At 40.7% G+C, this 72,089-nt stretch overlaps 3 protein-coding genes and 1 non-coding gene across 4 annotated transcripts; 1 reads left to right on the forward strand and 3 right to left on the reverse strand.

Moving 5' to 3' along the window:
* Positions 1-6,981: 6,981 nt before the first annotated feature.
* TRNAQ-UUG (transfer RNA glutamine (anticodon UUG)) lies at positions 6,982-7,055 on the reverse strand. Its single transcript has one exon. It is a non-coding gene; the product is annotated as a tRNA-Gln (tRNA).
* Positions 7,056-22,325: 15,270 nt separating this feature from the next.
* Positions 22,326-23,627, forward strand: LOC147425462 (uncharacterized). The gene is made up of 3 exons (XM_086499438.1): positions 22,326-23,288; positions 23,376-23,477; positions 23,583-23,627. Exons 1-3 carry the CDS (start codon positions 22,326-22,328, stop codon positions 23,625-23,627), a joined length of 1,110 nt encoding a protein of 369 aa, XP_086355564.1.
* Positions 23,628-24,957: 1,330 nt separating this feature from the next.
* On the reverse strand, positions 24,958-25,487 carry LOC147425463 (uncharacterized). Its single transcript, XM_086500736.1, has one exon. It carries the CDS (start codon positions 25,387-25,389, stop codon positions 24,958-24,960), a length of 432 nt encoding a protein of 143 aa, XP_086356862.1. The 5' UTR covers positions 25,390-25,487.
* A 7,550-nt stretch (positions 25,488-33,037) lies between these two features.
* On the reverse strand, positions 33,038-33,567 carry LOC147425464 (uncharacterized). The gene has a single exon (XM_086500735.1). It carries the CDS (start codon positions 33,467-33,469, stop codon positions 33,038-33,040), a length of 432 nt encoding a protein of 143 aa, XP_086356861.1. The 5' UTR covers positions 33,470-33,567.
* Between the last annotated feature and the right edge of the window lie 38,522 nt (positions 33,568-72,089).

Here is a 72,089-nt window from a genome sequence, read left to right on the forward strand (position 1 = left end):
ATAATGGTCCAGGGTTTAGAAAGGTCTTGCTCACAAAGGTCTGTGAAGAACTTCACATTCTACATCGTCATAGTACACCCTACTATCCCCAATCCAATGGTCTGGTAGAAAAAGCTAATGGTGTCATTGCAGGCATCATTAGAAAGATGGTGAAAAACAAGACAAAGTTGTGGGATGACTTCTTGGATGGTGCCTTGTGGGCGTATCTAACCACATATAGGGAAGCCACGGAGTTTACACCATTTCACTTGGTCTATGGTCAAGAGGCTTTACAACCAATTGAGCACAAGATGATCAAGAAGCATGGATGGATCGACTTCTTAGCTTAGCTGAGCTTGAGTGGAAAAGAGAAGCAGCATACGAGTGCTACAAGAGGAAAGTTGCGCAGGCGAAGGAGAAGCTTGACAAGAAACTAAAGGACAAAGGCATCAATGAAGGAGATCTTGTGCTAAGGTATGACAATCAACTCGATAATTGTTTTGATGCCAAATTTGAAACTGGATGGCAGGGGCCATATATAGTTCAGAAGGCTTTCAATTCAAGTTACTATCAACTTATGCACTTGAATGGGAAAGAGCACTTTAGGAAGGTAAATGGTTATCTCTTGAAGCCCTATTTGAGTCGCCTTCTACCAAAGGATCACCATTACCAGCTTCTCTTATTTTTCGGGTAACTCCATCCCAACAAAAATCCAAGAAAACTAGTTCTATTCATGGGTATATTTTTTCACTATTGTGATTTTTTCCTTCCTACATCTATTCTCTATTACTCTCATAAATTAGACCACCAGAAATATTCATATTTTTATGGTAGACTTATAATGAGAGAGATTTATTTTGACCCCTTTATATTTTTTCCACCTATATTATTTATATTTGACATATACATATTTTTTTAGACCCCTCAATATTTGATTTTCTTAGTTGTACTATTCACTTATATCATGATCTTAACAATATCTTCAATGATAGACCTACCAAATAAGGTCAAGGGTATGTGGCATGCATGCATGCACCATGCGGAGCTCACTCTTGGAGGTATTCAAAAGAATCATCCAAAGAAGGACCTCACAAGGACTTTGTGCAGTGGAAACAATAGTCGGTTTTGCTGAATTTTTAAAGATCACATGCTCCCCAAATTTGAAATGGTGATACAAACAAAAGTTGTAGCTCGTGAGCTAAACTTTTACCTCAAATCTTTTCATATTTGTTTGAGCTAGGAGATGTGAGCTATGATTTTATTGGTGAACCCCAGTTTGCCCATGCTATGCAGCCACACTCCCTCTTCCACTTTATCATTTTCCTCTTTCACACACACTTCTCCACTCATCATCCCTACCTCTCTCACCACTCCTCTCTGCACCCTACTCACCTTCTTCTTAACCTTGAAGAATAAGAGAAACCATGGTGAACTCATGTCTCCTACACACAGTTCCATTCCAAAATTGACCACCTAGTCTCATTTGTCCTCGTCCATATTACCCATATCTATAAAAAAAACCACAAAATTCAGCCTCTTCTCTTGAAAGAGAGCATCATGGTGATTTATTACTCATGTTCACTTACCTTGGCTCTCAAGGAAGGTCAAGAGTGGAGAAAAAACGTACCGTCAAAGCTAGTAGACCGTCAACAAAGCGTCAAAATTGACTCTACTCAAGACACTTGGAGCATCAACATTGTAAGAAATCCATGTTTTCTTACCTATTAAGAGTTTTTTCTTTCTTATTTGTATCCTACATGGATATTCCCATTGCAACTATCCAATTCCATTTGTAAATCAATAAAAATACTAACTCTACTAATTTACTAACACTAACCTACTATGAAAAGTCCTATCACCTCCACTTCTCTCCTCTCTCTCTTCTTCATCTATCCACACCAACTTCTTGATAAATCCAAGAAGAAAAATTTAGACAAGTTCTGAAAATCTAACCCAACCATGGTTAGAGGAGTAACCCTAGTCCTCAAAATTGCTATAAAAGGAGGGTGTAGCTAGCACAAAAACGGGGAGCAATAAGCAAGAGCACTATGCTATAGCTTGAGAATCCAAGCTCAACCTCTCTAGAAGGAGCTCTTGAGTGGAAGCTCATTGTCTTATGCATATGCATGTGTTGTATTAGGGGTGATTAGCAAGGGAACTCTATGCCATTGTTAGAGAGAGTGATCATTCAATTGAGAGTAGGAAATCTATCATTTCTCCTACTAGTGTAAGCCCAACATTTGCTGAATCAAGGAGGGTGGATTTGGAGTAAGCTTGGATACTTTGTCTCTCTTTCAACGTGAAGTAATGGACAACGATGATGTGTAAGTGTCTTGGTGTTTTTTTTAAAAGTTCTTGATAGCTTGTCTCTGGGTGTTGTCATCAATTTATCCATAAATCCCACATACTGTAAGAGGGCGACAGGGTGGAGTGGACTCCCCTGGCTTTAAGACAGTGATTGGGGTGGATTTTCTTGTGATTTGTTGTGGTGTAATTTACTCAAGCTATGTTGAACAAATACTAATCTCACTTTTATTGGTCATGACAGATTTGTAAGAAGGTATTAGTGCAACAATCACCCCCTCCCCCTTCCCTCTTTTTTCTTACATATATAATTGTGTTTGCTTGATCACTGTAGAACATTTCAAAGCAGCCCGAGCACTATCTCTCTCTCTCTTTCTCTCTCTCTCTCTCTCTCTCTCTCTCTCTCTCTCTCTCTCTCTCTTTACGCGTCCTAGTTCGCATCCAAAACTAGGTGGTGCCCCAAATTTGTGTAGGGTTAGGTTGCGGGTTTGTGTGTGTGTTTGCTGTTTTTTCCAACCCCAACCCAATTGAGCAGCACGGGAGCCTAGAAAAGTTCTTAGAGGCCACTCTTCTTGTTGCCCGCCCCGGACCGCCTCACATTGGTGCCCCCACTGAGGAACCAACCTGTGTATGTTTTTGTGTAGGATCAATCTTTAGAACAGTCAAGTAGTTTGCATGAATCACGAGAATTTGTATGATCCTTTCATTCCGATTGCAAGGCAAAAGGTACACATAATTATTAGTACTAAGTTGCAATTTCAATGTGTAATTCGTAGAATTTTAAACGCATCAGTAAATCCCTTTATTTTGCCTCTCATTAGGTACGACATTAGTTTGGACGTCTATATTTTTGTTTTGTTTTAAGCAGTAGGTCATGCATAGACCATAGATAATGGCCCAGGAATAGAGGTTTTCCCCTTCCATTTCACTCCACACATTAGAATAAACATTGCAATTAGTAGGAAGATCCACTTTCAACAACGTATGGTGTTCATGTTTGGTGCCCAAAGAGTAGGAGAAATTCTGGCATCACCAAACCCTGTCATCCTGCCTCTTATTGATTATCATAGGTCATTTGATGTGAATATTTTTATTTTGTTATAGAATAGATTGAAATTTAGAAAATATTATTATGTAAATCTTTTATAAAAAAAAAAAACAAACAAAAACGTGTTGTCACCTTAAAACTGATTCAATGGAGGCCCAACGCCAAATGTCTGGATATCCTCTTTTCTTTGAAGAGCATGGAGAGGATGCATAATTATTTTTAGCAAATTTCAAGATGTCTTGTCGTATCAAGAGGATAGTAACTGATCAAGAACGCGTAGAGATGTTTGAAGTGGTCCTTAGGAAAGATGCTAGCACTTGGTTTAACTCGTTGCCTGAGGAAATTAAAGGGAATTACACGGAAGTTGTGAATCATTTCAAGAGATACTTCTTTGATCCCCGAAACACTCAAAAACTATGCAAGACATTGTTTCTCTTAAGAAAAAAGACCTAGATGACTACTACTTGTACAAGCAAGAGTTTCTACGTCTTTGGGCTGTATGGGTGAGAAATGTTGCTAACCCTGGTGATGGTGCAGAGTTCCTAAAGAAGGAGAGGTTCATAGTTGGACTCTTTCGTGACCTTAAGATAAAAGTTGAGGCGGGTGCACCTGCTACCTTTGATGCAGCTGAAACTAGGGCTGCTGCGAAATATAGAAAACTCAAGTGCCTAATGGGAGAGGTTCCAATAGAAGGTCTTAGACCCAAAGGTAAGTCACAAGCATCAACATCTAGGGAGCTTCCTGAGGTAACGGCGGAAGTGATTGAGAAGTTAAATGAATCTTTAAACAGCTTGTCAATTCACCTTGCACAAGTTGTAGGTCCAAAGGGATAAGCAAAGAATTCTGAAGAGCGAGATCCACGACCTAGGAGAGTCTTGCAATGCTGGAATTGCGGTGAGTCTGGACAGGGGATGTATAATTGTCCTTGGCCCCGTGGGGAGCAAGGGAGACCTAACTTGAATTACCCAATGATGAATGCAGGTGAAGGAACTAGTCAGCAACCACGGCTTCTACAAAGGCCAAATGGAGCAAGACCACCTCCACAAGGAGTGGAAGGAGTTCCACCTTTGCCAGACCCAAATGTGCATGTGGTAGAGGTGAAAAACTCAAAAGAGGTTGACATGGAAGCAAATGGCATTAAGTGTGGCCATGGAAAAGGGAAGGAGAAAGAAGGAGTCACGTCACAAAGTGATCATGGACGAGAAAAGAAGGCAAAGGAGACCAAGGAAACTAAGAGGACTCGACGTCGTATCAATATCCAAGACTTCCCTCTTGGACATGGTATGGCCCCATACAACTTGTTGGAAGACATGAGAGGTAAGGGTCCTGATATCTCATGGCCTCAGTTTCTTGCATTATGCCCACATGTTAAAAGGGATTTAACAAAGGCAGTTAGCACTAGGAGAAAGGTAAAAGAGAGTGTGCCTGTTGTAAAAATTGCACATGCTGAAATGAATGAGGATATTACACTTGTGCTAGAGTGTTACATCAAAGGAAGATTTGTTAGGAAAGGTCTAGTGGATGGGGGTGCACAAATTTGCATCATGACAGAGGGACTCATGCAAAAACTAGGCATGAACATCCATGAGACACGTGAAATTAAAGTCAAAATGGAAAACAATAGCAAGGCTAGGTGCGTAGGCATTTGTAAAAATGTCTTTGGGGAGGCCTTTGGCATTAAGAAGGCAGTGGCTTTCTATGTCATGTGTACGAAAGGAAATGGTTACCCATTTATCCTAGGAAGACCCTGGCTAATGAAAATGCGAGCTTTGCAGGATTGGGAGAGCGGAAAGCTAATTTGCAGGAATGACAATCATAAGAAGGTTGTCTTTGACATGAAGGAGCAACGCCAAGAGGAGCTCCATGAAGAATCATCTCAAAGTGAGACGAAGGAAGGCTGGACCGATAGCACTTCAGAAGGAGAAAGTAGCGGCAACATTACTGAAGAGGAGTCTTCCATCGAAGTCATGGGGGTAAGGTTTAAGCCAAACAACCAAGAGACCTCTTGCCCAGGTTTGGAAGAGGTAGGTTCCCAAGAAAACCAAAAAGTGGAAGATGAAAGAATTCTAGAAGGTATGTTATCTATAACACTTACAAAGGATGAAAGAGAGGAGCTCAAAGGTGTGTTAAGGAAATTTCCTAGTCTTTTTGCTAAAGACTACACCGATGTGCATGGAGTAGATGCTGCTCAACACAAAATTGAGTTGAAGCCAGAGGCCACACCTAAGGCTCAGAAGCTACGAAGGCTAGGAGTTATCAAGGAGCAGTCTTTACTCAAGGAGGTAAGAAAGCTTCTAGCAGCAGGTTTCATTTATCCAGTGGAGAATTCAGAGTGGGTCTCTCCCGTTGTTGTCACTCCTAAGAAAAATGGCAAGTGGAGGGTGTGTGTGGATTACCGTCCACTCAATGAGGCAACAAAAAGAGATCACTTTCCCCTCCCATTTCAAGATGAGATACTAAATGAGGTAGCTGGTCATGAGAAGTACACTGTGTGTGATGGCTACTCAGGTTACTTTCAAATAGGTATCGCATTGGAAGATTAGTTGAAAACAGCCTTCATCACTCCTTGGGGTTGTTATGCTTTTAGAGTCATGCCATTTGGACTGACAAATGCTCCTGCAACTTTCCAACGCTTCATGAACATGGTGTTTCAAGCATTCTTTGTAAAGTCCATTAGGATTTTTATTGATGATTTTTTCATTTATAGCTCAAAATCATTACATCTACAAAGGGTAGAAGAAGGTTTAGAGAAGCTCTATGACATGGGAGGTCAACTCAACCCCGACAAGTGTCACATAGGTGAGGATGAAGTGATCTTGCTTGGTCACAAGGTTTCCTATAAAGGCATTGAGGTGGATCCTTCAAAGGTTAAGGCTCTTATTGAGCTCCCATCACCCAAGAATCTCCATACTGTAAGAGGGCGACAGGGTGGAGAGGACTCCCCTGGCTGTAAGACAGTGATTGGGGTGGCTTTTCTTGTGATGTGTTGTGGTGTAATTTACTCAAGCTATGTTGAACAAATACTAATCTCACTTTTATTGGTCATGACAGATTTGTAAGAAGGTATTAGTGCAACAATCACCCCCTCCCCCTTCCCTCTTTTTCTTACATATATAATTGTGTTTGCTTGATCACTGTTGAACCCTCCACTATTCTCTCTCTCTCTCTCTCTCTCTCTCTCTCTCTCTCTCTCTCTCTCTCTCTCTCTCTTTACACGTCCTAGTTCGCATCCAAAACTAGGTGGTGTCCCAAATTTGTGTAGGGTTAGGTTGCGGGTTTTTGTGTGTGTTTGCTTTTTTTTTCCAACCCGAACCCAATTGAGCGGCACGGGAGCCCAGAAAAGTTCTTAGAGGCCACTCTTCTTGTTGCCCACCCCAGACCGCCTCACCGTTTAGCCGAAAAGTGACCTGCGTTTGTTTGTAGCTAAGCTAAAAAGAGTAGAATCGTTTAATGGCCCAAAGTTATATAGTTAATAGGTATCTGCATAGTAAAGGAAACATCTTGTTGAAAATGCCAGTTACAACAAGATGTTTCCTTAACGTTAAACCGTGGCGTGGGTGTTTTTGGGCGACACGCAATGGCAACAGGTAAGTAACAAATAGGATTGAATAACTGCATTTGCCCTTTAGAAGCGTGTTCTTTGTGGCATTGGCACCGAAGAGGATTTGAACCTTTAACCACCTGATTCAAAGCCAAGTACTCTATCCAATTGAGCTATCGGTGCAGGGGGATGGACTTCATTAATCCCCCATCCCTGTTATTTGTTATTTGTTTTTTTTGTTTACTTTACTTTGTTTACTGCACCGCCATCTATAATGAACGAAACTTTTGTTGGCCTCTACCGGTTTATGAGGATCATCCCTTCTCTTACGAACATTTCCCTTCTTTTAATAAGCATCCGGTATCTCAGCAGATAAACATTAATCTAGACTCTAGCTATTTCTGCTTATAGTACGTTATTTGATAGCTACTTCCATAATCCAACGAAAAGCTAAGGTTTCTTAACGTTTTTTTGGCAATAATCTTGGGTACATTACGAGTAATCCCTGCAATTATCACTCTCTTGACTTCTCAAGTAAGCTTGACATTCTCTGTGGCTAGCACCAAAAGTAGAATAACATGAACATCGGGTTTAGTTCAGAAAAGACAAGAAAGGGTTTGGGAAACAATAACACGAGATTTTTTTTTCTTACCATCAATCATACAAAAGTGGACTAATTTATTGATTAATCTTTTTTCTCTATCATCTACCCTCCAAAGGTAGCTTAATTTATCTGAGTAATTATATGTGATTTTTTTACAACCTCCGTAGATGAGATAAGCTCTGCTAGATGGGCGCATGAATATTTACAATGGGATCGAAGCGGATGTCTTTCGGTTCCGAAAGTTCTTACCGGTCATTTTGAAAGTCTTCCCAAGAAATTAAATCGATCTGAAGGCAATAAGCGAAAAAAGCAACCATTCTTTGATTTGGCCTTTTTATTCGTATCGAATTCTTAGGTTTTTTTGTACCATGTTTTAATCTGCCTCATTTTCAATCCAGGATTCCCTACGAATCTTTAACTCCTCGAATACAATAATAATTGACACCTAACAAATCTTTTACCCTACCTCCTCTAGCCATAACCGCGGGGTGCTCCTATGAATTATAACCCTCGGCAAGGATGTAAGCAATAATATTCCTTCAATTGCTTAAACGTGCCTTGGCATCTTGCATAAAGATAAATTGGGTTTTTTTAGTGTTCTTGTCGAAACACGCGGGCATACCCCAAACTTTTAGAGACGTTAATTCAAAGCTCAAGTATGTATTTTGTGATGTTTTACTCTTCTACAATGACAAAGCAATTAATTTATGGTAGGCGTATTTCGCAATCTGTGCTTTTCTTTATGCATGCAGCCCAGATCTTTCAATCGCTTAAGTGTATGATCGATTCTTTGTGCCTTTAAAGCACGCACAACGCAGGGGATAAAATTAAAAATTCCAACGCCACTAATATGAGTTTTTCTTTATTTTAAAAGGGACTTACTTTAAGCGCCATATCCAAAATGTACGAAATTTTAGAGATATGAAAAGGGCAGGTGGAAGGGTCATGAAAAAAGGTTAAGTTATGTGTCGGGGTTTAATCATACGTCATTAGAGAAGGTTATGTGGGTGTCTAAAAAGAATATATGAGATTAAAAACTGTGAAAGATTGCGGCTAAATATGAATTGAAATGAATGCCCTATAAAGCCATTTGTCAGGATAGAAAACTTTCCGATAAGGTAGCGTGACCTGCTCATAGGTTAAGACGTTGAGTCGTATCTGTGCACTCATTTTGCATTCATTTGCACTCGGATGGAGGAGTTAGCAAACTGAGTTTCCATGAAGGTGAAAGTCCTTCTTCCTCGAGAACAGGGTAACAGCGTGCCTATGTGCTAGGGGAATGGCATCCGAAAGCATGAAGCTGGGCATGACAGGGATTTAGAACTCTTTATGGGGAACTTGAAATCTCAAGCAAGGGAGCGCATAATAATATTGAGGCGGTCCAGGGCGGGCAACAAGAAGAGCGGCCTCTAAACACCCTTCGAGGCTTCCGTGTTGCTCAATTGGGGCTGGGGCAAGCACAATCAGAGACAATAACAACCCACAGCCCGAAACCAAACAAGAAAAGGGGCACCACCTAGTTGTAGTTGCGAGCTAGGACGCACGTGAAATCTCCTTGTACTCAACGACACAGAGAGAGGGGAATGCAAGATAGCCACACACACCAAACACAAACATTCACCACACCAGAAAGAGGTAAAGAGCACAAATTAACTTGAGCAACTCAGTCTTAGCCTTAAAGACTAGATGCACACAAAGCTTGATGAGAAATAGAGGGACAACACAAAACTTGACCTTGTTGCCAATACACAAATTGTCTTAGGGTCACGGGATCCCTCTCACCGAGCACCCTCTTACAATTGACCTTTTAGGCAAACAATTCAACAAGCCCTCAAACCACCAAGCATGAAATGGCACAACAAACTTCAAGGACAATATACCTTCAACCACCTGATTAGCCAACTTATCAAGTCAATTTGGAGAGAAGAGTCGTAGTTGCAGCATACAATTGCACCCAAAACTATAAATCTTATTTATGCACAAGAGTAGGCTACAAGTGTGGTGAAGAGTATGGCATACACTCCACTCCTCTAGATGGCATAACTAACTTCAAGATTCTCCATGCACCTATGTGTAATGATGGAATAGAGTACTCACGATGCACACACTCTACACAACTAGGATTGAAGAGTGGTGTGTTATGTGTTGAGAATGGTGTGGTGTAGTGTGATCATGTGATGATTTACAAGGGAGAGAAGGGATCTATTTATAGGTTTTAGAAGCCTCGATTAGGATTAGGCCTAATCAAGTTTATTTGAAGGAATAAAAGATTATGCATATTTTTATTTCTTTTAAAGACGGTGGGTCTCTCTTGTCCTTTGACTCACATGGATGTGGGCTCAAGGGAAGATAATTGAAAGGAGAGAGGATTGAGTGAATAATTTGGGAGTACCTACTCTAGTAGAGGGTGAATTTTACAATAAGGTTAGTGGTTAGTAGTTAGTAATTATCACTACAAAATATTTACAAAATCATTCACTAAATGGTGAGATATATGATGAGAAGGGATAAGCTTGGAAAGAAAGGTTGAAGCTTGGAGAAGTGGACATTCACCTCTTTACAGCACCGGTAGAAGAAGCGGTCAGCATGGCGAAGTAACGCGTGTCGATGAAGCTATGTCATCTTCAAACCTTGGGAAATTCATGATAAAAGCCTTCATTTGCAGAGGTTATCCTTGGATTTTTGATGATTTTTTTGAAGTTCTTTACAAAGCTGAAGAGAGTATGGTAATATGGACATATATGTAGAGAGAAAGGGAGACACATAGGGTGTAGAAATGGAGGATGAAGGCTATGGAGGTGTGAGAGATGTGGCAATGGTGAAGAGGGTGAATTAGGACATGGGAGTTGTAGGTTTGGGAGTGGGAAGGAGAGGGAGGAGTGTGTGTGAAAGAGGAAAATGATAAAGTGGAAGAGGGAGTGTGGTTGCATAGCATTGGCAAACTGGGGTCCACCAATAAAATCATAGCTCACAGCTCATAACTCAAAAAAATATGAAAAAAATTGAGGTGAAAGTTCAGCTCATGAGCTACAACTTTTGTTTGTATCACCTTTCCAAATTTGGGGAGCATGTGATCTTTAAAAACTCAGCAAAACCGACTGTTTTTTCCACTGCACAAGGTCCTTCTGAGGTCCATCTTTGGATGATTCTTTTGAATACCTCCAAGAGTGAGCTCCCCATGGTGCATGCATGCATGACACATACCCTTGACCTTATTTGGTAGGTCTATAATTGAAGATATTGTTGAGATCATGATATAAGTGAATAGTACAACTAAGAAAATCAAATATTTAGGGGTCTAAAAAAATATGTACATGTCAAATATAAATAATATAGGTGGAAAAAATATAAAGGGGTCAAAATAAATCTCTCTCATTATAAGTCTACCATAAAAAGATGAATATTTTTGGTGTTCTAATTTATGAGAGTAAAAGAGAATAGATGTAGGAAGGAAAAATCACAATAGTGAAAAAATATACACATAAATAAAACTAGTTTTTTTTTATTTTTGTTGGGATGGAGTTACACCAAAAATAAGAGAATCTTGCATGAAATTATTTTTATATGGAATAAAGAGTATGCAAAATGGTAAGAAAAAATATGTTAATGGTGAGTCAATGTACATAGCATAAATAACACACCATAGGTAGAAATATTTAAATAAATACCAAAATAATTATAAAAAATCCTTTTATTTAGGCCCTATATACAATGAAATATTTACACACAAATGGGCCATAATATACTTATATGTTTTATATATTTTTTATTTTTTTGGCTCAACTAGCCCAGAGACTAGCTAATTAAAGGTTTTTAAGAAGATATGGGAAAAGTCCCCTAACTCACACACACCTATATACAGTGAAATGGTAGGGATAGCCACAGTGTTTGGATGATTTTGGTAGGGTGGGTTAACTCACTATGGCAATTATGGAAAGCCGAAAAACGGCTATCAATATCCATCTCTTCGTTGTCTTCGTTGGGAGACGGGGTGGGATTTAAAGGTGTCTAGATAAGTGCCAAGTGGTGGTGTTGCATTCCTGATGGCTAAGCCTAAGTTAAACTGAACAGCAGGCAACCACAATCCTAGCGTTTGAAGCGTCGAAACGGGAAGGCAGGAGAGACCCCTGCGCCCGAAGCATGGAATAGAGGCCAAGGGAAAGGTATTGTCTGTCCTTTCTCGTTCCTCGAGCGCGCCTCTGGTGTAGAGCGTAAGTCTTACAGATCGGTTCAAGGAAGTATGGAATCCCGGAACTTGAGAACCCTGCACACCTCTGAAGTCGCACTCAAAAGAGCCGACCGTACAGTGAACAGGAATAGGATGGGACAATAAGCAAAGGCCCGGTAGTAATTATCGGGACATGCTAAAATGTCCCCGCATTGCATTCAATTTTCAAAAAAAGAAAGCATCCAATAAACTATACTTCAACATTCTTTGATAGAAAGCGCACGCAAATTAGGATTAGCAAGGCATAAAAGACCTTGCCTTTAAACCACAGGTAGCACTTGCTTTGTTATGGATAGACAATCTGATCCAATTTGCTGAATAGACATACCTCTGAAAATGAAAGCAAAAGCAAAAGTAAGAGTGGGAGTGAAAGTATGGCTTGATTCCGTGACCTCTCAAGGTGGGTTTCTAGTAGTAGGGATCGGATTAAGCGAGCATAGGCCCTTATGGCTTAAAGGTGAACCGGAAGCGAGGTTCAAACCCAATAGCTACTTTTGCTTGAGTTGATTTCTCTATGACGCTACTAAAGCTATCTACATATCTATCAACGCAACAGAAAAGCCTGCTAGATAAAGGAAATTGTCGTTTAAAGGGAAAATGAAGAAGATACGAAGGTTTAATTTTCAGATACGCTAATGGTCCTATGGCCCCCTATTTAAGTTTTCTTTGGGATTTATCTACTAAGCAATGGCTCTAGCTAGTCGATAAGGCTAAAGCGACAAGAAAGTAGAACCCGCGGCCGGCGTAGGTGTTTTTTTTGTGTGTGTTTTTCTTGCCTGTGGACATTATAAGTAAAAAGAGATTGCATCATTTTACGTTGTTTGGGAGGCATGAGCTGCTAAAAGAACCTATGGCAGTTGCTATATGGGCATTGTTACATCGGAAGAGGGCAAGGGAGCTTGCATTCCAGAACCCCTACCCGATGGGATGCGGGGAGCCGTATGACAGGAAACTATCACGGGTGGTTCTGAATCGGCGGTCAGGGAGGGAACTCTCAACCCGATTCATCGACCATAACTGAAATAAGGCTTTAGAAAAGTCGTCGTCGTCGCTAAGAAATAGTTTATTTACATGAGTAAAAAACTGATGTATTTCCATTGGTCGCTTGCGTTTCGTATATTAGTTATTTCGTATGTCTTGTATAGTTCTCCGAGAATCAGCATTAGAAGGTTCTTCAATAGGCATAAACAAGTCGTGTTGGTAGCTAGTTGGATTTACAAGTCCCGAGGAGTTGGGTTAGTCTTCCTTAATTACTAATTACTGTTTTGCTACTATGTGGTTTACATAAAACGGCATTGCAGGCAAAAAAAGCTTGAGATCATTTCAACAGGTGGCCTTGGCCTTTACTAAGGTCACCTCTAACGTTTTACTGGCTAGGTAACATAATGGAAATGTATTGTACTACAAATCCTAGAATGACAGTTCGACTCCGTCCCTAGCCTATTAATTATCTTTCAAAGGCCCCTCTTGCTTGCTTGCTTGATTCAAGGGTAGTTGGAGAATGCGGTACGATGAAAGTCGTAGGACGTGTTTAGAGAGGAGTCATTGTCTATTGCCTGTATGGTAAAATCTTTTAGATAGGACTAAGAAACGGCAGCTTACCTTATAGCAGATGCCAGCGGTTCAAGTTTACTTATCTCCAACCTGTGATCTAAGTCAATAGAATCACACAACACTTACTAGGATGGAAGAATCTTGATCCGCTGGCCGGTGAGCGGGGCACTTTAACCCACGACCAATTCCCTATGAAATGAACGTTGATAAAATCCCTGCATCGCATGTAATAACACGTTGACCATGTTTCCAGCCAGCACAAACAACACCCTATTTAGTCAGGGTATGCCTCATGTCTGCATGCTCGTTTGGGCATGAAGTTCATTCTAACGCCGTAGACATCGAGAGTTTAGTTGGTTGAGCCCCGAAGTGCATTCCCAAAAGGCAATCCCGACGCGTTGGGTGATCTCAATGATAGCATGTAAACTATAGGTCGGCTTTCTTTTCAAAGTTCTTTACTATTTTCTATACTTTATGAAAATAAAGTCTTCAGGGTTTATGTTAGGCCCGTAGGATTCCGTTTTGTCTTTAGATTCAAAATCGTTGTATTTGCTAGAAACTCTTTTCGACATAAAGAAAGGGCCAGAATAATTGCCTTTAACCCAATCCAAGGCCAAAAAGCTATAACGCTATTTATTACGTAGTTTTGTCTTCCTTTTTTATCTTCACTTCTTCGGGTATTCAACAAGCCAGCCTTTAGCAGGGGCTGAAGATAAAGTAGCCTTAGGTAGTTAAAGTGGAGGTAACGTAAATGAATTAATAGATAAAGACTAAGTTCTTTAACGTCATCTGAGATGGCTGACTCAAATGAAGTAGTAGGCGAATTTGTTTCCTTTTCTTAAGGAGTTACACGTAAGTTTAAGGAAAAAAACAAACCTATGAATAAAAAATAACCAAAAAATCCATTAGCAAAAGCTTAAGCAAGAGTATCAAATCAAAGTCAGCCGTGTAATTTAAAAGCATATCAAAGGGCATGCATGTGTAAGAGTATTGAAAAAAGACCTGCTTACCGGATATCCCACCCGCCATTAACAGTGCTTAGTGCTCTAGTGGGCAATTAAGTGACATGCAAGAGAAAAAATAGGGAGAGTGGCTAAGTGGTTAAAAGCGACAGACTGTAAATCTGTTGAAGGTTTTCTACGTAGGCTCGATTCTTGCCTCTCCCATCCCAATAAGTGGCAGTTCAAAAAAGATGTTAGCCTTTATAGATAGCGAAACGTATATTTAAGGCTTTGCCTAGGCTAAAAAAAACCAACATAACTATACAATGGCCTTAACTGCGTGCACAAAATCTCTCTTTTACCCACACCGTCAACAATGACTAGAAAGTCTTGCTTCCCCTTACACCACCCACCTTTTTTGTTGGATTGACTTTTCCCTACCTAACGACTTTAAAACAACTAGTACACCATTAGACTTACTAAATACCGACGTAGTCAAGTTGATAACGAACATTCTTGAGATGAGGGACTCGGCTCAAACGATTACATAGACGAGATTACCTTCTTGCCTACCTTAGTAGTTCCTTTTAGAGTGGGCCAAGGCCCATCCAGCTCTATTTACGTTGATTAGGAAACAACAAAACGCTAATCAGAAAGTAATCATTATTTTATTTTTTATAGAAACATAACCAAGCCAATGCAAAAGCCTATGCTTGTTTCCGTGCCCAGTGCTAAGTACACACAACCGTAATTGTGTATATGGTTATAATTGCTGGGGCCAAGTCTGTGTAGAGCTGGTGCGTGATTCAGTCGAGCAGATCCGCCAAGGGCAATGCGATTTTGTCTCAAAAGATGCTATACAGCCAGCTCGGTGGACAAGCAATTACTCTTGAGATCTTCTGTTAACTGGGCTAAAAACTAAGCTAATGCTAGCATAGACAGAGGATTTTATTTATATAAGCTACAAAATCAAAAAGAAAAAAAAGAAGTAAAGAAAAAAGATAAGAATAACATTAGTAAACCGGCCTCACCGGCGTCAAAAGAAGAAGGATGCGGTGACGCTTTGAAAGGAGCTCTTTTGTTAATATAAGAGAGAATATTTATTGTGTTTTTTAGTTTGTTTTCTACGATACAACTTGTGTCTATGGAGCATATAAGGGTTTTTTTGTTCTCTAGTTAAAAAGGAAAGACAAACAAAAGCCATGATTATTAAGAAAAGAACTAAAAAAAGAAGTTTTATTTTAATTAAATAAAACTGATTAATTAGTAAAATGAAACATTTTGTTTCGAAAAAAATTATAAAAGAGCTGAAGATTTGCATTTATTGGATATTGATTCGCTTCAGTCTGATACGGTTCACGCTTTATCTGTTTTTAAAAGAGTTCATTTTTTTATTAGCTAAACTTTTGCTCTATCTAGACTTGTTTTTTATTTGTATATAACTGACAGAGGCCTTAAGCACACATTTGACCATTTTTTTAATATCACGTCTCTATTTTACCTTTCCTTGTAAACTCGGTGCTTTTTGATCCTTAGTTGTTCTGAAAATTGGAAAAAAAGAGATAAAACAAAGTTTTTATTTAAGTAGTTTTTGCCTCCTTTTGCTTTATCTGCTACTTTTGTTTGGATAGTTTTTAATATCTGCCATTTCCCTTACGGCCTAAGTATCACATCCACTAATTCGCTCATAATTAAGTCATAATCTAAGATTTCCGATTATATATTGTTGACTATCCGTGCTTTGTTTTATCTTGTTAGTATGCTCTTTTTACTAGTAATGGTTATTTGTTTACTAGAATTGTCATATTTTAAGGGGTTCGTTTGCTTTTCATGGTAGCTCTATTTACACCTCTAGATATCTGGTATTAAATTGTTGGTTGTTTATTTTTTTATGTTGTAATTGAATTAACCCTTTTTGTAACTTTGATTATGCAAACTTATAAAAAAAGAATTGCCAGTTATCTCCGTTCAGAGTTCAGTAGCTACTTGATCCTACTCGCACGGCCTGCTTGACCCTTTCAGATTCCCTGAGTCTGCACTAGCAATACTCGTAGCTGTGACTGATATAGGGTTAGTGTTTATGATATTGATTTTATTCATACACTACAAGCTATGCTTAACATTAACGACGCTCATACTGTGAGGCTTAAACATGAAAATGCACGACGTTGCTATATGCATCGCTATAGGCGTCGCTATGAGCATCGTTATGTTACAAGTAACATAGCGACGCCTATAGCGATGCATATAACGATGCCGATAGGGCTAAAAAAATAATCGAGAGAGTCTGAAAACTTAGATCTCAGATCTGAGTTTTCAACGCGTGCTCAAGCAAGCAAGGTAACACTCTCCCTCTATCTCTCTCTTTCTTCTCCACACACACACACACACACACACACACACACACACGAGGAGAGGAAGGAGAGCCAGGTATGCTCATTCCCTCTCCTCACTCTCATGTTCCCTTCCCCTCTTTCTCTCTCTCCTTCTCTCTCTCTCTCTTCTCTCTCTCTTCTCTCTCTCTCACACACACACACACAACACACACACACACACACACGAGGAGAGGAAGGAGAGCCAGGTATGCTCATTCCCTCTCCTCACTCTCATGTTCCCTCCCCTCTTTTCTCTCTCTCTTCTCTCTCTCTCTCTTCTCTCACTCTCACACACACACACACAAAAAACACACACACACACACGAGGAGAGGAAGGAGAGCCAGGTATGCTCCTTCCCTCTCCTCACTCTCATGGTCCCTCCCCTCTTTCTCTCTCCCTCTCTTTCACACACACACACACACACACACACACACACACATTGTGTTTTGTGAGAGAGAGAGGAGAATAGAAAGAGAGAGAGAGAGTGAGCACAAGCATAAACAAAAAAACACACACAAGAAAAAAACTGACATACACAAAGAAAGCCACACACACATTGAGAGTTGAAGAAGAAGAGAGAGAGAGCATGCATAACCAAAAATGCGCACACATACATGAATAATCAAAAAATGCACACACAGATGAGAGAGAGAGAAGAGAGAGAGAGAGAGAGAGCCAAAAAAATGCACACATACATGAATAATCAAAAAATGCACACACATTGAGAGAGGAAAAGAGAGAGAGAGAGAGAGAGAGAGAGAGAGAGAGAGAGAGAGAGAGAGATAAAACAAAGAGAGAGAGAGAGAGAGAGAGAGAGAGAGAGAGAAAAGAAGAAGAAGAAAGAAGAAGAAGAAGAGAGTCTTAACATTGTAGGAAAGTATCCCAAGAGACCTTAAAGATCTAGTCGACAGGAGTTGAACTCAAGACATGTTATTTATAAGAGAAATGGTATAACCAATCTATCACACTTCGGTGATAGAAAAGTTATACCATGTTTCTCCTTTGTTTATTGGCGTGCACACACACCCGAGAAAAAGAGAGTTTAATTTAACGTCGTAGGAAACTAATTAAAGAGACCTAAAAATCTAGCCGACGAGGAGTTGAAACCAAGACTTGTTATTCAAGAGGAAAATGTTATAACCAATCTACCACACTTGGGTGATAGAAAGGTTATACCATTTTTCTCTTTTTATTGGCACACACACACACACACACACAAGAAGAAGAGAGTTTTAACGTCATAGGAAACTATCCCAAAAGACGTTAAAGATTAGGTTAGATGTAGACTTTTGTTAAATTAGATTTAGGTTTATTTAAGTTAAATTAGATTAGATTTATGTTTATTTTTAGTTAGATTTACGTTTGATTAGATTTAGGTTTATTTACGTTAGATTTAGATTTACATTATATTAGATTAGATTTAGGTTTATTAATTTAGGTTTAGGGTTGTTATATTAAATTAGATTTAGGTTATTTAATTAAGGTTATGAGAAATGGCGACAAAATCGTTTAAGATAAGGTTAGAAGAAATGGCGAGAAAATTTTGTGCGCTCACAACCTCGACAGTCCATGCGGACCAACAATTCCATCTGCATGTTCGACTGCACCTACCATACAATAAGCCGTCATGTTCAGCTAATGGAAGAGCAAATTGAGCATACATAGAAATTAGTGATGCAAGATGACGATTTCAAGGGTCACACACACACACACACACCATGCACATCCCGTCAAATCTAGAATAAGAATTAAGTGCCTTGAGCAGACATCAGCTACATTGCAAGAATGACGTACCTGCATGCTACAAACAAAGATCTACTATGAAAAGATGTTAAGATGCTGTGAAATGCTACAGCTAGAGAAGAGGCAAAGGGGTTTTGTCCACTACATGCAGTATCATGTAGACGTGGGTGTGTAGATTTCTTGTACCCACAAATATAGGCATTGACCAATAAAGACGAGATTATAACCCGATGGTTCTGATCTCCATGCACCTCTAGACCGAGGTGTGCGGGGATTGGACATGACTAGAGAATGTGAGGTAGTTAAAGTGTGAACAAAGAGAGAGAGAGAGAGAGAGAGAGAGAGAGAGAGAGAGAGAGAGAGAGAGAGAGAGAGAGATAAGATTCTAAATGTCAATAGAAGATTAAATTTGTTGTCCAGGTTATAAGATTTTTTCCCTCATTATGAGTAGTGACGAGGATGTGGGGCCGTCCAAGCCAAACACCTATCTCTCAACGAGGATCTTATGTCCTTGTAACCATTGCAAGCATGCTGTGCGACAGACAAGACGCGTTTCTTTGTAGCACGTTCGCGAATTTGGCGAGTTCGATCCATCTATTATAGATCGAGTTGTTGCCAATTATAACTCGTCGGACTCTGACACTAGCCAACAAACAGCAATCTTGCAACCCAACAGACGTGTTCGTAGGCGCTTTGGTCAAGCAGCATATGTGAGGCCACAAGATGTAGCCTCTGACAGCTCGGGGGATGATCATGCAGACCACATTCCCAACGAGGCAATGTTTGAGCCCGCAATTGATGAAATGATCGAGACAATCATGGATTCAGAAAGGCTTGTCTATGATGATATGAAAAGTGAAGCTGATACGCCATTGTATAATGGAGCACATGTGTCTAGATTGAAAGCGCTCTTGGTTCTTCTCAACATGCAGACAAAGTTTGGATGGAGTGACACTAGCGTCACAGGGCTTTTTAGGTGATCTATTACAATTAGTTTACTTTAATAAAACTCTAAATGTATAATGATCTGATAGATTTTTAAACAATTGTACCGTATTTTTATGTTGTGTAGATTGCTCAAAGAGCACATACTACCAGTTGATAATGTGATGGTAGATTCTCGAGAGGAAGCAAGAAAGATTTTGCGAAACTTGGGGATGGATTACAATTCGATCCACGCTTGTCCTAATGACTACATTCTTTTCAGAGGGGAATACACAGACATGGAGAAGTGTCCGAAATGTGATCTATTTACACTCCTCACTCAGAAACTATAAATCTTGCTTTTTCTCAAGTTGGTTTATTATCATGTGTATACATGCAGGGCTTCAAACAAGCGGATACAGAGCATGTGTCACATGTGGACCTAGACTGAATGCACGTAGGGCGCCCTCACTGAAGAAGAAATTCTACGAAGGTCATCAAGCGTATCTTCTAGAGAATCATGTGTTACGCGATGGCTTTTTGGGAAGAGAGCCACCGAGGATGTCTGCACAAGCATGGTTAGAGAAAAAGGAGATGTGTGATGACGGATTGCCCCCATGGATGAAGAGACTATCTGTATGATGCGAGTTACCATACTGGCCCCGACTCATGATCAATCACTTGCTCGATCCAATGCACATATTCAAGAATGTGGGTAATCTACTATGGGACCATTTGATCGGCAAGAAAGATACTTTGGGAGCCAGAGTTGACCTTAGAAATGTGGATCGTATGGAGAAATATTGGCCGCAAACAGCGTCCGATGGACCGATAAAACTCCCTAAAGCACCATGGATTTTCACAGGAGCCCAAGAACGCAAAGTAAAAGAGACCATTCGATCTTTGCGGACCCCCACTGGCGTAATGAACTCGCTCCAAACGTGTTTTACTAAAGAAGGAAAGCTTACCGGTTTGAAGTCACACGACTGGCATAAAATGTGTCAGGTATGTTCATAGTGGAGTATATCATAGTGAGAATTGTGTAACAAATTCGTGTGTGGACGTACTTTAATATCATTGCTGCATGTGTTTTGTATTTTATTTTACCGGTTTCCATTGAGGGTTGTCTGTCTCTTGACGTCCGTAACACAATCTACAAACTTACGAAGTTGGTACAATGGATCTCACAAAAGGAGATCAACGTAGACTCCATACCATTCACCAAAATAAACGCTGCGGAGGTTGTGTGTATGTTTGAGAAACATTTTCCTACTACCATGCTAACCATTCAGGTGCATCTTCTTGTTCCAATAGTTGATGAGGTGGAAATAGCCGGCACAGTACATTCCAGATGGATGTTATTTTTAGAACGTTTCATGAAAACGCTCAAGGGATGTGTGCGTCAGAAGGCACGTCCAGAGGGTAGCATGGCAGAAGGTTGGCTGGTATCAGAGTCCCTAGTGTACATTGGAGAGTGGCTAGACGGATTTGATAAAGCCCGGGACACGCTATGGCAAACCATAGATGATGAGTGGATATCTAGAATTGTCATGTGCAATCTCGGTGTTGAGAAGAAGATGACGGAAGATCTAGAGGCTAAAATCAACCGATTTTGCATGCTTCACAATCCAGTCATGCAGAAGTGGATCTCACAATATGAGGATGCAAAGCAAGAGCGACCAAGGGAAAGAATCGAGTGGAGATGGGGAAGACGACCACCGATGCACTATCCAACGGGTCTGGAGAGCCTACCAACATTCATGAGATTAAGACAGTTGCACAACCAACTGAAAAGCGCACAACAGTGCGGTGAAGAAGTGACTGAGGAAGAGTGGGAGTACTCTAGGGGTTGTGCGACCAAGGTAAGTTTGTAATGTATGACTAGTAACTTTCTAGATGTTTGAACGGCCACTCATAATCTTTGTTGGTTGTAGTATAAGTCATACACAGCAGCATGGTGTAAAGGTCAACATTTTAGGGTGGAACGGATCGACAAAAAACGTTTTACTCAAGATTGTGGAATCATGGAAAAATTTGAACTCACTAGTCGACGACGGTCCTGTGATACAGATCTTGTGGTGGCGGAACTCACTTAATTACTTCGGCACGCTACAAGATATTTTGAGGATCGATTATAGAGGATTTTTTGTCGACTTGTTCGACGTGCAATGGTTCAAGATAATCATGGAGGGTCGCAACGCTACTTTGCATAGAGAAGAGTCTGGTTTTCTTGAGGTGGATTCAACTAAGAAATGGACTGACCTAAGAGACACTTTCCTACTACCCGAGCATTGTGAACAAGTAAGTATGTAAATAGTTAACGTGTGTTTTAGAATTTATGTGCTTGGAAGCTGTCATGTAAGTTATGTGGCTCTGGCAAGTGATATTTCATCCCACAACCATGTGCCAATCATAGTGGCATCAATGGAGGAGATCAGAGAAGATGCCTAGTCAGAAGCCGTGGAGGTGGTGCTAGACGAACATCAAGCTGCTACTCTCTATGGGGTGCATGCAGAGGATCTACAAAATGAAACAGAGGACATCTGTTTAAACGGAGAGCTCTATATAGATATAGGAAGTTATGTTGAGCTATGCGAGGATGAGAGAGAGATCTCTTAAAGCCAAAAATATTGTATTTGAACAAGATGGCTCCGTTTTGTAAATTCAGAGTTATGCACTTGCCTCTTTCATCACTCAAGTTGAATAGAAGAAGAACGCTTTTTGTTGCTACTAGCCTTTGAACATTCCAAAGCTACATGCACATTCAAGTTCTTGTACGATTCTTCGGCTCATTAAGTATTTGCGTCATTGCATCATTGTATTTATATGCGTCATTGCGTCATTGTATTTAATGGTCTTTGCGTCCACTCTAGGTACGTATGCTCTAGGTATGTTCTCATTAGCAGAGACGATGAGCACCTCCTCCTCCTCCTTATCTCTCTCTCTCTCTCTCTCTCTCTCTCTCTCTCTCTCTCTCTCTCTCTCTCTCTCTCTCTCTCTCTCTCTCTCTCTATCTACTTGTCCATGTTTTCTACTCCATTCATTCAATATTAAGTTTAAATGTTCGCGTATTTAATGCAAGTATGGATGATGACAAGTTTCTTTCTTCTTTGTCACCCCAGCAGAGACAGTGGTACGTGGAGCGTCATCGCTCTGGCGCACCATCGCGCGTTCCTACTCCATCCGCATCTCCCTCTATTTCGGAGTCCTCAATGCGCTCTGAAGCTTCGGTGTCGACGAGACGATCTTCACACTCGTCTAGGCACCGATGCTCTAGTGATGGTGATGGCGGTGGCGCCACTGATGCTTCGACAACGCCTGGTGTTCGACGAGGCTCTTTACCCTCCCCTTCTTTGCGCGTCCCGACACCAGCCACGTCATCGCCATCGACACCAGGTTTTGCACGGTTGAGTGCCGTTCCCCACAGCTACACACCACTAGCTACTCCTCCAGGAGTCACTCCAGTGGACACTCCTCGCTTCGGGGCTCAGACTCCAGTGGAGACACCTGGCGTCCATACCCCCGTTGACACGTCACTAGAGACCCCTGTCAAGACACCCAGGTTCAGGCATCAGCGGCGGCGAGAGGGCTTGCCTTACTCCGTCGACTTTAGCGGCGGCATCATCTTGGATGATGACGACAAGAAGGTGATTTCGTGTATGCACGGTATTTGCTCTCAGGTGTTTAGACACTACATACTAAACACCTGGAGTGAAGTACCGAATGAATTAAGAGACAGAGTCATCAGCATGCTTCATGACGAGTTTCCCATTCCAACACGGGATGACCGCTTCAATGAAGATGTGATGAAGGTTAGAATGCGCGAATACTGCAATCATAAGCGTTCCGAAGTGCAAAAAGCAATAAAGCATGGATGGAACAGACCAGATTGGCTGGCCAAAGAAGATTGGAAGCATGCGAAGAAAGAAGCGCACGAGAATCCCGACAAGTGGAAGAAACAAAAGGAGGTAGCCAGAGCGCGAGTTGAGGCAGGGAGCTCACACCACTTGGGGAGTGGCGGGTGGGCATCATTTGAGGCCGATTTTGTAAGTGTTTTTCCATCTATGTTCGATAGTTTAGGGTTTATGGGATTTGAAATTCTAATAGAATGGATTCTTTGTATGTTTTGACAGTGGTCGTTTACAGGACGCGATCCCACTCCGTACGAGCACGAGTACGCAGGCAGGAAGGGCTTAAACGCCCTTATAGACATCCTGACTTCTCGCGGCGGCATGGTTAGTATTAGGGTTTATTATTTTCTATTTATTGTATTGTTTTATAAACGTCGCTCGCTATATGTTTATACTTACAATGGGCTATCTTATTGTTTCTTTTTGCAGAATCCGACAGATACGCCGCTTGGACGCGATGAGACGTCTGATTAGACGACGTCAGTTTAGCCATAGCTAGATAGCATTAGTTTCTTTTTGTCCTAGCTTATGTATCATGAGACCATGTAACTATGTATTTTTGAAAACCATGTATATTTTTTAAATAATGACAATGGTTTGTAACTATTACATTTGCAATGATTAACAATCAAGTGATTTTGCTGCTGTGTACAATTGTCATTTATTTACTTCCATCAATTCACGCTTGTCATTTTTGTATCTTTATTTTGCAAACAATACGTACTATGGATGTTGGAGTTAATGATTATATTGTCTTGTGGGTGACTATTTTGGGTCTATATTTACCTTTGCACGTTTTTTCAAAGGTAAATAGACCAATGAAACATTCAATATGGTTGATGGGTGGCAGTGCATTCACCAAAAAATTTTAATCCCGGGCATCGCTATGGGCGTCGCTATATAGGGCTGTGCAACGTCGCTATAAGCATCGCTATCTATGGCCCTGCAGCGTCGCTATATAGTGACACTTATAGCGACTTCAATAGTTATTACTATAGCGATGTTCTCTATCGACGCTAATAGAGACGCTTTGAGGGACGCCGGGGGTTTAAAAAACCTAGTGTATTTTCGTCGCTATAAGCGTCACAAGAGCACACAACCTCTTGTAGTGATAATCTACAAGGCCCTTCCACCTATTCCCAAAGAAAAGAAGGAAAAGCGCTCAACAGGCTATTGGGATGGCTTTCGAGAAAAACTTCAAAAGTGGTGTAGCTGTGGCAAAAGAAGGTAGCGCAGAGAAGATTTTCTTTGCAATAAGGAAAGGGTGCTGTTGAGCTTTTATCGACCCAACCCCCCCGCACTGATAGCTCAATTGGATAGAGTCCCTAGCAAAAATCAGGTAGTTAGAGGTTCAACTCCTCTTCGGTGCCCATCGTTTCATGCCCGACTCTACGCCGTACGGACGGGACGGATAGAAAATCTATTTGCACTAGGGTGAAATTGCCCGGCCTGCCTCACTATGCCCTGAGAATGAAGTAATACGACTTATTTTCATACGCTCATCAGTACGTAGACTACCTATAGCCTTCGCGGTTCCATTAGTCTAGCATTAAATAGATAGCTTATTATGCTTTAATTTCTTCAACTATGTCAAATATGCCATTTTCTGCCAGCAAGGACAAATGGCACTTTATCCCGTGATAGAGAAATCAGTTACATTTAGTGGTCGAATCGTTGATTTCACGCAAACCACGTTATCTTCCGGTTTCCTGGTACTGGCGTCTAGAGCGGTGCGTATCCACTCTTGCGAGTGGATAGCGTTTTGGAGAACTGGGCCTAGACTGTATTACAATGAAACTATCATTTATTCTTCATTTTCGCCATCATCTAATTGTATCGAGGTAGACATCTCAGTTGAGGTTAAAGTGTAGGGTACATTAGTTACTGAAGAGTTTGAAACCTCTGTTACTGGAGATTGATCTATTAAAGTTACTAAAGAGTTATCGGTGTTTGGATTCTCTATTATTGTTACTGGAGTTTGATTGGTTAAACTGTAGGGGATAGTTGTTATTGAAGAGTTATTAGTGTTTGAAACCTCAGTTACTGTTACTGTTACTGGAGATTGATCTGTTAAAGTTATTAAAGAGTTATTGGTGTTTGAAACCTCAGTTACTAAAGATAGCGTTGTAGAGTCTATATCCCGTATCTCCGAAATACCCAATAGATCACGACGTCCCTGTATCTCTTCAACTGAATCCTCGCTTAATGACATAGCTTCATTATAGAATTGGTGCATTCTCCCTAAGACATTTTCTATATTATATGCTTGATGAAAGGAATCTTCAGTTTGGGTAGATATTGAATCTTCAGTTTGGGTTGATATTGAATTTTCAGTTTGAGTTGATATTGAATTTGTAGTAGATATATTTGAATTAAACAAAAGTGGCCTTTTATTAGAAAGAACTGAATTTACATTAGGTGTTAAATTGTGATTAAATATCCATTTTAAACTAATAAGGTAAATTATACCTTTCATTAAAACTATTATCCTATCAATATTATTATGCACTTGGTTGTAGTTAGGTTCAATACCTATTTTTTCTAGTTGTACCCGGGCTGCATTTCCTGTTGTTGCAATATCAGATAGCATTTCATCTAAAGTTCTACCTAAAACTTATAATTTCATTTGAGCTGCTGCAATATTAAATAGTACTTCTGTAGAATTTCTACCTAATTGTTCTAATTATATTCGGGCTACATCTCCTGCAGCTACAATATCAGATAATATTTCCTCTGAGGTTCTATTTATTATTTCTAATTGAAATTCATTAGAGTTTACCCTTTCCGATATTATTTCACCTAATGATACTTGTGAAGAGTTAACATTTTCAAGAACTTGAGATTCCGTGTAACTTGAAATATCTGGAGATACTGATGAACTGGGATCAATTCCATTAAAATAGTAAACAACTGCTGCTACAGCTACTGCTACTACTATTCCTAACAAAACAATAACTTTTGAGTTTTATATACCATACTGATGATTCGTCTAGCTCTATTGTAGAAGTTTCAGGCTCATCTACGTGATATGGTATTGATTCAATCTTATTAAAAAAGTTTATATTGTAGTAATCAAAAACAAAATATACAAAAACAAAAGTTATTAACAATTGAAGTAAAATTTTTAATAGTAACTTCTTATTTGCCATTGTTTTATAATTTAATATGTATGATACTATTAATGCTATTTCTATACTACAAATAATAGGTATATTAATTGTAATTAAATCACTATTAAAATTGTTAATTAAACTAGGTTCATTTATTGAACTTAAATAACTATTATTTATTATATGAAAGATTAATGAAAATAAACTTACTACTTTTAATAACAATAGTTTTAGGCTTGATAAATTAGTACTTATTACTGAATTTACTATAGGAGTACTTTGTATACTCAATGAAGAAGCTGTAGAAGAAAAACAAGAAGCAATTGGCAAAGAAGCAATTGGTTTCGATGCGTGGGGTAAAGATGAAGAAAATTGAAATGTATTTGTTTTTAGCGCTGAGGATTTCTCTTTTGATTGATCCTCAGCTGCAAATAAAGAATTGTCTGATGATAATGGTTTAGGTACAGGCAATAAACTATCTGACGTAGACGATATAGGATCGGATACGTTAGATATAGGAATGGAAACGTTAGATATAGAATCCAGCACAGGTGATACAGGATTAGGGTTACCACGGGATTTGATCATGCCGTGTCGACCGACACCGCGTCGATCGACAGTAATTGGTTTGACTACACCCTGTAAATGGAACTAATAGATAACTTCACATATCATCGTGTCTGGTTCAGGAACCAGTTCCTTCAAACCCGTACTTACCATAATACTACTACTACATGCAGTGGAGCCTCTGTCACCTTCATCTTTGTCTTTTTTTCTTCTTTTTTGTGTGTATTGTATTATCTATCTGCCTCTCCGGACACAGTATCTTGAGTACCGATGATGATGACCACATCTGCTGCCATGTGATTTTTGAACATAAAATCGAGTCCTTGTAAATGAGCAAAGCCAGGTGCTCTTATTTTACAACGATAGGGACGATTGGTTCCATTACTGACTAAGAACACACCAAATTCTCCTTTAGGTGCTTCAGCTGCAGTATAAATAGAAAAAGCTGTTACAAAACCCCCTTCTGTATAAGGTTTAAAATGGTGAATTAGAGATTCCATGGATTTTTTCATTTAACACTAGGTTGGTAACCTAACAGGACATAAAAGTGTCCTTTCAGGGTTTTGAAAAAAACCTCCAAAACCATAGTAGATCCACTCATTTTGTAAAATCCTTTCATGAGGTTATAGTTCAAGGCCTACTACACATGGAAAAAATAAGAAACTTGTAAAATTTCTCATCTTTTGGTCACACCAAGCCTCCAAAGTTGATGGACCAGTGAATTTTCATCAAAACAGTCATTTCTTACGTTTTGTTGCATAAAAATAAGATTATGGATTTTTGTAGGACTTGAGATAAATTCCCTAGTTAACTTCAATGGGTTCGTGATCAGAACATATGATTGCTTCTCACTCACAATTTTTTCTTTTGCCAAAATAAATAGGTACAAAAAAGTTGAATTTTTACCATTCTGCAAACCTATCATCAGAGTTTCTATAGCCACGCTCAATACAAATAATATATGCATGTTTTCTTAGTTCCCTATTGTCCTTTATGTTCATAAGGAGCCATGGAGCATGTGAAAAGAATAATACATTTCTTACCAAGGGGAATCTTAGGAACAAAGATGAAGTGTTAAATACAACAAACATGAAAAAACTGGGTTCAACATTATGAGTTGTAGAATCCCATAGAAACTATTCAATATCTAGCCAAATTTGATCCTTATGACTAGATATGGTTACTACTACAAATTCATGTAGTTGTCACAAGAAACTAACAATATTGAAAAGGCTATACTTGATATACTAGAATGTTTCGTTTTCTTCTATAATTGAAAAAATCAACCATCGTTGTGTACTATGCAAAATAGGGTATTAGGTGCCCCAAAACTTAAGGAATATTAGCTTTATGTTACAATATGCGACATAGAAAATCAAAAATGCATTTGGATATCATGAAATCCACCAAAAAAATCATAGAAGAGCTAAAATTGGTTAAAAAACAAGATTTGCCAATTTTTGTAACTTGGTCATAACTTACAACTTTAATATTTATTTCTCCCTAGAAGCATCGGGACATGTTGAAGACTACTAAAGATAGTTCTCTAGCACTATAGACCTCACAAACATGAATTCTAGAGTGGTATAGTTGCAAAAAGTTGAAAAAAGCCAAAAACAGGACCCGTTTTTTCACACAGTTTAGGTTGTGAAATGTTGTGCAAGGACAATGTTAAAGATGGAATTGATATTCCAAAAAAATGACGAGTTTTTTTCAGCTCATGAGACAACTTTCTAGATAGATAGCACCTCAAAATCCATTTTGAAACTCTTGACATAATTCAAGGAAAATGGTCACTTAACAGGACATAAAAGTGTCCCATTAGTTGATGAGGTGGAAATAGCCGGCACAGTACATTCCAGATGGATGTTATTTTTAGAACGTTTCATGAAAACGCTCAAGGGATATGTGCGTCAGAAGGCACGTCCAGAGGGTAGCATGGCAGAAGGTTGGCTGGTATCAGAGTCCCTAGTGTACATTGGAGAGTGGCTAGACGGATTTGATAAAGCCCGGGACACGCTATGGCAAACCATAGATGATGAGTGCATATCTAGAATTGTCATGTGCAATCTCGGTGTTGAGAAGAAGATGACGGAAGATCTAGAGGCTAAAATCAACCGATTTTGCATGCTTCACAATCCAGTCATGCAGAAGTGGATCTCACAATATGAGGATGCAAAGCAAGAGCGACCAAGGGAAAGAATCGAGTGGAGACGGGGAAGACGACCACCGATGCACTATCCAACGGGTCTGGAGAGCCTACCAACATTCATGAGATTAAGACAGTTGCACAACCAACTGAAAAGCGCACAACAGTGCGGTGAAGAAGTGACTGAGGAAGAGTGGGAGTACTCTAGGGGTTGTGCGACCAAGGTAAGTTTGTAATGTATGACTAATAACTTTCTAGATGTTTGAACGGCCACTCATAATCTTTGTTGGTTGTAGTATAAGTCATACACAGCAGCATGGTGTAAAAGTCGACATTTTAGGGTGGAACGGATCGACAAAAAACGTTTTACTCAAGATTGTGGAATCATGGAAAAATTTGAACTCACTAGTCGACGACGGTCCTGTGATACAGATCTTGTGGTGGCGGAGCTCACTTACTTCGGCACGCTACAAGATATTTTGAGGATCGATGATAGAGGATTTTTTGTCGACTTGTTCGACGTGCAATGGTTCAAGATAATCATGGAGGGTCGCAACGCTACTTTGCATAGAGAAGAGTCTGGTTTTCTTGAGGTGGATTCAACTAAGAAATGGACTGACCTAAGAGACACTTTCCTACTACCCGAGCATTGTGAACAAGTAAGTATGTAAATAGTTAACGTGTGTTTTAGAATTTATGTGCTTGGAAGCTGTCATGTAAGTTATGTGGCTCTGGCAAGTGATATTTCATCCCACAACCATGTGCCAATCATAGTGGCATCAATGGAGGAGATCAGAGAAGATGCCTATTCAGAAGCCGTGGAGGTGGTGCTAGACGAACATCAAGCTGCTACTCTCTATGGGGTGCATGCAGAGGATCTACAAAATGAAACAGGATCTACAAAATGAAACAGAGGACATCTGTTTAAACGGAGAGCTCTATATAGATATAGGAAGTTATGTTGAGCTATGCGAGGATGAGAGAGAGATCTCTTAAAGCCAAAAATATTGTATTTGAACAAGATGGCTCCGTTTTGTAAATTCAGAGTTATGCACTTGCCTCTTTCATCACTCAAGTTGAATAGAAGAAGAACGCTTTTTGTTGCTACTAGCCTTTGAACATTCCAAAGCTACATGCACATTCAAGTTCTTGTACGATTCTTCGGCTCATTAAGTATTTGCGTCATTGCATCATTGTATTTATATGCGTCATTGTGTCATTGTATTTAATGGTCTTTGCGTCCACTTTAGGTACGTATGCTCTAGGTATGTTCTCATTAGCAGAGACGACGAGCACCTCCTCCTCCTCCTCATCTCTCTCTCTCTCTCTCTCTCTCTCTCTCTCTCTCTCTCTCTCTCTACTTGTCCATGTTTTCTACTCCATTCATTCAATATTAAGTTTAAATGTTCGCGTATTTAATGCAAGTATGGATGATGACAAGTTTCTTTCTTCTTTGTCACCCCAGCAGAGACAGTGGTACGTGGAGCGTCATCGCTCTGGCGCACCATCGCGCGTTCCTACTCCATACTCATCTCCCTCTATTTCGGAGTCCTCAATGCGCTCTGAAGCTTCGGTGTCGACGAGACGATCTTCACACTCGTCTAGGCACCGATGCTCTAGTGATGGTGATGGCGGTGGCGCCACTGATGCTTCGACACCGCCTGGTGTTCGACGAGGCTCTTTACCCTCCCCTTCTTTGCGCGTCCCGACACTAGCCACGGCATTGCCATCGACACCAGGTTTTGCACGGTTGAGTGCCGTTCCCCACAGCTACACACCACTAGCTACTCCTCCAGGAGTCACTCCAGTGGACACTCCTCGCTTCGGGGCTCAGACTCCAGTGGAGACACCTGGCGTCCGTACCCCCGTTGACACGTCGCTAGAGACCCATGTCGAGACACCCAGGTTCAGGCGTCAACGGCGGCGAGAGGGCTTGCCTTACTCTGTCGACTTTAGCAGCGGCATCATCTTGGATGATGACGACAAGAAGGTGATTTCGTGTATGCACGGTATTTGCTCTCAGGTGTTTAGACACTACATACTAAACACCTGGAGTGAAGTACCGAATGAATTAAGAGACAGAGTCATCAGCATGCTTCATGACGAGTTTCCCATTCCAACACGGGATGACCGCTTCAATGAAGATGTGATGAAGGTTAGAATGCACGAATACTGCAATCGTAAGCGTTCCGAAGTGCAAAAAGCAATAAAGCATGGATAGAACATACCAGATTGGCTGGCCAAAGAAGATTGGAAGCATGCGAAGAAAGAAGCGCGTGAGAATCCCGACAAGTGGAAGAAACAAAAGGAGGCAACCAGAGCGCGAGTTGAGGCAGGGAGCTCACACCACTTGGGTAGTGGCGGGTGGGCATTATTTGAGGCCGATTTTGTAAGTGTTTTTCCATCTATGTTCGATAATTTAGGGTTTATGGGATTTGAAATTCTAACAGAATGGATTCTTTGTATGTTTTGACAGTGGTCGTTTACAGGACGTGATCCCACTCCGTACGAGCACGAGTACGCAGGCAGGAAGGGCTTAAACGCCCTTATAGACATCCTGACTTCTCGCGGCGGCATGGTTAGTATTAGGGTTTATTATTTTCTATTTATTGTATTGTTTTATAAACGTCGCTCGCTATATGTTTATACTTACAATGGGCTATCTTATTGTTTTTTTTTGCAGAATCCGACAGATACGCCGCTTGGACGCGATGAGACGTATGATTAGACGACGTCAGTTTAGCCATAGCTAGATAGCATTAGTTTCTTTTTGTCCTAGCTTATGTATCATGAGACCATGTAACCATGTATTTTTAAAAACCATGTATATTTTTTAAATAATGACAATGGTTTGTAACTATTACATTTGCAATGATTAACAATCAAGTGATTTTGCTGCTGTGTACAATTTTCATTTATTTACTTCCATCAATTCACGCTTGTCATTTTTGTATCTTTATTTTGCAAACAATACGTACTATGGATGTTGGAGTTAATGATTATATTGTCTTGTGGGTGACTATTTTGGGTCTATATTTACCTTTGCACTTTTTTTCAAAGGTAAATAGACCAATGAAACATTCAATATGGTTGATGGGTGGCAGGGCATTCACCAAAAAAATTTAATCCCGGGCATCGCTATGGGCGTCGCTATATAGGGCTGTGTAACGTCGCTATAAGCGTCGCTATCTATGGCCCTGCAACGTCGCTATATAGTGACACTTATAGCGACTGCAATAGCGATTACTATAGCGATGTTCTCTATCGACGCTAATAGAGACGCTTTGAGCGACGCCGGGGGTTTAAAAAACCTAGTGTATTCTCGTCGCTATAAGCGTCACAAGAGCACACAACCTCTTGTAGTGATAATCTACAAGGCCCTTCCACCTATTCCCAAAGAAAAGAAGGAAAAGCGCTCAACAGGCTATTGGGATGGCTTTTGAGAAAAACTTCAAAAGTGGTGTAGCTGTGGCAAAAGAAGGTAGCGCAGAGAAGATTTTCTTTGCAATAAGGAAAGGGTGCAGTTGGGCTTTTATCGACCCAACCCCCCCGCACTGATAGCTCAATTGGATAGAGTCCCTAGCAAAAATCAGGTAGTTAGAGGTTCAACTCCTCTTCGGTGCCCATCGTTTCATGCCCGACTCTACGCCGTACGGACGGGACGGATAGAAAATCTATTTGCACTTGGGTGAAATTGCCCGGCCTGCCTCACTACGCCCTGAGAATGAAGTAATACGACTTATTTTCATAAACTCATCAGTACGTAGACTACCTATAGCCTTCGCGGTTCCGTTAGTCTAGCATTAAATAGATAGCTTATTATGCTTTAATTTCTTCAACTATGTCAAATATGCCATTTTCTGCCAGCAAGGACAAATGGCACTTTATCCCGTGATAGAGAAATCAGTTACATTTAGTGGTCGAATCGTTGATTTCACGCAAACCACGTTATCTTCCGGTTTCCTGGTACTGGCGTCTAGAGCGGTGCGTATCCACTCTTGCGAGTGGATAGCGTTTTGGACAGCTGGGCCTAGACTGTATTACAATGAAACTATCATTTATTCTTCATTTTCGCCATCATCTAATTGTATCGAGGTAGACATCTCAGTTGAGGTTAAAGTGTAGGGTACATTAGTTACTGAAGAGTTTGAAACCTCTGTTACTGGAGATTGATCTATTAAAGTTACTAAAGAGTTATCGGTGTTTGGATTCTCTATTATTGTTACTGGCGTTTGATTGGTTAAACTGTAGGGGATAGTTGTTATTGAAGAGTTATTAGTGTTTGAAACCTCAGTTACTGTTACTGTTACTGGAGATTGATCTGTTAAAGTTATTAAAGAGTTATTGGTGTTTGAAACCTCAGTTACTAAAGATAGCGTTGTAGAGTCTATATCCCGTATCTCCGAAATACCCAATAGATCACGACGTCCCTGTATCTCTTCAACTGAATCCTCGCTTAATGACATAGCTTCATTATAGAATTGGTGCATTCTCCCTAAGACATTTTCTATATTATATGCTTGATGAAAGGAATCTTCAGTTTGGGTAGATATTGAATCTTCAGTTTGGGTTGATATTGAATTTTCAGTTTGAGTTGATATTGAATTTGTAGTAGATATATTTGAATTAAACAAAAGTGGCCTTTTATTAGAAAGAACTGAATTTACATTAGGTGTTAAATTGTGATTAAATATCCATTTTAAACTAATAAGGTAAATTATACCTTTCATTAAAACTATTATCCTATCAATATTATTATGCACTTGGTTGTAGTTAGGTTCAATACCTATTTTTTCTAGTTGTACCCGGGCTGCATTTCCTGTTGTTGCAATATCAGGTAGCATTTCATCTAAAGTTCTACCTAAAACTTATAATTTCATTTGAGCTGCTGCAATATTAAATAGTACTTCTGTAGAATTTCTACCTAATTGTTCTAATTATATTCGGGCTACATCTCCTGCAGCTACAATATCAGATAATATTTCCTCTGAGGTTCTATTTATTATTTCTAATTGAAATTCATTAGAGTTTACCCTTTCCGATATTATTTCACCTAATGATACTTGTGAAGAGTTAACATTTTCAAGAACTTGAGATTCCGTGTAACTTGAAATATCTGGAGATACTGATGAACTGGGATCAATTCCATTAAAATAGTAAACAACTGCTGCTACAGCTACTGCTACTACTATTCCTAACAAAACAATAACTTTTGAGTTTTTATACCATACTGATGATTCGTCTAGCTCTATTGTAGAAGTTTCAGGCTCATCTACGTGATATGGTATTGATTCAATCTTATTAAAAAAGTTTATATTGTAGTAATCAAAAACAAAATATACAAAAACAAAAGTTATTAACAATTGAAGTAAAATTTTTAATAGTAACTTCTTATTTGCCATTGTTTTATAATTTAATATGTATGATACTATTAATGCTATTTCTATACTACAAATAATAGGTATATTAATTGTAATTAAATCACTATTAAAATTGTTAATTAAACTAGGTTCATTTATTGAACTTAAATAACTATTATTTATTATATGAAAGATTAATGAAAATAAACTTACTACTTTTAATAACAATAGTTTTAGGCTTGATAAATTAGTACTTATTACTGAATTTACTATAGGAGTACTTTGTATACTCAATGAAGAAGCTGTAGAAGAAAAACAAGAAGCAATTGGCAAAGAAGCAATTGGTTTCGATGCGTGGGGTAAAGATGAAGAAAATTGAAATGTATTTGTTTTTAGCGCTGAGGATTTCTCTTTTGATTGATCCTCAGCTGCAAATAAAGAATTGTCTGATGATAATGGTTTAGGTACAGGCAATAAACTATCTGACGTAGACGATATAGGATCGGATACGTTAGATATAGGAATGGAAACGTTAGATATAGAATCCAGCACAGGTGATACAGGATTAGGGTTACCACGGGATTTGATCATGCCGTGTCGACCGACACCGCGTCGATCGACAGTAATTGGTTTGACTACACCCTGTAAATGGAACTAATAGATAACTTCACATATCATCGTGTCTGGTTCAGGAACCAGTTCCTTCAAACCCGTACTTACCATAATACTACTACTACATGCAGTGGAGCCTCTGTCACCTTCATCTTTGTCTTTTTTTCTTCTTTTTGTGTGTATTGTATTATCTATCTGCCTCTCCGGACACAGTATCTTGAGTACCGATGATGATGACCACATCTGCTGCCATGTGATTTTTGAACATAAAATCGAGTCCTTGTAAATGAGCAAAGCCAGGTGCTCTTATTTTACAACGATAGGGACGATTGGTTCCATTACTGACTAAGAACACACCAAATTCTCCTTTAGGTGCTTCAGCTGCAGTATAAATAGAAAAAGCTGTTACAAAACCCCCTTCTGTATAAGGTTTAAAATGGTGAATTAGAGATTCCATGGATTTTTTCATTTAACACTAGGTTGGTAACCTAACAGGACATAAAAGTGTCCTTTCAGGGTTTTGAAAAAAACCTCCAAAACCATAGTAGATCCACTCATTTTGTAAAATCCTTTCATGAGGTTATAGTTCAAGGCCTACTACACATGGAAAAAATAAGAAACTTGTAAAATTTCTCATCTTTTGGTCACACCAAGCCTCCAAAGTTGATGGACCAGTGAATTTTCATCAAAACAGTCATTTCTTACGTTTTGTTGCATAAAAATAAGATTATGGATTTTTGTAGGACTTGAGATAAATTCCCTAGTTAACTTCAATGGGTTCGTGATCAGAACATATGATTGCTTCTCACTCACAATTTTTTCTTTTGCCAAAATAAATAGGTACAAAAAAGTTGAATTTTTACCATTCTGCAAACCTATCATCAGAGTTTCTATAGCCACGCTCAATACAAATAATATATGCATGTTTTCTTAGTTCCCTATTGTCCTTTATGTTCATAAGGAGCCATGGAGCATGTGAAAAGAATAATACATTTCTTACCAAGGGGAATCTTAGGAACAAAGATGAAGTGTTAAATACAACAAACATGAAAAAACTGGGTTCAACATTATGAGTTGTAGAATCCCATAGAAACTATTCAATATCTAGCCAAATTTGATCCTTATGACTAGATATGGTTACTACTACAAATTCATGTAGTTGTCACAAGAAACTAACAATATTGAAAAGGCTATACTTGATATACTAGAATGTTTCGTTTTCTTCTATAATTGAAAAAATCAACCATCGTTGTGTACTATGCAAAATAGGGTATTAGGTGCCCCAAAACTTAAGGAATATTAGCTTTATGTTACAATATGCGACATAGAAAATCAAAAATGCATTTGGATATCATGAATTCCACCAAAAAAATCATAGAAGAGCTAAAATTGGTTAAAAAACAAGATTTGCCAATTTTTGTAATTTGGTCATAACTTACAACTTTAATATGTATTTCTCCCTAGAAGCATCGGGACATGTTGAAGACTACTAAAGATAGTTCTCTAGCACTATAGACCTCACAAACATGAATTCTAGAGTGGTATAGTTGCAAAAAGTTGAAAAAAGCCAAAAACAGGACCCGTTTTTTCACACAGTTTAGGTTGTGAAATGTTGTGCAAGGATAATGTTAAAGATGGAATTGATATTCCAAAAAAATGACGAGTTTTTTTCAGCTCATGAGACAACTTTCTAGATAGATAGCACCTCAAAATCCATTTTGAAACTCTTGACATAATTCAGGGAAAATGGTCACTTCACAGGACATAAAAGTGTCCCATTACCAACCTAGTGTTAAGGTCATGATAAAGGACATAGCTTATGATCATCAGCTTTAATTGTGCCGCTGGGCATTTCATTGAGACGTTGTACGATGATTCAAATACTTTCTCACATCTCTTCAATACAGATACAATAACGATCGTAGCAATCTCCCCTAGTACCCACTAGTATGTCGAAATCCGATCAGTCATGAACATCGTAAGGTGCTGCTTTTCATAAATCCCAGCATACTCCCGGTTAGGATAGATAGGCCCCTTTGTTGAGCTTTCCCCCCAATGGAGCCGTACGTCAAAGTTTCCCTTCATACGGCTCGAATGCGTTTCCGGAGGCCTGCCCCTGTAACGCGTCTGCAGGCGCTTAGGGATGAGGGGCATTTATAGTCTATGCGTAAGTGTCCATAGCACCAGATTGTGGATTGAGAGTTCGGTTCATTTTCCTAATATTTTTTCTTGCCTCAGGCCACTTACCGCGTGGCCCACGTTACGGCAAAAAGCAGGCAACCGTAACCAGTAAAGTCAAAATGCTACATCCGCTTCGCAACAAAAAAGAGATAGCTCCGATGCACGCATAGATTAAGGGCTTATACTAAGTTGGCCAAGACTAGTTACTAGTCCATAGAGCCTGGCTTGTAGGAATTTATTTCCAGATCTCCATACTTTCATACCGCCACAATTTTACGAAAGACAGGCTTTTTACCCTTTATCCGACCCAATTAAACTTTGTGCTTAAAGCCGCCTCCTTCTTTAATCGATTTGTGTTTCTTTAATTTAATTCGATTTAAAGCGGGTCACGTACTTGCAGACTTACCCTTTTCTTCTCCGGTCTTTCTTTACCCATACTCTGTTACATGCTTAGCCCTTACGGACGCATAGATAAATACAGGCTTATCATGTTCCATCAATGTCATCTAACCTATGCCAATTTCAGCGAACCGTGCTCTAATCCAGTGAACTCATGCAGTTTCAATATACCTAGAGGCCAAGGGTAAATCCGTTCACGGATGGCCCATCAGACTAACCAGTCAAAGATGGCCCTAGCCTTGCCTTGGTTATGCTTTACTAGGCTTATACACATTTGCTTACGGTGCCCTTTCCTCAGCTCACCTTAGCCTCTATTTTGGATTAAGAGACGTCGTCTTCAAGGCTTCATACCAAGTCTTTACAGTCAAAGCGTGCTTGAGAAAGGTCGAGTAAACCGTTTCCTGATGGGAACCTTCCCCATATTGCTATCGATGTCTTCATGTCGCACGACCTCTTAACATTACACCACTGAATCCCCGATCCAAAGCTTAATATGCAGTGATGGTACCGATATCCACTAATCATTATTTCCAGATACGGTTGTTGGTTGGAGTTTCGATCCTCCGATTTGTCAATACGAGAAGCAAATTATTATGTAAATAAAAAGGTGTCTCCACTCAAGCCCAAAGGCAGATCTTATGCCACTCCACTTGATCATATATAACTGGCATACATCCTAGCTCCCGAGACCCTTTCATAGAATTCCAAAGCCATCATGAAAACGTAAATAGGGGTAAAAAGGTAAACAAAAGAATTGATTAAAGTAACAAATAAAATCAATTCATGTGTAAATTTTATTTTTACCCTTTTGTTTACCTTGTTAGTGATTATCCAATAAAGACCTTCCAATAAAATGATTCCCGAAAGTTTAAGTATCCAAGAACAAAGGGTTGGGTCAAAAGAATACGTCTCTAGAGGAGATGAGACAAAATGGATCTGTGAGCCAGTAGCACCCCCAATAGTGCTTGGGTTGGAATTTTCAATTTCAATTCTAGTCTGCTCTCGTAAAGCGACTTCCCTACGGGGGTTTTCTCTTTGTGCTCGTTCCCAAAGTAACCTCCCCTCAAAGCGTAACCTTTCTTCCCCTAGTCGACGTTGGGTTTCTTGTTGGTTATACAACACTTGGAATTGATTTCGATAGCGTTCTGCAATGCTTTGGATCCTTTTGACTTCTGAAAGCGCGTTACGCCGTTCCTTCCAAATGTGTATAACAAAGCATGAAGAAATACTACAAGTTATAATACTCCCGAGGGCAAGGCCCAGACCTAAAAAAATAAATTCCATTGTTAAAATTTATCTTTTTTTTTGTTTTGCCTCGATGTTTAACACACTTAGAGGCTGTTTTATTTTCCATATTCATGGCAGTTTCTTAGTAGTTGGTTATAGTGGCTGATCCTTGCCCTCGAGGTGGGGTTTAGTTTAAAAATTCATACTGCGCACACACGCAGAAAGGGTTCGTATAAGAAGTATGATCCCTTCGTTACCCTCATCTTTGTCTTTTTTTCTTTTTATCTTAATAAAAGGCTTCAAGCTATAGAGCTTAGGCATCAAACTAGTGAGTTAAAAGAAGGCAAGAACTTACCTAAAAAAGGGGACCAAGGAAACTTAGCTTTGGAAAGCACTAGCTCCTCTGACAAAAGCAAAACCATGAGTTCGAAACCTACAAAGCAAAAGAATGAAAAGACTGACTCACCAAGACAAGGTAAAGAGCCTTATAAAAGTTGCAATAAAAATCAAGGAAAAAGGAATATTAAGCACCATCCATTACCACGCGAACCACCGGGTTCATGAAAAAAGTAGGGTAGAGTGTTAAAATAACATTAGTGGGCAAGCAAATCCATCATTTTACATGGTATTCTAGATTTTCACTCAAACAACCAAGGATGAAACAAATCAATGTAATAGCTAGGTTACCTAAACGGGTGAAACTCTTTGTCTTTAACCATTTAGGAATCCAATCATTGTTCTTTAATTGGTTTTCCCTCCCCCCTGAAAAACTAACCTAAAGCTACGCTTGCATCTTTAATTGGGCTTTCTCTTCACTTGCCAAAGACCGTGGCTCTTTAGACTCTTAAAGGCATTCTCTTATTATATTAGGTACCGATTTAATACCGATTTAGTCTAGTAATTGTGGTATCTAAGAAGTGTTACCTACTATTGGATTTGAACCAATGACTCTCGCCGTATGAAAACGATACTCTAACCCCTGAGTTAAGTAGGTTGGGCTTCCAGTCTTATAGCAGCCTGTTCTATCGAGCCTTGAAAGTCTTTGCCATTAAATCGATTTTCTGTTAAAAAGACAAAGCCTCAATTTTGCTTATGTGTCAGATGCTATCCCTTTTAAATGTGGTATCAGCAAGCATAAATGCTTTAAGCCTGGGCCAGGCGTACAGCGGCCCTGTCGCCAACTTACAGACCAACAGTAGACCATGCAATGTACACACCACTGCACACAATGGCCACATTATTGATGACTCATCACTAAGTGCAATTCTAGTGAGATTAACTAAGCCACTGGCTCTGCATTTGTATTATGTGGCTTGCAGGCAAATGAAAGCATGGAATATGTAGAAAAATATCTACAAGCTGCCAAAGATAAAGAGGCTTTCTTACATTACCCTGCCATTATGGAGGGTCTTAATCCGATAATAGACAATACTAATCTTACCAATGTGATACATGGCTCTACGTGGGATGGGACACCCTGCCTTAGCCTCCCATGGTGACAATCCTTGAATAGCCCTAAGTAGTAAATACTGCATAGTAGGGGTAATAGTATACTACTTTATAGGACCCCAAAGGAGACTTAAAGCCTTACTTTGGACCGAAGGGAGCTGCTATTAGATTGAAGGAAGCTCTGCTTCGATTAAATTGAATAAAACCGCCCATTTGCAATGCATTTATTAAGCCTTGCTTTGGACTGAAGGGAGCTGCTCTTAAACTGAGTGAAGCTCTGCTTCGATTAAATTGACTCGTTGCACTGCATATGTCAGTGGGGATTTCCAGCTCAATGAACCCCAAAGTAATTATCTCGCGCATTAACAGTAGGGCCGGCAATAGCGTTAGAAAATCACTAGTCAAGCTCACCGCATCAATTGCAACTAGGTTGTTGCAACTCTTGAAAGGCAGGCACCTAACAATCCTAAAAGTTATCGTATTGTGCAATCGTAGTAGGGAAGGGTTATAGAGAGTTCCTAGAATACAAGGAATTTTAAAGACACAGTAATGGAAAGCTGTAATCAAATTCTTTTTTATCCATCCTTTTATCAAAATTAATGTATTTGTGTATAAGCATGAAGCAATGGCATAGTTCACTAAAAAATCCCCAAGACCAATCGTTAAAAATAATGAATTGTTGTTGCTGTTAACAACATCTAACCAACCAGGTAACCACAAGCTCCGACTGGCATTACATTACTTGCCGGACTATCTTAGAAGATATCCTTTTGCGAGAGCTTCTTCTTGGCCCTCTCTGCGGCTTGCATGGATCCTATTGAGTAAATAGAGTGTCAATGTTAGCCATTTGGCAGATTCTCTCTGAAATGTCCTTCAGGCTAAAATGCTGACAATTTTTGTCCAATCTATTTCAAATTAATTATCTGAACATGCATAGATGCATAAAAACATGTAAAGATCAAATTCATAAAGTCAATACAAAAATTTGTAACAAAAGTAAATAATCGTGATTATTTACAGCTAAGTAATTTCTTCAAATTTTTGCAAACTTGGCCTTACAAGCTTGAAGTATATACCAAATAGATACTCTGAATGAAATATGGGCTCATTTGGACGCAAAGGGTGAAAATGGTGCCAGATTTAGGCTTTAGGTCTCTAAAACAGTAGATGTAAAGAGATTTTGAGATTTTGAGATTCAAATTTGTTCAAACTTAGCTAGTGGGCTTAGGGTATCATGTACTTTGGATCTATGATGGCAAAGTTGAAAATTTATCCATTTTTGGCTAAATTTAAGTAAATAATCGTGATTATTAACTTTTTTACCAAAATAAATATTTTTTGGTACAACTTGGTTCTAGGCTTGGTATAGACCCTGTGTATGTGATATTAAGTGATTTGATTCGAAAAATGTGGATCATAACTCAAAAATTGACTTGCAAGGACTTCTTTGCGTTTTTTGGCAATTTTCCAAGTTACATATGATCATTGTGGCTCATACTTGAATTTTGGCATGTAATGGGTGTGTACAAATGATATGTGAAGTGATGATGCAACTTTCAAGCCAAAATAGTACAAAAGTAAATAATCGCGATTATTTATAGTAGTCATTTTTTTTACAAAACTTAATTTTTTTAATCTAAACACATTCTATACACCTAAAACAAGTCAAAAATTGAAATTGGTAAAGTTTGGTCTTGCTGGCATCACTTTGTACTTTGTTGACTCTGAAATATTTAATTTTTGTGACTACACTACCTGTTAAGCTGGTCAATCACTTTTAAGGCTATTGACTTGTCCGCAACATAGTTGTGAAGCAACTCATCCAATTTTGACTCATTTGGAGTTAGTTTGACCTCGTATGTCGAATTTGACGCTTTGTAGCCGTCGAGCCGTTTTTCGCTTTTTGAGGGCTTTGCTTGATTGATTTCACAAAACCAATCATATGCATTGTGTATAGACCTCGTAGGTAAGCTATCTGTGGAGTCAGAACCCAATTCTAGCATCTACAAAAAAACCTAGCTTTTCTACTTGGGACTCCCTCGAACTTTGTTGAATGGTCATCTGTTGATATAGAAGTGTTCTAATATGTTGGAGCATGCTACAATTCAAATTTTATCCGATCTGGTTGAGCTGACGGGCCGTTATGGTTGATTTTTGGTCGTAGGTCTTCATGCACTGCTCGGATTCTAAGGTTTTTTCTAGGGGTTTCGACTAGCTTCCGGCCGTACAAAATGAATCATTGATGAGTAAAGAACTTACCCCTCATGTCTCGTGTGAGACGGCCCTGAAAACAGACAACTATAGATTCCAAAAAGTACGAGCAAAGAAGTCAAAATGCTCTCTCCAAAGGCAACAAGTGAAAATGAGGTGATTTTAGTTTACCTTGGGTATCTATACTCGGACTCCTTGAAACATTTTTCCCCAGATTCCTCTGTTAGTCCTACTAGGCCGTAAAATCTATGTTAGACTCAAAAAGTTTCCCAATCGGATTCTTGTAGCTCATTTGCAAGAATTTTGCAAAGTAGGTTTGGCCGCTTAATTTAGGCTTTCCGCTTCCACTTTTCGATTTGATTGAAATTTTTTGTGCTTGTGCGCCTTGACTTTCTGATCACCACCGCGTCTTCAGTTTTTTCTTGCATGTACTTGTTCTATGATCGGAATATATTTGTCTTCATTTGCACAAAGAAGCAAATGTTGATCCTTACCTCTCTGATACAATTGGTTTTCAATGAGATCATAGTCTATTGCTTCAGTTTCAATTGCTGTTTGACGGTGTTTACTCATATTCTCAAGAAATGTTCGTCTTGATAAGTAAGTGACTAGATAGTTACTCCACTTAGGAACATGTGACATTTGAAACAATTTTACATGAGGTATGGGTGGTTTTTTTTTACATTGAGGACAATCCTTTATGAAAGAGCGAACATCACTCCTCATAGTTGGCCAAAATACTCCAAGTCTCAAGATCCTTTGCGTAGTTTGGTCTTTCTCAAAGTGAAGTCCCACTATAGTAATATGTGCTTGACTTAGGTATTGGTTTTTCTCTTCAGGATTAATGCATAAGAGCAATATTCCATCTCGATTTCTTTTTTATAGCCTACAAGCTAGTAATTAATACATAGCTAATTGCTGGATTAATGCGACTATAATAGGAAGTGGTACTTGTGAATCCACTTGAGCTATGGTCGTCAATGATACCATATTTTATGACCATCGCGGTATCATTTCCACGGAGAACAAATATGCATCTGGTAGATCATCATCTACTCCTTTAGGTGATTCCCCTGAAATAATCCTTGACAAATGATCTACTCTTTGATAAGTAGTGCCATTTTTTACAACCACAGTGAAATCAAATTCCAAAAGAATGATGAACCATATCACTATTCTTTCTGTGTTGCATGGCTTGTTGACCAGGTACAATAAAGCTTGGTGGTCCGTGAAGAACACAAATTTGTTCGCTAATATGTAATGTCAATACCTTTTTAGACATAGATCATTTCTAATCCTTCCCTTTCGGTGGTGGTGTAATTATTTTCTGCCATGTTCAACTGTTGCATAAGAAATAGGAAAATCAATTTTCCCATCTCCTGGTTGAGCTAGTATACACCCTATGGCAAAATTGAAAGCATCTACATGTATGTGGAATATCTTATTCTAATCTGGTGCTATCAATATTGGACCTGAGGTGAGAGATTGCTTAAGCTTCATGAAGGATTCTTCACACTCATCACTCCATTCAAAGTGTGTAATCAAGCTATACATGGGTTTTGCGATTATAGCGTACATGTAAATGATCCGTCTGTAATTTCCACAATGCCCCATGAAGGCTTGAACCCCCTTGACTGTTGTTGGTCTAGGCAAATCAACAATGACATGAGTTTTATCTATATCGATAGCTATGCCATTTTTTGACACTATATGTCGAAGAATTTTTTCTTGTCTACCCATGAATGTGCACTTCTCAGGATTTAAGCAAATCCTATAAAGTCTACATTTTTTGAATACCTTTTTGAGTTGTTCAAAATGATCAGCCCAGATTGATGTCAATGTATGCATAGAACATCCATATTTACTTCCAAGAATTTCCTAAGATATTCTTTAAATGCATGACTCATCAATCTTTGAAATGTGGCAGGAGAATTAGTTAACCCAAAGGGCATAACCCGACAGGCAAAAATACCCCATTCTGTTGCAAAAACAGTTTTATGTTGTCTTTTGGGGCAACCAAAATTTGATTGTATCCTGAAAAGACATCTAAGAAATTGTAAGCTTCTTTCTTTGTAGCTCGTTCTAACACATGCTAAGTGATTGGAAGGGGAAAGTTGTCTCTAATGGTAGCTACATTCACTTTTTTGAGGTTGACACATACTCGTAATTTTCCATTCTTCTTGGGTACTAGCACAATTGGAGACACCCAATCTGTGTGTTCAATTTCATTCATGAATTCAACTTCCTTTAGTTTCTCAATCTCTTCTTTGATCTTCCTGGTAAATGTTTCATTGTATGTGTATGGCCTTTGTCTACTTGGTTTCACATCATCTCTCATGGATATGGTATGTTGGCAGATTTCTAGATCAACACCCTTGAGAGCCTTGTAAGACCAAGCGAAGATATCTCCGTATTCTTTTAATAAGATTAGTAATATCTCTTCTTCTTCTTCTTTAGTTAGGTCATTTGCAATGTAGCAGGCCTAGGTTCTTCTCCTGGCTTAGCCAACTCTATCTTTTTTGCGTTTTCGGACCCTTCGTAGGACTCGCCCTGTTTTTGTAGTTCTCTAATATGTTGTTCGACAATGAGTTTTTGATCTTGGAGAGTATACTTTTTGTAATGGGAAAGAACACTCATTACATCTTTACCATCCTCTTATGTGGTTTCCATTTTGGTTGTATATATTTCCTTTAGTACTTTTTTCAACTATTGATTCTTCTTTTTTCGCTCAACTCATGTCATGGTTGACTCCTTTTCCTGTTTTTTTGGTTTTACTTAAGTATCCTTCCTTGGTTTTCTCAATGTTTTTGACATTTTTGGGTTTTCTTTTGAAGGATATCTGCCAGTGATTTTATCCTTGACACAATCATGTGCATCTATCTGCATCAGGAACTGTCTTCTATTGGAGACTGATGGCATAGTCTAGCTTTCATGTTTCTAGGGTCCCTTTTTCGTCTGTACCATTTTTATCTTCTTGGTTTCCGGTTAGGAAAGTCAAAAAAAAATTTCTCCCCTCCTTTCAAGAGTAGCTTAGCTCTCACATGTTCTTTTTCCGACCCCGAATCTTCTTAGGTATCTGAGTGTTCTTCTAACTCATCTGTTGCATTGTAGTAGAGGTCTGAGAAGACTTATTGAGATTTCATCAAGTATTTGGGTTCCTCAATTTCATCTTCAATGTTGAGGTTCAAGATCATTTGGATGGGAATTATGTCGTAGCCATCCTCATTGAAAAATTGAGTAGGCATTGACGTATTCACACATACATCCATTGTCGCTAAGATTTGACTCCACTCAAATGGCTCAAACAAATGCTTTGGCAAGGGTTCAGGCACATAGGCTTTGTTGGTGCAATCCCTTTCTAAAATACATTCTTCTCGTTTTAAACTCCCATTTTCTGAAGCTCCACACATCCAAATAGGAGTGTCTTTGTTCAACCATGATGGAAGCTTAGCTTCAATCAAGGAGGCAGAATCAAACTCTTGTATGGGAGTTTTCATGAAATCTCTATAAGTGTGATCTTTTAAACTAACCCTTCTTATAGATCCCACTTTCTTCAAGTACAAATAGTTGTTTCCCCAATCTTGGATAAGTTGTACCTGTCGCATTAAAGGTCTTCCCAATATGATTTTTTAATTGAGTTTTTTCCCAAAGTCTACTATGGAAAAAGTGTGTTGATATTCAATCCCACAGGAATTGACTATCACTTTTTCAAACAGCCCTAATGCTCCTTCAGCCAATTGCAATTTCATTTGAGTTTGTCTAATGGATGGTTGTCCCTAGGATTCCCATACGTCTTTTGTGGCTATGGCTATGCCTGCTCCACTATCCAGTATTTCCATGGTTTCAATGTCATTATATTTCACTGAAAGGATGGTGTTTCCTTCTTCCGCTTCATGATATTCTCCAACTTTGTTCATTGGAACATGTCAAATCTCTTTGTTGTTGATTTCAGGTTTCAATTTTCCCAAATTTTTTGAGATTAGCCCCGTTATATATCTCCACCTTCTCTAGGGTTTTTTGTAGATCATTCCATAAGTAAGGTCAGAGTTCTAACAACTCTCCCAAAGTAAGAGTGCATTGGATGGGTGTGGACACGATCGACTGAATGTTGTCTACTTCTATGGTCAGTTTCGCTCTTTTTAAATGAGTGGTCTTGCACACTATGGATGCATCTTCGTTATCTCCCAAGTAAGAGGGTAATGTTTCCAAGGTCAATGGTTTAGACATTCTTGAGGCTTCAGATCCGCAATCCCCATACAAGGATTGTACGTCCATATCCATATCAGGAGGTAGGTTGTCTAACCAAACTTCCTCTATAGGATCCGACTTTAGAGTTAGGCTCCCATCATTGATCTCTCTAGCTTTTTTTCATAAGTGTCCTAGCCAGTCTTCCTCTACAAATGGAACTCCATCTAAGGCATCTTCGTTGTCCGGCACTATAAGTTCTGGCTCTTTTGTTTCAAGGTGGGGCTCTACCACCACTTTAGATTTTTCTTCAGTGTCTCTTTCCACAAGCTCCTCAGGTACTGCCATACTTTCGAGCTTGGATTATTGTTTTTCCAGCATTTCTTACGTGATTTTTACCAAATTTTGATAAGCTTTAAGCTTAGCTGCTTCCATGTCGGGAGAAGGATAGTATTTCCATTTGTTTCCAATATTTTGGCCTCCTTTAAGTCCTGCTTGGTAGGCTTCCAAGGCTGCATTAATAGGATCAAAAATTTTATCAACCAAAACTGATCCTCTAGATTTCACAGTTGTTTCTTTGAGTTCACTTCCAGGTTCTTTCACCTTTTCCTGGAATAGCCATTTTGCTTTCTCCTCGATTTCAGCCTTTTATTTTTGTTTTCTCATCTCGTACCTTTTACTTCTACTTGTTTTGGTCTTTTGAGAGACAATTTTTGTATTCTCTAAATCATCAGAGGAGTTATGTTTCTTTTTCTTAGCTTGGGCTCTAGTGATTACCTTGATTGGAACAATCAGTTCACTCTCACATGAGCTACGAGGTATCACTTGGACCACATTTACTACTGCTTTACCCTTGTTTTAAGGATTTTTAGGACAATCTTCCCAAAAGTGTCTCCCTTTTTGTAGCATTGTATGCAATACGCTTCAACCGGCTTGAGGTTTTTGTCAGGCTTTGGGAATTCATTTTTCCAATGATCATCTGTACCACAGTTATGACAGTTTCCTGTTTGTGGCTTAACCATGGGTCTTACCATAGGAGGTCTAACACCTTGATTAGCTACATAATACATTGGTGCAAGCTCTAGTGGAGCATAAGTTATAGGTTCTTCCATTGGTGGTGGATGTGAATTATACCAATCTCCATTATTGTAGATAGACTAGGCTCAGCATTGGGTGTAACAGGCACTAGTGCTTGTTCAATTATGACTCCGTTTGAATGCATGTACTTTACAGGCACTGCATTATGTCCTGGATACGGAGGTTTTTGACCCAGCACGGGTTGAGGTCTTTCCATACCCATTGGTGGTCTTTGAGCTGGTGCCATGTTAGGCTGATATCTATACATGGGTTGTCCTTGTGGCCTCATGGACACGTACTAAACATTCCCATCATACTTTGGTCAATAGTAGCACTCATTGGTCTCATGGTTGGTCCATTTACCCTCAATTGCACACCATTTTTTCCGTCTAACTAGTTGTCCCTATTAAGGTATCCCTTGTCCTAGTACTCTCATAGGTGCTTTTTGCATGTTATTCATCATGTCGTTCATCCTTTTGAGCATGTCTTCTATGGATAAAATTGGTGCTGCAATAGCTGTTCCCACTTGTGCTAGTTTAGTGGATTTTGTTTTATCACTTTAGCTATCCTTAGGGACATCTTCTTTGTTGAAAATATCAGAATTGTCTCCTAAGTCAATAGCACCTGACACACACTCTTCTAGGGTTGTATGCTTCTTTCTTATAGCATGAAGTTCTTTGTTTAGCAGTCCCCTCTAGAAACAATGATACTAGTCATTCTTTTGCAGGTATCTCTAGCCCTGGGCATCTGGCAATGTATTGTTTCATTTGAGCTACACAATCCCTAACAGACTCACCTTGTTTCTGTTTAAAGTTGTAGATTTGAGCTACAATATTGTGTCTGATCTCCGTTTTGAAACAAGCAGCTACAACCCTTGGTATTTGGTTTGTCTACCTCCTCAGGAGTCATCATAACAAAGTTATTGTTATAAAAATCCAAACAGGTAGGTTGGTGGTATGCTGATCCCTTATCCGTGGTCTTGAAGATATAGATGATCTTCATGGCCGTCTGTTGTCCTAATTTGGCATGCGAAGTTCACAGGAGATCTTTGACATTTCTATTCTCCCAACAATAGACTCCGATCCTAGGATTATCAGTACTAAGCCGTTTCAAGGGCTTCAAATCAACTTGATCTTATCCCTCGAATTCTAAAGTTGGTGGTCCTTCTTTTGCAGCCATATCTGGAATTATGGTGTTTACTTCTAACCCCCATTTGTCTATCACGTTAGGATCTTCGACATGTAAATATTGAGTTCCGTTTCAATCCATGTACATTTTTCCTTGTCTGTTTTCCCTGATCTCCTCTGCAAAATCAATACCATGGTCATCAATGCAAATAGCATACTCTTCATTACGATCCAGGTAAACCTGAGCTCCATGGCGATTAGTCTTATAAAAAGAGTATATGTTTATAGCGCATTGTCGTTCCGATTTCTGAGTGAGTCAAACAGGAAGACATTATAGATGTCGAATAAGAAAAAGTGTCTGAGACTTCTTCAGGGATAGTGTGCAAGGAATTGCCTTGATTCACGCTTCCTTCAATGGATACTCTATTGGAGGTTTCTCCAAGTATGCCTTGATTTTCTAGTACACAACCAGATCTAAGGTTCATAAAGACTTATGAAGCACTGGATAGAGTACTTACCTTTGGATTGACTTTTTGTCAATTGCTTCCACTTGACTGGATTGCACTTTCTATCCAAGTTACCGATTCCTCGTCTGCAACCTGATTCCTGTACAAATTTGATCAAGTTAGCCATTCTCCTATAAAGATAGTATAGTTTTTGCTAAGTATTGTGATTGGTCTATGTGTATCACTTCAAATTGAGCTAATTCAGTCATCAGTTGAGATTTTTAAACTCGACTTTGGCAAAATTCAAAGGATTAATCTGCAACCTGGAAACTGAGTGAACATGTACCAATTTGGATCCGATTGAACCGAAACTTTCCCGGTGGCCTTGTATTATGTTGGTCTAACATTGTACAAGCTCAAAAGTCAAAATGGGTGGCTCTGTGTAGCAGTAGTAAATAATCACGATTATTTACTTTTGTCAGCTTTTTACACTTTTTGGCTTGATTTGCCAAGTGTACAACCTGTTAAGGTCCTTGGACAAGTTTCAATAAGTTTGGACAAAATCTGTTCAACTTTATCAATTGTTTCATGTCCGCATACTCTGATTTCAAGAATCTGGTTTAAGTCTTACTTTTTTGATCCTTTGTGGGGTCTACTTGATATGCTTGACCTTGTGGTATGCTCAAATATGCAAGATTGCCAATTTTTGGAGCAGATGTAAATAATCGTGATTATTTACTTTTGTTAAGTTTTGCAAGTATTTTATCCCAATCTGGACACAAATCTGTTAAGCACTTCAACTTAAGGTCTCTAGCCAAGTTTCATCAATTTTGGACTAATTTTGGTCAAATGGTCATTAGTTTTCTGTTCGCAGACTTACCTTGCAAATTTGGTCATAATTTTCAATCCAATGATCCAAATCTTACCAAATTTGGTTTGTGGGCTTATTACAACATGGTAAAACTAATGGTATGCTAACTTGGTATAAAAAAATTGAAAAACGGGGCATATATAAATAATCGCAATTATTTATAATTACCAATTTTTTTCATCTTTTTGGTCAATTGAGCATGTACACACGTCTATCACCTCAATACAAGCCTATGGATCAAATTTCATCAAGTTTGGACTATTTTCTTCCAATTTACACTCAAGTTTCAGCAGAAACTTAGTACAAACTTTAGTTTTTTTCCCAGTTTGGTGATCCAAATCTTTTGTGCCTTTGCAAAAGTTGTTTGTACACATGCAATGAGTCATTGGTATCAACCTTAGTCAAATTTGAGCTGAAAGTAAATAATCTTGATTAGTTACTTTATGCCCAAAATAAATAATCTTTTGCACTTTTTTCAAGGACAGTCTTTTCATCAGTTGTTTTAACCTTATGAATCAAGTCAGAACTTAATTTGGCAAATAATTTTAGTTTTTGCAAACTCTTGAATATTTACCTCAAAGTGTCCTTGATCTTACCCACTGGTGCATACAACTATTAAGCATACTCTCTAGTCGGATTGAGTGGTTTGGAGTCTTTTCGTGCTATTTCTAGCCATAGACTTGAAATTCTGCACTTCAAATAACAACTCACAATGATTCTTTTGGAGAGAGCAATGTCCTAAAATCCACCTTGGATCCTACTTACCCTACTCCTAGGTTCTCATGCAATGGGGTTGTGGAAAGTGTCCACAAACACTCATTTTCTTGTTTTTTATGGTTTCCTGAGAATTGGTCTTAAGACTTGTTTCGTCTATCAACCATTCTCAAAATCCTAATCTAATCATACAATCCTAAAGGCACTCACCAAGTACGATTACTTCCAAGATACCTCTACACAACAAAAGATGACAATCTTAAGCTATACGGTTTCTAAAAGAAAGTTTCTACTCTAGGAGATCCTAGAGGAAGTTAGAGGATAACCTCACAAGTTTTCCCTAGTTTAGGTCTCTTCGATCCCTGGCAGCGGCGCCAAATGTGGGACACGTGTCTAGCCTCACTATCCTATCTTATTGCAGTTTTAGCGAGAACCACGATTAAATTGTCAATCCATGGGATGAAGCTGACTTGACTAGTGCATAGAGGCTACAAGAGGTTTGTCAATCTCTTGAAAAACAACTAACAACTTGCTTCTAACTCAAGCTTCACTCAAGTGACTGAAATCACCAAAAGCCAATCGCTCATCGGCAAACAAATCACATCTGTTACAGCATCAAATGACATTCAAACGTAACGAAATTTGTAGGACAAGTTTATAAGACCTAAGCACACATGCTTATGGTCTCAAACCCCACTTTAGGTCAAAAGACAAAATTGCAATTATTAACAGTAGTATACTTTTGACCTAGTTGTTTTCGACCCAGAATGCACCTAAATGCTTAGCAATGATGCCCCAATACCCTGCCTATGCTTAGTTTTTTATTTTGAAGTGTAAATTCCTACTTATGATGAAATTAAGCAGTGGGTTGGAGATGTCAAAAGTTACGAAATACTGTGATGTGTTTACGTCAATGCGTAGAGCTCTTACCTACGGATGCTATGCAACAATTGCGACTGCAATGTGACAACCAGAGAGGGAGTAGGAAGCGCGAGAAGGAGAGAAGTGAACGTCGTTAGCTCACACTGTGTATTTCATTATCCAAAACTTAAAAATAACGTACAGAAATTGGCTTTTATACCTTAGCCAAGGTTTTTGGTGGTCAAAACTAATAATCTGGGAGCTCTAACTAAAAATAGGTAATGACAGGTTGATACAATCTGGAAACTTGTAGCCCCGGCTCAACTATTACAAGGTTTACTCAAAAAATAGGAGTAACAATATTCTCGATTTATCAAAAATATTAAGTGTCTTTACATGGGAGCTCCAAAAAATGGTCTTTGTGTTAGCTTGTTGCTAACAAAAAAGGTTGTATTTTAGTTGTCAAAAATCATAGATAATGAGTTTTAGAAATAGTGCTTGAATGCAAACTATGCAAGCATCTTTCCAAAAGTAGGGCATATATACATAGTATCTAAAGTGGATGAGAAGCTCATGGTGAAAATGTGTGCTTGATGCAGTTTTTTTTTGTCATAAGGGCTCCAAAAAGGGCCAATTGGAATAGCGGGGTTCTAGGTGTACAAAGTGCTCATGTTTTGACCTTGAATGTAGTGTTCAAGATGCTCTAGAATCTCATCTAGACGGCTCCTCAAATAGAGCTATGGTGTGAAAGATAGAGCTGTTCAAGTTGGAATGTATTGCAGATCCCCAGCGGGTAGGGCATACATGGGCAAGTGGTTAGAGAGAATGTCAGTGGATAGGGTTGAAGAGATTGAGTTGTGGAGCATGCTTGTTTTCTTGGGTCATCAATTAGAGCTCTAAGGAGAAGTTATGGCATATGGAAGATTTGCAAGGTCCGTGTGTGTGTCCACTTGACCACATTAGAAATCATGCCATCTAGTGTTTTTTGGGCCTTGAAAGGATTCTAGAAGGTAGTGGGCATTGGGCAGGTGCTTGCGGGGGTCATTATGTGTAAAAGTACCATATCACGTGTGTTCAAGAAATGTTTGTAAAACCCCTTGTCTCTGAATTTTGTAAGGAATATAATGTACCCTTTTCTTTTAAAATCTGTAAGTTTTTTTCAAATTTGAAAAAATAATGCCCTTCTGTAAGTTTCAAGAACTTTAAATACCCTTCTGTTGAACTCATGTGATAGGTTACATTTTTATTAGGTGACCTCCCCGGGGGCAGGTGAAAGTCACGGCTTGGTAAGCAGAGTTAGCACGAGCACTAAGTGGCAGCTGGTTGAAGATGGGGGAAGTAGCGAGAGGAGGAGATCTTGAGTTTTTTTAAAAAGTTTGGGAACACGTTGTATGAGGCCACAAACAAACCAGAATGCAGTAGAGTTTGCATGGTTTGAGGTTGGGAATGATTGTGATCAAATGTTGCAGCTCAACCATCAGGGGTGGGAGCAAAGAATGGTAGCTCTCCAAACTTGTGGGAAATTTTTTTTTTTTTTAATAAATTATATTAAGTGGTTTTGAGTCACCGCAAAAGGGAAAGGCCCTACAGGGTTTCCACATGGTTGGGTTATATCCCATATGCTAGATTTTAATGTCAAAATTTGGTGTATAAGGGCAGCATCATAACCCACACTATGGGGTATGCGAGAGAGAGAGAGAGAGAGAGAGAGAGAGAGAGAGAGAGAGAGAGAGAGAGAGAGAGAGAGAGAGAGAGAGAGAGAGAGAGAGAGAGAGAGAGAGAGAGATTCTCCCATGACCGTGGGGTCCCCATTCGGGTGTTGTGCATGGTGGCGCCAAGGGCGCTAGGGATCTATAGTCGACATACATATGATATGGGTCGTCTTTCTTTTGCACTAATAACACTAGTGAGAAAAATGGAGATGAGCTAGGCCTAACCATGCCTTTCTCAACCAACTCATGCACTTGCCGCATAATCTCCTCTTGTTGAGCTTGGGAAACTCGATAAGGAGGTTTATTAGGCAGTGAGCTTACTAGAAGAAGTTCAATTGCATGGTCGTCATTCCCTTGTTTGGGAGGTAGTTCACAAGGGATGTCGTCCAATAAAAACATCTTGGAACCCCTTGAGGATATTGGATAGCTCTATTGTTTATATTTTCTTTTGCTAAAACATTAGGTTCATTTTGAGAATCTTTAACAAAAATCATGTACACAAAAATAGACCTCTTTATTGACTTATTGAAAGCTTGCTTATGTACAATGGGTATGGTGTTACCCAACTCCTTAGCATCTATGTACATATCTTTTTCCCTAAAGTAGATTGGCCTTTCATGGAATTTAACATTGGCAGCCATGGAATCGACCATGGTGCCCTTAGGATCACATCTTCATGCTTGAGAGGAGAGATGAAGAAATCCTCTTTGTCCATATTGCCTTGGACATGGAGCCTCAATTTCCCAATTAAGGGAGTGATTGAGGATTCTTTCCCCTTGAAATCACCATTGGCAGGTAGGACATCTCCCATCTCATAGGCTTGGATGCCTAGCTTGGTGGCCAACTCTGTGGAAATTGTGAGTGGAACCAGGTTCAAAGAGAATGAAAGCATCATGTTCTCTTACCTTTCCCCAACCATGTCATAGAGGAGATCCTTTGTGATGAGCATCCTCTTTTTGAATTTCAACCAAGGTAGCTCTAGGAGGCTCGTTACATGTATTCTTGTGGGGACAAGCATGATAGGCATGCCCTTGCTCCCCACACTTGAAACAACGATTATCTTTTCGATAACACTCTAGATCTTTAGGAGAGAGTCTATTTTTTCCTTTAGGAGAGAGTCTATTTTTGCCTTTATAAACTCCCTTTTCGATAACGCTCTAGATCTTTAGGAGAGAGTCTATTTTTGCCTTTATAAACTCCCTTCTCCTTAGCTTTGTTGTTGTTGGCATTGCCTTTGGGATACTTTTGGATGTTGTCCTTCCCCTTAGGCTCGTTATGGTCCTTGTTTTCCATGGACTTAAGATTTCTCTTAGGCCCTTGCTTGAAGCTGATTCTAGAAGCCACCATGGTATGGTGTATGACCGCAAATATGGTGTGTGGCCTTTGGGAGTTAACATACTCCGCCATATCCTCAGTTAAACCTGCACAAAGTTGTTGTTTTTGCTCTCCAAAAACCATCTTTTTGAAGACAATGGCTTTGAGGTGTAAATCCCAAAACTTGTCTACATATTTGTGAATAGATTCATAGGGAGAGAGCCTCAAGCTTTGCTATTTGGTGAGTACTTTGTCTTTGGCATCGGTAGCCAAAAATTGATTGATGATGGAATCTTTTAAAGCTTTCCATGTTTGTGGAGCTTCACTGCTTCCTTGTTGGCTATACCACCATTGCCTGGTAGACTTTTAGGAATGCATGGCTACATGACGTAGCTTAGAGGACTCCGTGAAGCCGTCATCTCCAAATGCGCATCGAATTGTTGGATAAAGGCCAAGACTTTTTCCGTAGCACCAGAAGTATCATTGTAGGTAAGGAAAAAGATGTTCTTTCCTCCCTCTTTGAACTTTTTGAGCTTTGACAACCTCTTCTAGGCGGCATAGGATTTCCTATGGCCTCTTCTTTAGGTGGTTCGAGAGTTGCACCATCATATTCTTTAGAAGAGGAAGAGTATGAGGAGGATGGAGAAGAGGGTGACCTATTTCTTTCCTTTTTCTTCCCTTGTTCCTCCTAGTCTGCACCATCACTTTCTTTAGAAGAGGAAGAGGATGAAGAATATGGAGAAGAGGGTGACCTCTTTCTCGCCTTTTTCTTCTCTTGTTTTCTCTCTTCCCTCTTAGAATGGTGTAGAGAAGTATGCGATGGTCATCTTAGTTTAGGGGGTTTTGGAGAGCGTTTTGTCTGCCGTCTTCATGGAGCCATCTCCATCGAGGTGGTAGGAGACTCACTTCTTTCTTGTTCTTTCGGTGGGGGACTCTACCATTGAAACTTGGGTTCTCCTTTGGAAGCGAGATGCCTCATCAATTAGTAAGTTTTTTAGCCCTTCATACGGATACTCCTCTTCTTTCCTTATCAGAGAGAGTCCTCTTTTGGAAGTCTCACCGGGAGCTTTCCTAGGTACTCTCTCTTCTTGATGGGGAGTTTGGAGAATATCATGGGCGCGCAATTGATGTAGCACTTCACCTTGGAGGGATGGGTTGCCCAGGGATTGTTGAAGCCTAGAAACAAGATAGTTTACAAGCATAGGGGCATCATTAGTTCATCTTTCATTATTAGCAAAATCAAAGCTATCAATGTTCATGTCAATCTCTTTTCCCTTGTCAGCCATACTAGAAAATTTTAGGTGTAAATTTTTACTTGTACTTTGGTACTTCAGTCCTAATTTCTACTCCTCTTTACCTTTAAAGATAAGTATTGAAGCATCTATACACGTGGCTCGAATAATATTAATTGCAAGGAATAGCAGAAAGGGTTCAACAGAGCCAAGACAGCACCAGTTCCTGTCAATCTTCTGAGAGCTCAATAATGGTTAATCCATAGGCAAGCCCCATACGACTCCATTATTAATACCATAGCTCTTGACGGTATCCCCATTAACTGCATAAAGTAGGCACGCTTCAAGGATGAAAAATCCCTATTCTACTTACTCTTTTTCAATTAATAACACTAACCATTTGTAGCCAGCTTGAAGACCTCTCTTCTTGAGCAAGAAAAGAGAAACCAATAGCTCTCATACCAATGTAACATCTAATGCACTAGTAACTTGTGTGTAGCGGAAATTGATAACATAGTGAGCATCTCATTAAGAACAAGTTCCTAATGAGCATAGAGAAAGTACTTAATTTGAGAAAGCAACATAGCAATTTACACCTAGCTAATTTGGCATTCACGATACTTGAAAAGAGAGAGAAATTGAACAATTGAAAACAATTGAGGACCGAATTTACATGGAGCTGGTCCCCCCTCCATAAAGGCTTTGTATTATAGATTCTCCCATCAAAGGAGACTTTTGTGCAAAACAATTCTTGTGTTCCTTGACAAAACTCATTGGTACAATGAAGAAGATGGAAGCTTCATGCACCTAATTATTATTGAAAAACACACTAGTGTACTTAGCCTTAGTCCCAAGACCTCACACACCTTCAAAAATGGTGAGAGCTAGCAGGGAATGAGGATAGATTGAGAGGAAGAAGATGTATCTTATGAGAAAGAAGTCCCAAGACCTCACACACCGTCAAAAATGGTGAGAGCTAGCAGGGAATGAGGATAGATTGAGAGGAAGAAGATGTATCTTACTAGAAAGAAGTATTATCCTTACATAATCACTCTGATAACATAGCTTAGCTTAGTAATTAGCATGGTAGAGGAGATGAGCATGCCATTGAAGCTTGGCTCTTGGTTGGATTTGCATTTCATAGCCAAGAGTTGTTGGTGTAGGCCTCTACTTATTGATGCTTGGAGAAGGAGATGGAGTTCTTCTTGAACACATGAGTTGTGTGTGTGTGTGTGTAGCATGAAAGATAGACTAAAATTCCAAGCTCCCTCTCTCTTGGTCGACCCCTCTTGCTTTTTGCTCTTGCTAGCATCCTATTGGCTCCTACAAAGCTTAGCCAATCACAAATTAGAAACATAATTGATACCCTTGTGACATGTGTCCCCCTTTCCCCTTTTGTGAGAGCTTTAGATAATCAAATAATTCAATTAAACTCTCATTGGACCTTTTAGTCTTTTGGCCGATAGGAATCAGGCAAGCCATCGGGCTACTGGATGCTCATTGCACCCCTTGATAGACTGTCCAATAGTCCTTTAGGGAGCTTAATTTATATTGGTTCTTTTATCAAGCATTTTAAAATCAACTAGACTAATTTACTTTAGCCTAAATCTCATTGGCCACCTCTATGGCCATCCAATAGGATTTGAGGGGAGATTGGGGGCAACTAGCCTAGGAGCCTGACATGTGTTCAGTATTCCCTTTGTGTAAAGGGGGAGCTTTGGAGTGTCTGTGTGTGTTTGTGTGTGTTTCTCTCTCATCCCCTACTATTAGCGATTGCCCCCTCCTTCATAGGGGTGTGGGAAAACATTTTATTCTTCCCATGACCATCCAATTTTCCCCTACTTTGGCCATTGGACAATTGAGTCAATTTTAGGAACTTTAGCCTATGGAAGTCTTAATGGAGCTGAACCTTAGGTATTTTAAGCCCCATTGAAGCACATTGCTCTTTTGCAGATTGTCCCCCTTTGCATCCTTATTTTCCCTCTGAATCCCTGCAGAGACGGGTCTGGCAGCCTTACCAATATTCTAGCTTTTACTCCCCCAATACTTCCTCATATTAAATGATTAGTTTAATCATGAGAAAATCGTTTGGGAGAATTAGATATTAGTTTTTATGATAGGATTTTATGTGATCATGTGATTTTGGGAATGTGATTATATGGATTGTAATCACAAGAAATTTCTCACGTGAATATTAAATCCGTGAAAGGGAGTGAATATTAAGATGTGGTGTGTATTGGGTGTGCTGAAATGAACATTGGTGGTGTGTGTGAGTCAGACGGTGGTCTTGCTAGCATGTGTGTGTTGAGAAGTGTGTAGACAATCGCCTATGAGCATGAATCATATCTTTTGAAGGTGTTTCTGAGAGGATAGGAGTGTTGTGAATGCCTTGAGATTTAGAGAGGCGTCTTTTTGTGTTTCGAGTGTGCTCCCCATTCCCCCTCTCTGTCTTCTGTTGCCCCCACTAAGGAGCACACCGATTGCTCCCAGTTAGACTAGAAGACATAGGTTTTTGCTTTGGTGGACATGGCATCTCGAGGTATGGGCCATTTTTTGTAGGTGAAGAGAATCCTGATGAGTGGATTGCAGATTTTGAGTTATATATATTGTCACCGCGTGTGTCAAACAAGGACAACAAGATGCAAAATTTTTTGTTGGTGATGCATAGTAAAGCAAAAGTGTGGTACAAAACTTTGTAAGGTGAGATGAGGCATCCTTGGTCGGCTGTACAAACACGTTTTTGGCACCACTTTCACAAGGAGGCATCCCAGTCAAGATGGATGCAAAACTAAAGGCACTAAAATAGGATGTAAGTGAAAAAATCAGTTTGTGTTTGGATTTTTTTGAAGCATGTTGTGCAGAGTTGGTGGCATCCATGCAATTGGCTGATGGAGAATACTTTAAATTGGATAAATTCATGGCATGCCTACATCCTAAAGTGAGGGAAAAGGTGGACTTTGAAAGCTCAAAAACTTACAATGGTGTAGTGACCAGTCCAAAGGGGAAGAGTAGGAAAATAAAAAACAAGATTGAACAGGGAGTGTCGGGCTATGAAGTAGTGGTTCCTATCCAACCTCATGGTCCTAGGGATTTTGTTCATGAGGAGAACCATGGGAACCAAGGTACAGTAGTTGTGCCATAGAACTGGGTGAAAATTGTACATGATTTATCCAAGAAAATGTAGGAATTGCGACTTAATGTGATGGATAGAGGATAGCCACAAGGAGCAAGGGGCAGGAAAAGGCCATTTCCCGGGACACTGTGTGCTAGATTTTCCTTATCTATTGAGAGAAAGACGTGATATTTACCCTTTGTTGGAAGAGGAGTATTCCAAGCACAACTTAATGGCCCAAGAGAGTAGGTGATCAAGAATCTAGGGCAGCCAGCTCCTCCAGATGGGGGTGAAGTCTCTAGGGTGAACATCATTGGAGTGGATAAGCAATGTTGAAATTTTGACCAACAAAAGGGCTAGAGCTGAAAGGGAAACAAAAATTGAGTGGGATACTAGAGCTTGCAAAGGCAAAGAGAATGTGTATGTGGGCAGGGAGCTATTGGAAACTAGAAATAATAGAAGGTGTCGTAAGATCAAACATGGTGATTTCTAGCTACGACACAGCTACCCCGAATATGGTGTGGTAAGTGATGTGTAGAGCCAAAAAGCTAATATAGCTTTTGGTGAGTTGTTGGCTTTGAATCCTAAACTACAAAGAAAACTGCTTGCAATAGGTGAAAACAAGAGTGGGAAAGCAAGGTTTTCACCTCTCTTGACAAAGAGAGAGGAAGATATGTGGTATTAGATTTGAAGACCAAAGAAATCCATTTGTATCCTATGGCGGCAAGAGATGAAGATGATACGACACGCTACAAGTACGAAATCAAGATAGCCTATGGGAAAGACTACATTAATATCAAGGAAGAGAAGAGCAAGGATGGTATGTTGTAGAAAGATGCTGATTTCTTTTGTGTCATTGTTGAAGGCTCTCATGCAAAAGAGGAAATGCAACCACAAGTTCATGGTATAAATGCAGAAGCGGTAACCCGTATGTTGAGCGAGGATTTGACCAAGCAAGTGAGAGAAGGCTATGTACAATGGTGTTCCTCCTTTTTGAATCTATTTACAACAAAGTACAAGGATCTGCGAGGAGCAAAGGGTGTTGAGCACAAGATTTTCCTCAAGAAAGGGTACAAACCAAAGGTGCAAAACCTGAGGAGACTAGGGGAGATTCAAAAGGAAGCCATTTGGAAGGAGATCAACCAATTTTTGGATGCAAGTATTATATACCCCATGAAGGAGTCAGAGTGGTTTCCCCGGTGGTTATCACTCCTAAGAAGAATGGTCAATGGTGGGTGTGTGTCGACTACAAGCCATTCAATGCGGTGATTAAGAGAAACCACTACGCATTGTCGTTTCAAGATGAGATCCAAAATCAGGTAGCTGGCCATGAGAGGTATTCCATCATGAATGGGTTTTTAGGGTACTTTTAGATAGGGATTGCATTTGAAGACCACCTGAAGACAACATTTATCTGTCCATGGGGATTTTTTTCCTACCATGAGGTGCCATTTGGATTGGTAAACGCCTATGCCACTTTTCAAGATTGGATGAACTAAATGTTTGGTCCCTACTTGGGCAGGTTCATTAGGGTTTTCATGGATGAAATTGGGAGCTATAGGTCAAGGGTGGACCATTTGTCAAATCTGTGGCTATGTTTTTTAGAGGCTTGATGAAGAAGGAGGAAAATTGAATCCCAGTAAGTGTAAGTTAGAACAACCTTGAGAGCAGCTATTGGGTCATGTGGTGTCACAAAACAGAATTGAAGCGGATCCGAAGAAGGTCAAGGCTCTAGTCTCGATGGAGCCTCCCTCTAATGATCAAGGTTTGTTCTTGTTTGTGCATAAGCTAAAGTATATGTCATGATTTTTGTGATGATGTCACAATATGCATATCCTATTCAAAAGAGGGCTCAACAAGTTCATGGATTTGCATGGGATGAAGAATCTCGCGAATCCTTTGATAGGGTGAAGGAAATCTTGTGTCAGTTTTGCTGATGGTGTGTCCTCCCAATCAAGAGAAAGATTTCTATGTGGCTATGATGGTAGGTACCATGTCTATTGGGTAGTGTTGTTGCAAAGGTTAGAAAGGAGCAATAAGCATGTCTACTTTGAAAGCAGGGTGATAAGTCCTGGAGAGGCAACCTACACCGAAGCGGGGCAGTGGGTCATGGCATTGGCAGGAAGTCTCGAGGGGGGGGGAGGGTGTCACTATATGTGAAACCTTTATATCGTTTGCATTCAAGGACTATTTATAAACCCCTTAGCTGCAATTTTTTGAGCAACAAAAGGAACCCTTTTCCTATTCAATCTGTAACTTTTTTCAAGATCATTTTTAAGCACCCTTATGTATGTGAAATTGTGAGAAATTATAGAATAAAATAATCCATACTTTTGAACCCACATGATAGGATTTTTTTAAAATTGTAATGACCCTCCCCCCCCCGCGAGCAGAAAGCTTAAAGTGCACCTCATTGAGTTCTATGTGTTCACAACTAACAATTTGTTGCCTCAAGTGGTGTTGCACTTAAAGCCAGGGAAGCAGATCATGAAGTGGGTGATAGAGTTATAGGAGTTCAACTTTGAGTTCAAGATTAACCATACTAGTCAACCTCACCTAGCCAAAATCTTGGTTAGCAAGGTCGTTGATTTACCAATTTATTCAAGGGTGGTATGAGATGAAGGAAAGGAGGAGTAAGTATTGGTGGGATATTTTACCATGTGGTTTGATGGTGTGAGGAGGGTGATGCAGAAAGCAAGTGAAGGTGTGGTGATACAAGATCCACACGGCAAGCTTATGATTTGTAAGATGTCCACACCAACAATGAGGCACAATATATTGCCCTCCATCTAGGTTTGAAGCAATGTGTGGAGTTTGACATATCCAGATTGGTAGTGAAAGGCAATGCATTATTGGTCATCATGGGCGAATGGTAGGTAAAGGGGGATTCCTTAAAGAATTGGTTCTTTGCTATTAAGAATATACTAAAGTTCTTGGAGGAGATCTAATTTAAGCATGTTAAGAGAGAGCAAAACCACAAGAGGGGGACCAACTAGCAAGAAATAGAATGCAAGTACATGTTGCATGTATATATGTGGCCCCAGCCACTTACACAAGTAGGGAATCCTTGAAAGAGATAGAAGATTTTTTGAGTACATTGGAATGTCCAGAGGGTTTGTCCAAACTGTTGAGGAGAAGAATAGTGCAAAAGGATCACAATTTTACACTGGTAGTGACGGACGCAAAGCAGACCCCAAACCCCGACGGCCTCTAAAACGCAGGCATCCGAATGGCACGCCTCGAGCCTGCCCACGGTAAAGCGAACAGGGGGCACCACCTAGCTTTGAGCGGCTAGGACACAAACCACGATGATATGAACAACGCAAAATTACACACACACACACACACACGGTCATTTGCAAACCCTCGGGGGGGTGTGAGGGTGAATTATTTTTGCAGTATTTACAAAGTGTCACGCCGTGGTGGTAGAGAGGTGGGGAGAGGAGGTGGTGCAACCTACTTGGTGCGTTCTCTAAGATGACTCCATGATTGTGAAACTTACTACCAAGAGCGTGTATACGTGTGTGCATCGACCATTGGAGTCGAGAGATGGGTGTGGTTCCCTTCGCATGGTGCAATTCCCAAGGCAAACCCAACACACAAGCCCCCTCCCCATGATGGTGATGGTGTCAATCCTTCCCACTACACTCTACCAAATGCTTGGCTCCTCATGAAATGCCCCCCCCCCCGATAGTGACCTCTCAATGCCAATTTATAGGTGTTGGTTGCTTGGATTATGGTAATCCGAGTGTGGTTAGGGTAAGCTTAATCGGGGAGACAAAGCAAGTGGTGGCCCGGTGTGGTTGACCCTTGCTTTGTTTTGGGAGGTTTATTAAAGGTGGGAATCTCTAGGTGGGCCTTTGTGACCATCACCTAGAGAGAGGATATTTACAAAAAAAATGGGAATTTACAATGGCTCGGGTGAAAACTGAAGAAAATGATAAAAATAACCTATAAATTACTGGGATGGCGTTGTGGTTGCGTGTTGCCGGTGAATGGTGTGTTGCCGGTACGTCAGTGTCGAGCGTACTTCTTTTCGGGGTCGGACGAAGCATGCCATCGGTGCACTTCCTCGTTTTGTTGTTGGTGGCGCGTGCTTTGGATCCTTCATCTTTTTGTGTCCTTCATCTTTTTGTGGTTGTCATAGTTGTGAAGTCCTTCGTTTTTTTCTTGAATTCATGGTGCGTATACGCATGTGTGTGTATGTATGTGCATGTGGGCGGATGTGTATATATATATATGTATATGGGTGTGTGTGCGTGAGTGCATGTATGTATTTGTATGTGTGGGCGAGCGTGCGGTGGGAACGGGGGCTTATGTACATAATGTATATATGTTTTTTATATATTTTTACATTTTTTTTTTCTTCTCTATTCGGCAGCCAGCGGCAGCTACGCAAGCTTGGGGTGGGGGGTGGGGGGGTGTATGTGTGTGTGTGTGTGTGTGTGTGTGTGTGTGTGTGTGTGTGTGTATGCATGAGTGGGGTGTGTGTGTGTGTGTGGTGTTGAGAGAGAGAGAGAGAGAATGCGTTGCGCCTGTACAAAACGAGAGGGGGAGAGAGCGGGAGGGCGAGCCGCTGCTACCGAAACAGAGCGAGCGCGAGAGAGGGAGAGGGGGTTGGGGGTGTGTGTGTGTGTGAGTGTGAGGATGATGGAGAGGGTGAGGATGAGGATGAGTGTGTGGTGTATGAAGGCGTGGGCTCCATGGTCATGCGCGTTGTGCCTTCGGGCTTGAAACAGAGAGAGAGAGAGAGAGAGAGAGAGAGAGAGAGAGAGAGAGAGAGAGAGAGAGAGAGAGAGAGAGAGAGAGAGAGAGAGAGAGAGAGGATGAGGTGGCGCTAGAGGCAGGGGGAATCTCCTAGGGCGAGTGCCCATCGTGGGGGGGGGAGAGGAAGAGAGTGTGTGACAGAGGGGGGGGGGGGGGGGGGGGGTGTTGTCTTATCCTCCGTTTTGTATGTTGTCTCAAGGATGAGGGGGGGGTAGAAGTCAATGGTGTGGGGGGATAGTGGGGATAGCAGGCCAAGGGAAGGGTGAGTGAAGCCGAGGGGAGGGTGAGGCGAGCGGGTGGGGAAGAGGGGGGAGGGGTTAGGGGGAGAATATTAGCGGGCCAAGGGGAGAGGTAAAGAGAGTGGGGGAAAAAGTGTGAGGGGGGGGAGGTGTAAAGGGTGAGTGTGTAAGAATATGGGAGAGCGGAGGGGGGAGTTTCCATGCGGCTCAACACAGAGGGAGCACGAGAGAGGGGTTGGGGTGAGTGCTCAAAGCTTGCGCCTGGCCGGGGGGGTGGTAAATTTAGAGAGAGGTATGTAGGGAAAATGAGAGAGAAAGAGAGGGGGTGTTATTTCATCCAATGCCCGTTGAGCGGGGGGGGGGATAAACTACGTGGGGGGATTAAGGGTATTTGAAACCGAGGGCGGCCGGTTAGGCTGGGGTTTGGACGAACGGGGCTGAGGGTGACAAGGCCGGCAAATCGAAGGGGGGGGGGGGGGGGGGGGTGTCATGCCCGTAGGGGTGTTGGGAGGATTGACCAGGCGGTGCCGAGCCTTCCAACATGGTTGCCAAGGCTTCAATAGAGGAAAATAAAGTTTTTTTTTTCCTTCTTTTTCTTTGATTTTCAAAAGTCGGCTATCATTAGCCCTCTCCCTTTGGCTAGAGGCATTCATGCTTCTAGCTCTGACTCTCATTCTTCTTCCGCTTAGCTGTAGGAGTCGATATCGAGTTTCCTTCTGAACTAGCCATTCCATTTGGCCATTGGTGAGATTTCTGGGATATTCATGAATCTGTAACAGGTTCGGGTGATAGCTTGTTCCTTGGAATAGTGTTTGTTGATTAAACGGGAAGCCCATGGCTTCCAGAACTCTGTGCCAGTGTCCTCCTGGATCCCAAGTGAAAAATAGGATCATTGTCTGCAGCGTCCAGACAATAAAATTTGCATGCCAAATTGGACCAAATTTGTAACCACCAGTAGCGAGAGGGGAAATGAGCATCTTGGCTCCTGCAAAGACAGAACTGAAACTTATGATTCCCAAGAGTGTACCAAGAATCCACCATATAAGGCCGCCTTGTTGGTGTGGTGAGCTTCCTTACTGCCATGACTGGAAAAATTTGCAAGCATATCATGCTTCTTTTGGGTGTGCTCAAACATGTCAGCTTCCTTTACTGATGCTAATAGAAAGCCACCTACCTTGCGGCTTAAATACAAGCGTAAACCACTTACCTTTCTCCAAAGAGGATGCACTATTTGTAAAAAATTGTACCAAATTGGGAATGAGGTCTTCATTATTGCATTCTATCAGACTTTTGTCTATCCATGGCTCCTTAGATCTTATATCCATGTTGATCTTATCTCTATATGTTATAGCGGCTAGCCATAGCCATAGGTCTGATGCATCCCATGCAAACACAATGTTGTGTTGTGGAGGAGTTTGGAACATCCTTAAAAGGTTGGAAACATATTGATCATCAAACTTACTCAGAACACCCTCACATAAACTATAGGCATTACCCATCTCCAAGTTTATAACACCCTTCAGTAGACTAGAGGCAGTACCCATCTCTAAGTCTATAACACTACACAATAAAGTCTTGCTCGGCTGCCAAGCCTCTGGAGCAATATCCAACTCCAAACCTTTGGTCATACTTACCTCTTCGTTATGGTCCTCTAGTGAAACTGCCTTGATGCAAGATTCCTTTATCTTGCTACACTGTTCTTGGTCCATGATGCTGGTGCACAGGCTTCTGTTCTCAAAGCCCTCCCCTTTGCTTGATATTTTGTCCATCTTCTGCAAAGCCTTGCTAGCAGGCTAGTCTTCCTCTTCTCCTGTTTCTTTCATACCCTTTGCATTCCTCTTACTCTGACAAGGCCTAATCAACACTTTACACCTTCTTACCCTTACTGCCCAATGTTGTCGATTGATTGCTTTGGTGTATATTTCATCCAAGGTTAAAGATGTACTCACATTTGTAACACAATTTTCTTGACTTACCTCACCCACTGGGGTAGCATCTTTTGATTCTTTAACCTCTTGTTCCACTGCTTCAGTTCTTTGAATAGTATTCTTACTTGATCCTTCTTCTATTACACTCATCTTGACCTCTTCTGCAAGACCAATGATACTTGGTGTGTGGGTACTAATTGGTGGTGGGCGTAGGATGATTGTAAGTGGTGATTGTGGCGGTGGTTACATTGGTGAGACTTGCGTTGAACTGGTGTGGCTAGCTGTGGTTGCACCGCTGGTGGTGGGATTTGAACAGGTGGGATTGGTTGCCTGGGTGGCCGTGGTCTTGCTCTTGGTGGAGAGATCTGATTCTCTCTCCCCTCTCTATTGAAATTCTGCCTCCTCGGGTCGGGCAGTAGTACATTCCATGGCCATCTTCCCTGCAGTTGTAACAGTGGTACTCTGGGTTCTGCCTTCATTGTCCTCTTCCTTGTTCTGGGTTCCTGCCAGATGCATGCCCTTGCTGCACCAGATGCACAGATAAACTCTCTAGTTGGGTGGTGATGCGACTCAGCAGGTCTTGCTGCTCTTCTGATGCCTCCTGCGGTTGGACTCTATGATTGGTTGTTGCAACCACTGGGGTTGGTCGGGCCGAGCTTGTTTCCTCTGACTCATTTACTCTTGCTTGCATGCGCAGCTTCTTGTCTTTAAGGCGGGCTACTTCGACTGACAACTCATATGTTGCAAGAAACCTTCCCTTCACCTTCTCTCTAAGCGTTGACCATAGACAAGCAATGAAACAGTCCTTCTTTAGGAAATTAGGCACTCCTTCGCCTTCCTTCAATGAGGCAACCCATCTCTCCCATAAGTCCACAAATTTGGACTTGTAGGTTGCATACTCTAGCAGGCCTCCCTGCTTTAATTGCTAGTAGCTACCATAGCTTCTCCGAGGTTGTGCCTCCACCAAACCTCTTTACAAAAGAAGCCCTTAACACTTCCCATGCATTCTTGGTAGCCTAGGTCAATGCATTATACCAGGACTTGGCCTCTACTTTCATCGGTAGAGGAAAAATTCTAAGTCGTGAAACGTCGTCATCTTTGTTGGAGACGACACAAACAATGTCGAAATCATCCAAAAAGTCGGTGGTGAGATCCTCTCCCTTCTTTTCACTGAACGTGGGGAAAGAAACACTTGCCATAGTAGTAACTCAAGACATTACAAATCTCTTTTTCTTTTTCTTTTTTTTCTCTTTTTTTTTTAGCATTACGTTAACAGTAGCGGCTCATAGCGGCTTTTTACAAGGGTGGGTGGATAGGTTAAAGCAAGATAAAGATAGAGACATTAAAGGAATGATGGTAATCTAATATGGGGAGAATGATAGGCTTCGGGGAATTGAGGATTTCTCCTAGTACCGCCGCACCGAATAGGTATACGATCTTCTGTTGGTAGAAGACTTTCCTATCTACATAAATATTCACATGCATATGCTACAGGACTCTGAACGGGAATGCCGTCGGCCCATTTTCCATCATGCACAGAGGGTGGAATATATACTTACTCATACTCTTACCGTGCCAGTGTTGATGAGTCGGCACATCCACAAGAGGTCGTCGCCTTTCATGGGCTCTACCTTTCCTTCGTTGCTCAGTACGTACGGGGTGATGGCGACGCGTCAAACCACTCCCAGCCTCTTGGCTAATAGCAATTGCAGATAACTTCCGTAGTCGGCGTGTTGCATCAATTCTACTCCATTCAATTGCAACTCGTCGCCAACCCACTCGGTTTCTCCCATGGTAGAGAGTTTCTTCAGGATAAGTTGTACGGGGAGAGGAGGAAGATCCTCCACTCGCTTTCCAAAACAGCGAGAGTAGTAGCCGAACCACTCTTCTCTAGGACATGGGAATCTTCTTACCACTTCTTCTTCTGAATTCTTGAAGTGGATTGGTAGCACTCGCATGCATCGTGCAAATCGGTAGGCGACCTTCCGCCGCTTAGCTTTGGATGACTTCTTCTTTGGCAAAGTGGGTACAACCCGGCTTTCTGAGCTTGAAGCACTTGCTTGGCCAGATGCTTCTCCCTTAGGGGTCATGTGTTTCCAGACTGGCTTATCTTCTCCTTGCCTTTGGCTCGGGTAGCCCCTCTAGGCCACTTTGGATTTATAACTTTGACTGCAGTTTCTTTAGGGAAAAGAGGTCTCACCGTTTGCTTCCCTTCCTTGATGTAAATGACTTCTTCCTGATGAATGTCGATATAGATGACTTTAGCCCTTTCGCTTCATTTGTTGTTGGCACTCGTTGACAGTGTGCCTTGGTTGACAACAGTGATGGCACTTCACCGACCTCCCACATGATGCTCTCAATTTATAGTTAGAAAGAGCGACACGAGATGGAGAATTTACCTCTTGAATGCTGAGGACACTGCAGCCTGGCAGTAGCACTTCAATGAAGGCGGCTAGTGCCTCCTTCGTCTCCTCTTCTTCCGTCCTCCAGTTAGAAAATTCCCTCAGCCATTCGTCCATGATTGATAGTGGGCGTCACTTTCATCATTGTAAACTGAAGGGTCTTAGAAAGCCTCCCTCAGTGAGGGCACCAAATGACGAACGCAAAGCGGACCCCGAACCCCGACGGCCTCTAGAACGTCGGGATCCGAATGGCGCGCCTCGAGCCTGCCACGGTAAAGCGCACTTGAGGCACCACCTAGGTTTGAGCAACTAGGACGCAAACCACGATGATAGGAACACCGCAAACTTACACACACACACATAAAGAGAGAGAGAGAGAGAGAGAGAGAGAGAGAGAGAGAGAGAGAGATTTGTAAATGATGAAAACCCTCGGGGGGGTGTGAGGGTGAATTATTTCTGCAGTATTTACAAAGTGTCACGCCGTGGTGGTAGAGAGGTGGGGAGAGGAGGTGGTGCAACCTACTTGGTGCGTTCTCTAAGACGACTCCATGATTGTGAAACTTACTACCAAGAGCGTGTATACGTGTGTGCATCGACCATTGGAGTCGAGAGATAGGTGTGGTTCCCTTTGCATGGTGCAATTCCCAAGGCAAACCCAACACTCAAGCCCCCTCCCCGTGATGGTGACAGTGTCAATCCTTCCCACTACACTCTACCAAATGCTTGGCTCCTCATGAATTGCCCCCGAACCCCCCCCCCGGATAGTGACCTCTCAATGCCAATTTATAGGTGTTGGTTTCTTGGATTATGGTAATCCGAGTGTGGTTAGGGTAAGCTTAATCGGGGAGACAAAGCAAGTGGTGGGCCCCGTGTGGTTGACCCTCACTTTGTTTTGGGAGGTTTATTAAAAGATGGGAATCTCTAGGTGGGCCTTTGTGACCATCACCTAGAGAGAGGATATTTACAAAAAAATGGGAATTTACAATGGCTCGGGTGAAAATTGAAGAAAATGATGAAAATGACCTACAAATTATTGGGATGGTGTTGTGGTTGCGTGTTGCCGGTGAATGGTGTGTTGCCGGTGCGTCGGTGTCGAGCGTACTTCGTTTCGGGGTCGGACGAGGCATGCCAGTGGCGCACTTCCTCTTTTTGTTGTTGGCGGCGCGTGCTTTGGATCCTTCATCTTTTTGTGGTTTTCGTAGTTGTAAAGTCCTTCGTTTTTGTCTGCATTAGTGGTGCGTATACGCGTGTGTGTGTGTGTGTGTACCTATGTGCATGTGGGCGGATGTGTGTGTGTGTATATATATATATATATATATATATATATATATGTATATGAGTGTGTGTGCGTGACTGCATGTGTGTAGTTGTATGTGTGCACGAGCGTGCGGTGGGAACGGGGGCTTATGTACATAATGTATATATGTTTTTTATATTTTTATATTTCATCTTTTTTTCTTCTCTGTTCGACGGCCAACAGCAGCTACGCAAGCTTGGGGTGGGGGGGGGGGTATGTGTGTGTGTGTGTGTGTGTGTGTGTGTGTGTGTGTGGTGTTGAGAGAGAGAGAGAACACGCTGCGCCTGTACAGGCCGAGAGGGAGAGAGAGCGGGAGGGCTGGCGGCTGCTTCCAAAACATAGCGCGAGAGAGGGAGAGGGGGTTGGGGGTGTGTGTGAGAGAGTGTAAGGATGAGGGAGAGGGTGAGGATGAGGGTGAGTGTGTAGTGTATGAAGGCGTGGGCTCCATGGTCATGCGCGTTGTGCCTTCGGGCTTGAAACGGAAGAGAGAGAGAGAGAGAGAGAGAGAGAGAGAGAGAGAGAGGATGAGGTGGCACTAGAGGGAAGGGGAGTCTCCTAGGGTGGGTGCCCACCACGGGCGGGGGGGGGAAGAGAGTGTGTTAGAGGGGGGGGGGGGGGGGGGGGGGGTGTTGTCTTATCCTCCGTTTTGTATGCTGTCTCAAGGATGAGGGGGGGGTAGAAGTCAATGGTGTGGGAGGGATAGTGGGGATAGCGATCCAAGGGAAGGGTGAGTGAAGGCGAGGGGAGGGTGAGACGAGCGGGTGGGGAAGAGGGGGAAGGGGTTAGGGGAAGAATATTAGCGGGCCAAGGGGGGGGGGGGGGGGGGGGGGGGGGGGGGGGGGGGTAAAGGGTGAGTGTGTAAAAATACGAGAGAGCGGAGGGGAGGGTTTCCATGCGGCTCAACAAAGAGGGAGCACGAGAGAGGGGTTGGGGTGAGTGCTCAAAGCTTGCGCCTGGCCGGGGGATGGTAAATTTAGAGAGAGGTATGTAGGGAAAGTGAGAGAGAAAGAGAGGGGGTGTTATTTCATCTAATGCTCGTCGGGCGAGGGGGGGGATAAACTACGTGGGGCGATTAAGGGTACCTGAAATCGAGGGAGGCCGGTTAGGCTGGGGTATGGACCAACGGGTCTGAGGGTGACAAGGCCGGCAAATCGAAAGGGGGGGGGGGGGTCATGCCCGTAGGGGTGTTGGGAGGATGGACCAGGCGATGCCGAGCCTTCCAACAGTGTTGCCAAGGCTTCAACAGAGGAAAAATAATTTTTTTTTTTCTTCTTTTTCTTGGATTTTCAAAAGTCGGCTATCAGTAGGTGAAGACATTGACCTACAATAGAGATGAGGTGTTGAGGAGGGTGCTCTATAAGGAAGAGATTATCTTGGTTTTGGAGCAATGTCATGAGGAGAGTGGGCACCAAGGAAAAGACCAGGTGTTGTTTCAAGTGTTGAGGGCAGGCTTTTGGTAGCCTTCAGTAGTGAAGGATGTACACTATTGGTGCAAACCTTGCCACAAGTGCCATACCATGGGTGAAAGATGGCCGGTATCCGACTTGCACGGAGACATCATTGTTCAAAATTCTTTCAAGAAGTTGGGTTTGGATGCTATCGGTCCACTCCCTATGTCCACGAGTGGTAAGAAATATGTTGTGGTAGCCATTGACTACATCACTAGGTGAATTGAGGACAAAGCTGTGAAGGAGGTAAATGCACATGTTGTGGCTCATTTTTCTTTGATAGCATTTGTTGCCATTTCAGAGAATCATGGCTACTTATTCGTGATAAAGGCCAAGGTTTTAGAAGCAAGCTTATGCGGGCATTGGTGGAGAAGCTAAGCATTCAACCTTGATTTTCCTCACCCAATCATCCCCAATGCAATGGTCTAGTGGAGAGTGCCAATGGGAAAATCATCAAAATGTTGAAAAAATATGTGTATAAGCAAGAGATAAAGTGGAAGGTGAATCTAGAGAAGTGTCTGTGGACATACAGGACATCCTACAAAGTGGAAACCAACTTTAGTCCATTCAAGTTGGTCTATGGTAAGGAGGAAGTTCTTTCAATGCATGCATAGCTAGGTGCTTTGAAGGGTATGTGGTGCACCAATGCCACTCCACAAGAGGTTTTACAAGATCAAATGGTCAGCCTTGAAGCATTGTAAATGGATAGCGAAGCAACATCGGACTACTATGTAAAGCAACGAGAGAGGCGGATTGCTAAAGTCAATAAGAGTCTGCCAGAAAAGAAGATAGAGGAAGGAGACCTACTAATGAAGTACAAGAGCTATTTGGACTTCACCATTCAGAATAAATTCAAGAAGAAGTGGACGGCGGGCCCATACAAGGTACACAAGGCTTTTTCAAATGGGACCTATCAGCTAGTCAGAGCTGAAGGTAAAC

Source organism: Adiantum capillus-veneris, chromosome 25 (assembly GCF_014529385.1).
Source record: "Adiantum capillus-veneris isolate H3 chromosome 25, ASM1452938v2, whole genome shotgun sequence".
In the NCBI taxonomy this organism is placed as follows: domain Eukaryota; kingdom Viridiplantae; phylum Streptophyta; class Polypodiopsida; order Polypodiales; family Pteridaceae; genus Adiantum; species Adiantum capillus-veneris.

Bases quoted from the DNA above. Each gene is read 5' to 3' on its own strand.
- LOC147425462 (XM_086499438.1), top strand. From the start codon at position 22,326: ATGGATGATGACAAGTTTCTTTCTTCTTTGTCACCCCAGCAGAGACAG. The intron at 23,289-23,375 runs GTAAGTGTTTTT...ATGTTTTGACAG, and splicing joins CATCATTTGAGGCCGATTTT to TGGTCGTTTACAGGACGCGA. The intron at 23,478-23,582 runs GTTAGTATTAGG...TTCTTTTTGCAG, and splicing joins TGACTTCTCGCGGCGGCATG to AATCCGACAGATACGCCGCT.
- LOC147425464 (XM_086500735.1), bottom strand. From the start codon at position 33,469: ATGCACCAATTCTATAATGAAGCTATGTCATTAAGCGAGGATTCAGTT.
- LOC147425463 (XM_086500736.1), bottom strand. From the start codon at position 25,389: ATGCACCAATTCTATAATGAAGCTATGTCATTAAGCGAGGATTCAGTT.